Below are 72089 nucleotides of genomic sequence, written 5' to 3' on the forward strand. Positions count from 1 at the left end.
CAGAGACTCTAATTTGCGTTGATGACTTTCTGACACCTTGGCAAGGAGCTCAGAAACTCGGAATTCTGTGTTCCAAGACTTGACCCTGACCTGGCCTCTGCCATGACACTTCTGGAACATCCTCTCCTTACCGCTTTTCCCTAGGTGACACAAGAAACCTTACCCAGGTGGATGACACTATTTTTTGTAGACAAAAATATTTTAGTTGGCAAACAGCAGCAGGGGAATACAAGGAGAAATTGAACTCAAAAGCTTGCATTGTAGGTCCAAACCCCGTGCACTCTGTGAATCCTTCTGTCAGGTTTCTGTAGCAGCCCTTGGACAGTCGACGGTGCATCTGAGATGGAGGGGATGATGGTTAGGGGGTGGAGAACACACAGTGAAAACTCAGATCATGACGCCGAAAGCCTACAGGAGCCACACAAGTAACGAGTGAGCATGAAGCAGGCTGGGGATGAAGAGTATCCACCAGCTATGTTTGGATGTGGTTTGTCCCACCAGGATCTGTGTGTTAGAACCTAGGTCCTTAATGTCATGGCATCGGATGGTTCAATTGGGAGGAGATGAATACCCTGTGAAGGGATTAATGCTAACATCTCAGTATAGGCTCTGTCTCACAAGAGAGTAGATCAGATTCCATAAGAACAGCTTGTTATAAACGAGTGAGCCTCACCCAACCCTACTCTCTTGCTTCCTTTCTTGCCATGTGGCCTCCAACTTCAGCTTCATGCAATGTTGCATCGAGAGAGTTCCCCCAGGAGATCTAGTGCCATAGTATATGAACTAGAAACAAACTGGACCTCTCTTCTTCCTGCATTGCATAGCCTTAAATGTCATGTTGTGGCAACAAAAAATGGATGGATCCATCTTAAAAACTAGTTCCTCTCCAGTTTTTCCTCAACATACAGACTTCATTTTTGTCTTTTGAAAAAGAAGTAAGTCAAAGAAGTAACTTTTCTTTTTTGTCTCAAACTAAAAACAAAATCAGAATTTTCAGCATTGAAAAGCCCCAAAAGTCTAAAATGCTGGTTGCCCTATGAAATGAGGTAATGATCACTTGACTAGTTGACTGTTATGTAGGGAAATAGACACAATGCTTCTTTACTGTCTCATTGTCATTAGATGATAGGGATCCACTGGCCTCTGTATGACTCTTCCAACTTTTAAGCAGACTATGTTCTAACTGCAAATATAGCACCCCAGGAAGGTACATGCTGCAAATCAGATCTCCAGGAAAATTGAGGAAAGAGTATCAGCGGTTCTGAGAAAAAAATCACCCTGTAGAGAAGAATTGGGACCTGGAGTTCTCGAAGACCTAGCAGAGTCATTTGGGGTCACTCTACATAAGAGAATTCATGAGGGCTGAAAGTTACCAAACACGTCTTTGGTGCTTCAGGAGAGAGCAGTCTACAAACTGAACCTTTTGTGAGTCAAATGGATTGGCTCATGAGATGACAGGAATCCAACCCTAGGCCTTATGGTAAGTGGTCTTCAGTAGAAATGCTGCCAAAGAAATGTCTCAGCTCCTCTCTGACTGCTCTGAGAGCTCGCCAGGACAGCCAGGGACTCCAGCCCTAACTCACATCCCTCAGCCAGGGAAACCACACGCACCCACACCAAGATTATTTCTCTATTTAAAATGTTGTTTACTTAGTTTTGACTTAAGTTGGTTAATGCTTATGTCTTGCCAGGCTCTGTCCTGAAGGAGGCTGAATTTTCATGGAGGCTTTAACTGATATTAACTTTCTAACTTTGAAGAAATTACATGGTCTGTGAGACTAACTTTCTCAATGAGAAAGATGGGCTTGCTAACAGTATCCCCTCATGGTGTCATTTGGTATTTCTATATCTATATCTATATCTATATCTATATCTATATCTATATCTATATCTATCTATCTATCTATCTATCTATCTATCTATCTATCTATCTATCTATCTATCTATCATCTATCTGTATCACTGCACACAAAGAGCTATCAGAGTGGTATGGATAAATAGTAGCATACAGTAAGGTCACCTGATCAGCAGCAATGGTAGCAGTAACAGTGCTAGTCCTTGCCCACGAATCCAACAACATATCGCATGATATTAGAATGCTCTCTCTAGAGAGCACGGGCCAAGCCCTGCTTCTTCAATGTCGTACCCCAGTACTGGCCTCACAGGCTGTAACTCCAGTTCCAGGGGAGCCAATGCTCTTTTGTGGCCTCTATAAACAATGAAACGTACATGTGCACAACTTCACCAAGACACACATATGCATACACATAATTGCAATTTATAAAATCCTACCTAAAGGAGAACAGAGCGAGGCACTTCATGAACCTCAAGTGGCAGACGGAGGAGGATGAGACGAAGCACAGAGCTCGGGTTTCAAGCCAAGCCAGGTTTCCCTGACGCCACCTGTGGCTTAGCGGACACTCCACATTCGTGATGAACACATCTTGAAAACTGTGAAAATCCTTGTTTTGTGCCGGCATCAATAAAACATTGTTTTGTGAAGTCTAGCTGAAAAATATATGAGCCCCTCAGACCCAGAAGGAGAGTGATCCAGCTGGGCTCATTCACTCATAATAAGTGGGATTCCAGAGTACATCTTCACAAAGTCACACACCAGAGTGTCATATCTAAACGCCGTGAAGCCCATTTGGTCTTCAGATCCTGCCAGATGGGACAGATACCCAGGCAGTCAGAACAGATGCTGGCCTTAAACAACCTAGGAGTGGATACATTATAAACATGTCAGGTCCTGGCCCTCGGGGTCACTCACTCCTAAACAGTCATGGTCTTAACTGTGGGGTTGGTAAGGATCAGGGTTCTTTGGTTCTGTTAGACATACTTAGGCAATCATATGCTTCTCAGGTAATGCTGTCTACACACACACACACACACACACACACACACACCCCATTATTTTATTTTTATCTGAGTAGATTATTGCCCTTGCCAAAAATAAATAAAAATATAAAAGCTATCCTACGACTTGAAAACACAGACCATGTTTTGCTTGGGGCATGCCTATAATTCTATCATGGGATTCTCTGCTTTCGGTCCAAGGGACTAGTTGCAAAGATCAGAGCCTTCTATTTTTTCTCTGCAGGCCCAGAGTGTCCTGTACCTCTATGAGCACTTTGTTAGGGACTTAAAATCAACACTCTAATTACAGTCAAGAGGAAAGAACATCTGAAAGCCATGCCAAGACTGAATGGAGAGAGCTGATGTGCCTTAGCAGAGTTATGTAAGTGGCTCACTCAGCCCTGTTTTCCCCACTGACACAAAGTTCTACAAATCCACTAGGCACATTGTGTCTCCTGTCACCCCCAACCCTGGCTTACATTTGAGATGATTAAAAAGAAATACTCATGTATTTATGTATGTCAAAGGGCATGTTTGTTTAGGTTGGGGTGCTGGTTCATGACATAGTGGATGTGTCATAGCACGGTTTAAGGTCAGAGGACAGCTTTCAGGTATCGGTTCTCTCTGACTCTGATGGTGGTTCTAGGGTTAGATCCCAAGTCACCATTCTTAGCAGTTAATGCCTTTGCTCACTGAGCCAACTCAAGCTCTTTAAAGTTTGGAGACCCAGCAGCATATTTGTGGGAAAGTCTGGAATGACCAGAGAAGCTGGACCGTAGTTGTAGTCATCAACAGAGGATTCCTTTGGAGGCCTTAATAACACAGTTAAGGTATTATCAACATTGCTCTTGGTTTACAGGAAACTCTGATGGCTAGGCTCAAGATCTATGCTGCACAGCCCCGGAGAGCAACTTTAAAAGACAGTTAACATTCTGTACCTTCCTCTGTCTATAATGAAAAGAAATTTGAGATTTTTAAAAGTAAATTGTCATTCACCAGACCACCTACATCAAAATCCCCTGGCAAGGCTGTTAACAGCGTATATTAGCACAACCAAGCTCTACCAGGAACTGCATCGTATTAACGTCTGTATCGCTAGGTCCAACATACTCCTTATCCTAATGTAAGTGCTCAATAAATTTGTTGAATAACATGACTTATAAATTAATAGGATCCCGAGAGGGAAGAGTCGGATGGGATTGAGTTAACCAGGCCTTTGCTTTTATCTTTCTTTCCTCTGATCTTCAGTTGGCAGAAGTAAAACAGTTGGAAAAATCCAAGTCAAAACATTTTCCATAGTTTCCTCTAAGCCTCCAAATTTCCATCAAGTCAGTAATCTTTAAGAGATGAAGTTAGTCTTGGAGCAGTTCTCTGCTGGCTAAGGCTCAAAAGAGTCTTAGTGGTCCAGAATTAAACCCTAAAGCTCAGACAAATAAGAAAGAATTCAACACCTGGTAGAGAGTGGGAATAAATGCATCCCCAGTGGAAATGAAGACTTCAAAGTGGAAAGCCCTGGGGACAGTGGAGGAGCACATTTGTACAGGTGTGCACACAGATGCCATCTATGACCTTCAGAACTGGCCTTACCACAGGAGTAAATGGCACCTTATAAGGCAAAGATTGGATCCTAAACGCCTTTGATAGGGCTGGAGAGAAGACTCAGCAATAAGATCCTTTTTACTGCTCTCGAATTGGACCCAGGTTTCCTTCCCACGTTGAGCTGTCCCCAGCTGCCAGCTCCAAAGGCTCTGATATTATCTCCTGGCCGCCATTAGTAGCTCCAACCATGTTCATGAACCCATGCATAGATATACACACATACCACACACACGTTTAAATAAAATAAATCTTCTAAGAAGCTTTTGAAACCCCAAGTCTTACTGTCCTGTCTTGCATAAGCATAGGGAATCAGGATATTAGTAAAATACCAAATCAGTGATGGCCAGACCACCCAGGATCTCACACTACTGAGTTTTACTTGACTGGGTTTAACATGAGACACAGACTGAGTCAGGTATGTAGTGCATCCCATCTTGAAATCCTCACTCTTCCGACTTCACCTTGGCACAGGCACTGGTGAGAACAAGAAGGTAACGATGCTGAGTAAGGAGCATCATGCGATGTTGGCTGATGAGAGGCACCAAGACACTCTACGACACAGTTTAACTGGCGGCTGCTTTCCCAAAGGTTAGACACTTCCTACCTTCTTTGTACCTTTCCATAGAAGGCTCCATACAAACCACAGAACCCTGGAGACAGCCTACCCCAGACCGAGTTCTTATTCTGTGTTTCTTACTAGAGCAAATGTTTGCTGTTTCTCTCACCACATCAACAGGTGAAGGGGGCTTGCTGACTTGTGGAGGGATATTGACAAGTCCTTCTAGAGGCAACCATGACAAGCCAACAAACCCGTCCTGTGCTATCTGGAAAGACATAATCTAGGAACAGTCTCTCCACCTGGGGTGGCCTGCACCTGGTGTTTCTCCACACTTTGGCTCCTCTAGGTTATTAAATATACCAAGAGCTGAGAAAGCTTGCCATTTCTGATGGGTGGTCATGTACTGAAGGGATTTGAGCCATACAGTGGGTCTCTTTCCCACAGAACAGCAGGCCATATACAAAGGACATAAGGGTCAGTCTCCTTCATCAGGACTGACTTAAAAGCTTTTGAATTTTTGGAAAAAGAAAACCTCAGATGTATCCACGTTTAGGTCTACTCCATCTGATCAAAGTTCAATACTACAGACTGAATCATAAAAGATAATAAAGTTTAAAGTTCTCCAGAGCTGGAGTATAAAAAGAGTTTATGGTCGCATGTTCAGGATACACAGCAGCTAAACCATGCGGTGCTATGCAGGGCTGAACCCTACCTTTCCACCCGACGCCCTCTATGCTGCCAGTCTGGTCTCACTTGGCCTGGATGTGTCTTCAGTCTCAGATCTTTCTTTCCTCTTCATTTTGCTTTGAATCCTAGGCATCTTCTCCTGATCTTGTCTAGATCGTTCCCAACCAGCTCTAGAGGACAGAAATGGAGTCTTATTTGAATATATTTTGTCACCTGTGTCCAGAAGTCTGCACATATTACAGAATAACTGTGAAGGGGCCCAGGACATTTGTAAAGAACAGTGCCCTGTCCTGTAACTATGTTCTGTTGCCACAGTTAATTTATTTAAAAATGTTTTATGCATTCTTGAGAGTTTTATATTATATAGTTTGATCATGACCATGATCCTCCCCCAACTCCTCCCACCTTTACCTCTCTACTCATTCAGCTTTCTCACTTTCTTTCTCATGTCCCAGCTCATTTTCTTCCTTCCTTAACTCCTGGCTTTCTGTTTTTTTTTTTTCTTTTTTTCGGAGCTGGGAACCGAACCCAGGGCCTTGCGCTTGCTAGGCAAGTGCTCTACCACTGAGCTAAATCCCCAACCCCCTGGGTTTTTTTAAGATTTATTTATTTATTATACATAAGTACACCGTAGCTGTCTTCAGACACACCAGAAGAGGGCATCAGATCTCATTACAGATGGTTGTGAGCCACCATGTGGTTGCTGGGATTTGAACTCAGGACCTTTGGAAGAGCAGTCAGTGCTCTTAACCACTGAGCCATCTCTCCAGCCCAACACCTGGCATTTCTATTCCCACGATTCACTTCCATGGTCGGCATGGGATTGCAAAAAAAATGGTATTGCAAGAGTTTAAACTCCCTCCAGGATGTCCTAGTTTGAGCAGGGCTCTTATGCACATGATTGGCTGCAAGATGTACACACGATGACACTTTGGTGTCCTCGGGTCATGGCATCCGTTGGACACGGCTCTCTCTGAGCAATCAAGCTCTGTAGTCCCATAGTGAGGCAGAGGCAGGACATCGCCACCAAGCTCCTCTCCTTCCCAGTGGAGAAAGTATTTTTTTTTTTTGGTTCTAATTAAGAAGATTAATAAAGAATCAGGACACACCAGGTTCACATCAGTCATTGCTTATGTGGCTTTTATTACTGTAATTAAAAGTTATCTTTCCTAAATTTTAGGAGGAAAGTGTTGGGATGTGCACTTGATAGCACACTGTGCATTCTACATTTGGTAACGGCGTTGTTTTCCTTCCCATCACAAGTAGAGAGACAACGTGAGACTCCGGTGGCCGATCAGCAGTCCCCTTGATACCAGCCCATCAAGAAAAAAAAACTCATTGCTTTATTCTCAAAACACCCTAAAAGAAGTTGCATGTCTTTTATTTTTCATTGATAATATGCAATTGCTGAATTTTTAAAATAAATCTTACATTTGCCCCCCCCTTCTTTCTTTGGTCCAGCTGTGGCTGCCCTTGAAAATTCTGATAGGAAAGGCATTTTTGATGGCTACTTTATAAACTTATGAACAGCTCTGCTATCCTGCTTGGACCCAAACAAGACCAACTTCAGTCTTGCAGGATTGATATCTCCCCAATGCATCAGCTGCCTCAAATTGACACCAGCTACCAGCATACCTTGTCTCTCAGATTGACCAGGAAATGTGTGCAATTCTGGGGACACTGCTCTTTTTATAGAATTTGATGGAGTGGAGTCAACCCTGGGTCAATTACTGGGGCATTAGCAATTTAGTTTCCCTGCCATCAAATTTTATTAAGAACCAACAGGTCAACTGGGCAACCTGGACTTACAAGTTTGTGGGTCTCAGCCTGGAGTTGGAGACATGGTAACGGAGAAAATTCATAGCTCACTGTTGCGTTCTGGGCATGAGTTCGCCCAGGGAAGAATGATTCTCTTAGGAAGCTAGTTGATTGCCAGTGTGTTTGAGAGTGTGTGTATGTGTGTGTGTGTGTGTGTGTGTGTGTGTGTGTGTGTGTGTGTGTGTGTGTGCATTTCTATACTATTGTATGTGCCTTCCCCTCTTGGAAATGGCAGTTCTTACTGCTGACTTCCCGCTAGCTCTCTCTCCCTGCTTCCTGGTGACTGGGAGCATGGCTGGCTGAAATGCATGAGTGTTGCCTTTCTCCAAGCACTCAGCCCTCTGACCCAAGGCTCTATCTTCTCTCTGTTTCTCTTATCTGTGTCAAAGCAGGGGGCTTGTAACATTCTCTGCACATCTCGAATCTGCACAGTTCAAAGCTGGAGCCTGCAGCTCAGTGTTTTTTTCCCCTTATCTCCCAAGTCTTTGCTGTGCAAACAGGAGTCTCAGCAGCTTCAGCTATAAGGCACCTCACTGCCCAGCTTAACACACATCCAGACAGGCTGGCTGCCTCTATAATTCTAGCTACTTCTTTGAACAAAGAACGGGGGGGGCACACAACTTTAACTTGCAAGTAACCTATTTCTTAAAACAACCTCATGGCTTTCACTTTATTAACATTTATCCTTACCATTGGTCCATGGCATCAGACCAAAGCCTTTGTCTCCAAGGACTTAACAGTCTCCTCAAGCCAGAATTTCAGGCTAGGGAGACAGTTGGTTAAGTACTTGCTATTCAAGCTAGAGGACATGAATTTGATCCCCAGAAACCACATAAAAACGCTCAGTGTGATGGAACATATCTATAATCCCAGTACTCGAGAGGCAGAGACAGACAGTTCCTTGGAGCCTGCTGGCCAGCAAGTCTATCCAACTTGGCAAGTTGCTGGCGAGTGAGAGGCCTGGTCTCCAAAGGACTAAAAGTAGATTAATAATAATAATAATAATAATAATAATAATAATAATATAAATGAATAAATAAACGAAAATTCAAAGGAGCCTAAAGACTGATATTTAAGTTTGACTTCTGATCTCTGCATGCATATACATACAAGTACATACATGAGTATACATGCCCACTCATACAGAGTTCAAATGTCTATTGACTCTCTGCACAGTATTTTTCTCAAAATCTTATGACTAATAACACTTCCATCACTCAGGTGGCATTGAGTGGAATGTTCTTCATGCCTTTGTAGCTGTGTTCAGTACTGTCTCTCTCATTCTGTGAGACTCCAGGGGCTTGGGAGGTCTGTGTTTTTCTCTCTGGTTCCCAGAAGCTCCTGTAATGTTCTCTGATGGCATGTCCTCCCAGAGGGCTTAGAAGGACTCTTGGAGATTCATACAATGAGTGAAGACAGAGTCTCGCAGAGCCAGACCCAGCAGGTTGAAAGTGCACACACAGAAATGCTTGTAGTAATAGATAATTAATAATACCCATCTACCACTGCTGCCTGTGTCAGAGGCTGTCATCATGGATGAAATCCCCTCTGGATTTCTCAAAAGCCAATCATCTGCAGTCAGAGCCTCCTGGTGCAATAAGGCAGTAGAACAAAGGCTGAAATCAGAACTTCTTTGATAAGATTCCTTCCATTTCTCAAATACGGGTAAGAAGGATGCAGTATAATCCAAAGACAGTTATCTGCCTGACAAGATTATACTATCGTCTAGTGAAGACACTCATGGGGCTGAAGACCTCTGCATCTTTCTGAAGAAATATTTGAGGGCCAATCCTAATCCCTCTTCCAAGCACATGTGACATGGACCAAGCTTAGGACACAAGGCCAAACACCAATGGTAAGTGCTATGGTTTTGAGCTCAGACCCGGAAGTGTGCAGTGTGAGTCAGAGGCTATGCAGAGGGTAATGCACATACTAAACCCAGAGATGGGGATAGGCAGGCAGACATGATTTACGAATTTGTAGGAGAGCCTGTAGCACCACTCCTGAAGCTCTGAAACATACTATATTCTCAGCCAAGCCTGCGTTCACCTGTCACCTGCTGACACTCTCTCTCTAATCTCTCTCCTGCATTGAAAGTTGAGTTTTCCAAGGGAGACCCATCCATTTCAAATATCCTAGATCTGCAAACATCTTCAAAGAAATCGAACAGAAACATATCATTTGAAACCACAGATATTTCCCACGTTGTATTTTCTTTGTTCCTTTTGGACACTTCTCTAACTTATGTTTGGTTTCAGCACTTTTTAAAGCGAGAAAACATTATCAGTGGGGCAGGGAGAACACCAGCCCAACAGAACACTCAGAAACAAGCAACAGAAGCACATTGTTTGGGCTGCAGATCCTTTTTTTACTTTTCCATATGTTGGTCTACGGAGCTGGTGATGAGGCAGAATGTCTGTCACCCCGAAAAGCTAGTCTGGAGGCTCTTGCAATGGGAGGGGGGCATGCAGCACAGCACGTTGGCCGAAAATGGAAATGGATGTGTGGAGGAAACGTTTTGTAGGTAAGGAGCCTTGCTTTCTAACTCGTCTGCAAAAATCCTTGAGACAGAGCCATGTACCTATCATGCATAGCGCATGGCTTATTTTTAGTATGCATTTACATACAAAGTTGATTCGAAGTCCTCGACGAACACTTCTTTCTGGAAAAAAAAAAGAAGTTTGCTGGCTGGCTGTTGCAGAGACACAGTCTCCATTTAAATGGCATTCATCCCACTTTGCCTTGGTGGCTGGCCATGCATCTTAAAGATAGCCTCTTCCACCATGTTTGAATAAGCAGTCCCAGACTCTGAAACCAAGAATGGCCCAGTGAGGTTTCACCATGTGTCCCGTGTGGCCGAAGCTAGAATCTGTCTTGTCCCTGTCACTAGTTGACCACCAGTTAAGCAACAGATCACCTCCAGTAAATTTATCACACTGATGTATATTGGAGGCATGCCATGATTCAGGATTAAAAGAAGGTAATACTGGTTGGTGGAAGGGACAAAGAAATGGGGTCTTTGGGGGGACAGTGCAGGAATGCTTCCTGCTCAGGTGAGCATCGTTATAGAGAGCAGAGTCTGATGAATATGCTCTTGCCAGAACCTGTCCTGCTGAGAGCTTAGTTTTAGACTCAGCCTAGAGGAAACGCAGACTTGACTTGGAAGGTCGTATAAAATATGGATTTAGTGTGGATCAAAGTGAAAGATTCCTAGCAGATCCCGAGACAACACTGGGAATTCGGTAGAAAACCGTAACTGCTTATGGAGCATCTTCAGAACAAGCCCAAGCAGCCACTGTCTCTGTGTGAGAGGCCTTTGTGTGGAAGACTTCACGTCCCTGCACTGATCTCATTTCTGCTTGGCTTTCTGGGCCCAGTGGGTTATACACTGCCTTCAGTCAGTGGGTTGGAATGAATAAGGAGTAGTATTTCATGTAATCCCTTGAAATAGCTGCCGAGTTTCTGCTTTGGTGTCTCAAGACACGACTGGGTTGGGATATCTAGAGTTTAGTACTTGGACAAGATGTGACCAAACATCTGTGGTGAACACAGAGAAGTCTTCAGATTTTTGAGGGAGTTTTTCTGAACTTTACGATAGACCAGAATTTGGTTTCAGGTTAGAACAAGGAGGCTACATAGGAACAATATTTCTTTTAAATTACTCCATACTATGAGATTACACGGGGAGCAGATGAAAGTGGAATAATAGAGTTCAATACATTGTAACTCAAGAACAAGAAATTGTGTTTGGCAGGACTTTTGAACATTTGAAACATGTCTAAAAGCCAGAAACAAGTGCCGGGCCTAAGCCTTAAACATCGGGGAATGGTTATTTGCTCAGGCCCTGCTCCGTGCTCTGCAAAGGAACCACAAACAAGGGTAGTGGTTTGTTCCATAGAATGCATTCAGTGCGATGAATCTAGTTGCAAATGTGTGGAGGTAATCTTGAGTGTTTACTATTTTATCATCATGATGTAGGTCATAGCTTGGAGGCAAACTGCCTTAGAAAAATAGGCCTTTCCACATCTCCACTGGCTGCAGGAGGAAACAAAGGAAAAAGCCACGCCTCTTCCTGGGTATTTTTAGCATGACCATCAATAGCACAGTCTTCAGCAGGCAAGGGTCCTCAAGCAAATTCATCAGGTTGTGGGCACAGTAGACCTCAGCCACATTAGTGATGCTGTTTGAGAGAGATGGTTGTGTGTTGTTCATGTTCCGTTTGTGCTGGATCCATTGTGACCCATGGAGGAGCAGGGACTCGGCCTTTGAATGTTCATATTTTACTTCAGAGCGAATGGAGCCTTGAGAGCACAATATTTACCGGTTTATAGGCTTAGGTGATGGTTTCACTGTGTGGAAGGTGGAATCACCAAAAGGAAACTAGAAACGGATTTAATTCCTATTCCTTTTCTTTTCCTTCTTCCCATTTCTTCCATGGTTCCTGACCCACAGTTTTCCTAGAGGTCAAATAAACTACTCCTATAATATCCGTCATTTGATGAGCACTGTGCTAAATGCTTCAACATGTGCCAGCATTTAATCATGTCCTCTGTGGTCAAGTATTTTACAAAGCAAACACACAAGACAGAGTGACAGAGAAGTTAAAACACTTTCCCGAGGCTGTGTAGTTAATGAGTGAGTAAGAAATGGTAGCTGTAAAACCAAAAGCTGCTAATCGCTACCCTGTGATTGATTTTCAAGAGCCACGTTGACTTAACTACGGGGTGGTTGACGGACTTATCTCTCCATTCCCGATTCTGTTTACCGTTCATCACCACACCTTTTACCTACATAGGACTTTTATCTCCTCACGCTGATCATGACATTTTAAAACTAAATTCTGCTTCCTTTCTGAGTCACCATTCATGTCTTGGGTGGACAACAACATCTGCTGATCCTACAGGGAAATGACAGAGAAGTAATCAGTGTGCAGAGATCAGTTTTCCATCCCTAGGAACAAGCCAAGAACTTGGCCTTACTTTCCGCAAAATAGTCCTTCCCAATCCATCCTAGAACCCCAAAGATCCAAATCACCTTGACTGTGGAGAACGATTGCTTAGACAGCAGCAGGTAAGAGGAGAATGCACTTATGTTACCCCTGAAACTAAATGGTAACACACACGCACACACACACACAGACACACACACATACACAGCACACACACAAACACCACCCACACACACATACCGCACACACACACCACACACACACACATACACACACACACACATACTACACACACCACACACACACACCACACATAAAACACACACGCACACACACATACACATACACACACACACACACACACACACACCACACACACACATACACACACACACACACACACACACACACACCACACACACACACATACATCACACACACACACACACACACACACAAACACACACACCACACCACACACACACACACACATGTCACACACACACATATACCACACCACACACACACACACATACCACAACACCACACACCACACACACACATACACACACACACACCCACACCACACACACACCCACACCACACACACACACACCACACAGACAACACAAACACACAACACACACCACCACCCCACCAACCACCCACAACAAACCCCACCCCCACCACACACACACAAACACACACACACACACACACCACACACACACACACACACACACACACGCACCAAGCAATCACGGACGCTATAAATCTATTTAACAGGAAAAGGCAGTGCTCGCTGGAACTAAAGCAGCACAATGCGGGAGAAGTCCCTATTGAAGATCAATGACTAATGAAAAGTTCAAGGTGAGATTCTGTCAACAAACACATTAAGTATCTGCTGTCGGCTAGAACTGGGAAGCAGCTGCAAGCAGGAAGGGTGGATGCCTCACTTTCCTTGGGGAATATGTTTATCAGGGAAGATAGACCAGAAACAAGCATCAATAAACCTTGGTGAGTGTCCCAAAGCTATGCAAAGCTGTTTGAAGCTGAAACATAAAAGCCAACAAGATGGCTCTGCTGGGGAAGCCGCCTGCTGCCAAGTCTGCTAACCCGGGCTCAATCTCTGGGACTCAGACTGAGGAGGGAGAGAAGCAACTCTGGCTACTTGTTTTCTGACAACTCCACTTGTATGCACTCGTGCATATGGGCTCTCCCAACACATGAAATAAAATAAAATTTAAAACGTGATTAATTCAAAGCTGTACTCAGAAGGGCTGTTAGAATTTGTCTAGGCAGAGATTGGGAGAATAAAGAGATAAAAATACTACATGAAAAAAGGTCAAAATGTCTTAATAATGTCCAGTGCCTCTCCTTGTTCTGATGAGCTGAGTTCTAGAAAAAAACTCATTGAGCTTTCACCAGAACAGGCTGGCTATATTTTTGTACCCCGTTCTACAGAATACTCCAAGGTTGCTTAGCGATCCCACACTAAGATAACTTGATAGAGAAGAGGATGCGTCTCTGTATTTTTATTTCACTTTTGCCGTTGAAATGGGTAGTAACTCAGCTGTTCAACAAATGAACCTAGACGTGAATGAAGCCAAGTAGCAGAAGGAAATCATGATGGAGCATAGCAAACCAAAGCTCCATGGCAGAGCTCACAGAAGCTTTCGACATCAAAGGTCATAGCTTCGACAACCCCAGGGTTGCACTCCCACAATAATACTGTATTGTAGGGCATATGGATGAGGCATAAGTACAGGATGAAGAAACAGGGGAACCAAGATCAGATGTCCTCAGCATGTAGCAGGTTTATGAGCATTTTCAGATGAAGGGGTGGGTACTGGACATGAGGTGGTGTTCCTCATTCCGGGGCTTAGCACTCCTGTAGCTGTACGGTTGGGGAGGAGGTTGTTGCCAGTCTCCAAACCCTGCCAAGGTGTTCAGGCAGTACGACTGTACAGAGAGTAATTTAGAAAGCAGATCACCAGAGGCAGCAGGAGAGGCTAGGTACATGCATATGCTAACAAAGAGAATTGGGCTGACACTGAGAAGAAAAGAAGCCAGCCTGCAAGGAACACCTACGGGAAGAACAGAAGGGGCTGTGTCCTGGCTTGGTCCACTCTTTCCAGCCCCTTTCTACTTTAAACAGCAAAGGAAGCACATGTGAAGGGTTCCTAGTAACAGTCCCCACTCTTCAGGGCCAATGAAAAATATTAGCACTTGACAAATAAGTGTGAAAGCGAGAAAATCAAATGAGGGAACACAGAGTAAATGGGGACAGTTTCTCCTGTACCATCAGCAAGCAATCACTCTGAAATCAACAGAAAGTCTCTGATGACTTAGTAACCTGCTTTTTCCTAAGCAATGGAATGGAGAATGTTTCTAGGGTACATCTGAGAGAATTGCGTAATCGTCCCAGAACCTCCTGTCCATCTACCCTTTGACTCTTCCACCTTCCCTCTGCTCCTGTCCTCTCTGGAGCATTTTCTAGTTTGATAATGGAAGGGCAGCTCTTTCCAGCAACTGGCCATTATTATCCTTAAAAACTAGCTGTGTGGATGCACAGATGGTTACGAGAAGTTGCTGTTCTCACAGAGGAGTTTGACTTGGGTTGCGTCCCCAGATCTCATGCAGGGCAGTTCACAAACACCTGTCACTCCAGCTCAAGGGTATCCGGTGCCTCCTTCTGGTATCTTCAGACACCCGTGTACACATGAACATAACCACACAGACCCATACACACATACACTTTAAAAATAAAATGCATCTTTTAGAACTATTTTTTAAATTTTCCCCACATTAACTGTCTTAAAAGAATTCTCTGCCAACTACGGGAATGGACACTTGAGTGATAATTGCCCCTGATGAATTCTCAGAGTGCAGAACACCGTTCTGATGTGCAGTTCCTTGTCCATTCAATCACAGTTTTTTTAGATCATTATTTTAAGGACCCAGTAGGCTTCCTTACTTTACTTTGATAACATCTACTATTTCTGCTTCGAAGAGTATCTCTACGATTTACATGCTGTGTATCTCTGGAAATTCCTATTTATCTTCCCTAGTCAACACCCATTCACCAACTGACCCAAAACTATCACTCCTTACAGCTTTGGGTGCCCCTAGTTGGCACTTCCTAAGTATTGATGAATTAACTCCTTTAGTTTGAATGTTGATTTTCCAAATATGATCATCTATTCATCCCATTCATGCTTACATCTATCATCTATCAATCATCTATCATCTATCTATCTATCATCTATCATCTATCTATCTATCTATCTATCTATCATCTATCTATCTATCTATCTATCTATCTATCTATCTATCTATCTATTATATATCTATCAATCAATCCATCCCAGATATCGGTTCTAACACTCACCCACCCATGTCCATCTGCCATAATAATAGGGCTTGAGAGCATCTAATTCTTCCTCCTGGCACCATTTGAAGCTCCTGTCTTATAGGTAGGAGTAGGTGTTGTATGAAGGCACCTTTCCTGGGGCATCATTCTGCCACAGACTTCCTGAGCCAGGTATGGCTGTATAAGTACAGTATGTGACATCCCTCTCTAAAAGCATATGTTGCCCTGGGGGAAACTAAAGGGACAAAACACCACATTCCTGCCCCATAGACTTTAGGCACACAAAGGACTCTTTCCAGCTAGCCTTCGAAGATTGATGGAATAACTTTTCAGGTAAGAAAGCCGAAGACTGGTCCTAGGACAATCACAGGTCACACAAAGGCACAGAGATGTAAGTCCAGGCCATTGAGGAAGTGATGGGTCTTCTTGGCTCAGACACAGTATTCATGGAGATGGAGTAGAGGCTATGGCAGCAATGAGAACCTAAGGGGTATTGTAATGTTCTTCCCACTATGAAGTCCACAGATAGGCAGCATGGAATTTCTGAGGGCTGAAAGAATTGCATTTCAAAACCAATATGGAATCAACTCACATGGAAGGGTCTATGAGAAATGGAATCTTATTTCCAGATTTTAAAATGGCTTGTTAAAAGACATGGGATGAATAGATTTCTTCACGGTATGCCACAGAGTGTGACGAGAGTCACTCTTCCTGATATTAATTGCATTTTAAGGGAATGTGGCACTCTTGTTGTGTTAGAGAAAGAGAGATAACATGTGTTCAAATCATAGCTGTCTTATTTTTAAAAGTTTTTCCCCAAAGTAAGAATTCTGGACCAAGGACCTACAATATTTTCTCTTTCTCCAACTGAATTGTTTCTTCTAAACAATTCCCTGAGATTTCTCCATTGATTAAAGTGTGAGGACTTCACTGTGGGAATCCTTGAGTTTTAGCCAAACACAGATTACTCTTTGAATAATACTGTGCACAGCGAGACGGAATATGCCTACTCTTGTGTATCTAAAAATGATTAAGAGGCTCCGACCTGAATGTGAGAGCCGGAATGAAATGATACGCATTAGGCACAAAGCAAAGGAGTAAAGTACCACCCAGAGGGCAAAAAATATGGGTTTCAGCACGGCACATCTTTAGGTCTATCAAAAATATGATAGGGCAGAAAAAGCTGCTTGCATTAGGATCCATATTGGACTCCTACGGAACTCAGAAGGTAGCCAAGTGTGGGGAGATCAGCCCATTCCTGGGCAGATCCTCAGGGCAGGACAAGGTTCTGAGAGACCAGAAATGTTGATGATTTAGCCTTGCTGTGGGCTCTACATAACGAATTCATATTGTCAGTGTGTTTGATCCTCAGGTAAGTTGTTCTGTCTCCTAGCATTCCATCCATCATTTTTCCCTTCTGTTGAGAACTGGGGTGGGAACTGTGTGTGTGTTGGGGGGGGGGTACAGTAGAAGTGTGTGGAGAGCATGGGTTATTCCTCTCTACCTGAGAAAATGTTAATTCCTGTTTTTAAGTATATAGGCTCAAGGGAGTCTACGACATCAAAGAACTCTTAAAACAACCTTTTCCCCCCATGATTTAAATGAAAACGAGGCAGACATCTATGGATTAAATTTCCCCTTCCTGTGCCTGAGGTTTCAAGACTGGGGGCAGGGGTTGGCTGCAGTAAAGTGTGATGGGGGGAGGGTTATCATCAGCATTTCCACAATGCCGACCCTGAGCCCGTTAACCCATGTGGTTATAAGCAGGTTCCCATGTTCTCTCCCTGGCACATGCATTCATGCATGTGTACCATGTGGTGAGGGAACAATCCTTCCACGGTGGATGATTTATGCAGCGTGCCAAGAGAGAAATAGGCCACACCAGCCTTGAAAGCACTTTAGTCTGGTTGTTTTGACTCATGAAGGACATTTTGTTCTGTAATTACTCTGTCATTTCTTAGGTGAAATCCTGAACAGGTTTGCGCCTTCTTCGTTGCTAGAGCACTCTGTCAGAGCATGTCTAACCACACTGGACTCTGCCTTCCAAGCTCTCTCTGAGAAACAAAGAGGAAGCAGATACTGTAAAGTGCATTAGCCCACAAGGGGAGGAAAAATGTGTTAGTACAGGAGAATTAGGGAAGGGAAATATCACAAACAATATTTCTGTTTCCTCTTGGGACCTCAAAGCACCTACAAAATACATTGCTTTAGGTGTGCGGTTCCTCTCTGCTAGTCAATAAACAGGCATTATTTTGTGTCTACGTGTAGCAGAACAGATGGCTAAAAATAGCCATCACTTAACTCAGAGGCAAAATAAACTAGAACTCCAACTAATGCAAATGAACTAATGTTCAATGTGTCCTTTAATACTTTGGGAATCCGAAGAGGATCCTAGCGTTATTCTTGTTAGCTAGCTGGTTCCTGTACTACGGATACATTTTTCAAAGCTAGTGAATTAAAAAAAGGAAAGTTTTACTGTCTCAAAATAACCCGGAATTTTACCATTTCAAATGCAGTAAGTGTGTAATGCCCCTTTTGTCCCTTACTAAAATTAACCTTTCGATCTGAAAGGTGGACTGTTATAACCTATTCTGGTATGCGCCTACAGGGCATTCTTGGGCTGGCAGAATGAATAGAGCATCAACTTAACAATGATGTTTTGGTTTCGTGAACTGTTAGCGGTTTTGATGCCGTCCTTTGGACAGACATACTTGTGGTTGAGTGGCCCATGCACTGTGTGGTTTGTGTGGTGACGGAGCAGGCACCCCAGGTCTGCATGTTATGATACAGGCACTTCATGGAGTGATCTCAACCCTTGCCCATGAGGTTGCAATGTCACAGCTCTCACAGTTACCAGTTCCTTTAGATCCCAGCTATAGCAAAGCACCCACGGGCACCATTTTGTTGTCCCCTGCCAGAGAGCTACACTGCCCCTCCTGTCCACACGGTTGGAATCCTATTAATTTGAACTCGTGAATTAAAGCACTTCAAAAACTAGCACGGAATTTAATCCTCAGATTCCTAGCATTTTGTCCTTTTGTTTTTGTCTGGAGTGGTAGTCTGCCTGTCACCCTCTTTGATGGCCGGTGATAAGCCAAACTGGTTATTATATATTTTGAATATTGTTTTTGAATGGATGCGTCGGTATCTAAAATCTTCCAGATTAATATCCCTGCCTCTCAAGTTACACGACCACACACTCAGCTTAGGCCACGCCACGCTGATTGTTTTCCAAAGCTGTTACAACAGGCCTCGATGCAGCACGAAAACAGTGACATTCCACGGTCTAAGCATGTCTGAGCATCTCACTGACTACTTCCTTTTAGCTCTTCAAGAACCGGCTGGTCTGTCAGTGAAGCGTCTTTTAACCCCTTTATAGACCCCTGGCAAAATTAATTGATGACTCTTCTACGGTTCCTTAGGCAGTGTCTTAGTTTTATTCTTACTGAATGAGACACTCTATGTAGCTTTGGGTAACCTGGAACTTGCTGGGAACAGTTTGTGCTAGTCTTGAACCTATAGCAATCCAGTCTTCCCTGTACTGTGGTTATAGACACTCGCCCCCAAGCCTGTTCCATTTTTCAGCTTCTAATTGTGTCACTTCTTGTGAGTCATAGTTATTGTTTGTCTACTATTTTCCTAGAGTCTGTATCACTCTCTCATTTGCATCCACGAGAAGAATACTTCACAGTCCTTATCTGGACACAAAAGGTCCAAAATGAAGCAAACCTTGGGTATTGCTTCTGGAATTCTCCAGGTTCGAAGAACCACTCTAGAAGGCTAAAGGCATGAGCCAGAGTCACGCTGGGGAGTGGCTAGTGTGGGAAGTCTCTATTGTGGGAAGTCTTCTGCTTACACGCAGAAGGCAGGCCACACAGTCAAGTTTCTTTGAGAAGGTAGGATGCAAAGACTGGAGAAATCAAACTCAGGGTGCTCGGCAGGATGTACGGCACCCTGAGTTTGATTTCTAGCATGACAGAGGGAAAAGTTAAGGACACATGTCACAGGAGTTTGCAGGGGGCCTCCCTCAGAGTCAGTGATGGGGAAAGGATGCTGACAGGATCACCTATGGCTTGAATGAGTCAAGCAGTTAAGAAATAAAAGGTGAAGAGTTTTAGTTTGATTGACTTTTAAAATGTGATCTCCCTGTGTAGCCCAGGCTAGCATCAAATTTATGGTAATTCTCCTGCCTCAACCTTCCAGGTGCTGGGACTATCATCATTTGTCACTGAAAATATAAAGATCTTTTCTAGTGTGATTACAAAAATCATGAAAAACACTGAAAAAACACAAATTCTCAAAGTTTAAAAATATCTCCAAGTTTTAAAGCATGATAAAGCATAAATAGATGGAGGAAATCTTTTAAACATATTTTATATATAACCTTGGGATATAAAGAATCTATATAGAAATAAGAATATGACTCAACAAACAAAACAATTTACAAAGAGAAAGGAAATTTAGAAAGGTTAAATACCACACACACACACACACACACACACACACACACACACACACACACACACAGCACACATGTATTCTACCTCCAGGTTCAGTCACAGAGAAGGAACATATTAGCAGAATCTGTTAAGAGAATTATGGTGGTAATGCGTCTGCTATCCATAGGTAAAGATCTTCTTCCTGAAGAGAGAATTGTTCCTTAAGGAAGGCCTCTTATGTGATGGAAACAGGCTCACCTGTATTACCTGAGATGATATCCTTCTTAATGTCAACTGATTCTGAACTTTAATCACTTCTAAAAATACTCTCACTGCACCATCTGGTAATACTTCCTGTAGTCCATCTCTTGTGTCAAATCTGCATTCTTGACTATAGTTAATCTCCCAAGTAAAAGCTCAACAGCTCATATTCCTGCCTCCCACAAAAACATTACCTTCCACCTTTCCTTAGAGGATACAAAGTCTTTGGACAACATTTTCTTCATTGTTCATCTTTGATAACTGCTAGCATTTCTATAGATATGTAGCAGGAACGGCAGGACCGACTCTGTGTAAATGCTGGGGGCCATGCAGCTGCAAAGGCATCTCCTGCAGGGGGACCTAATTGAGGGCTACCTATGACACCAGCATTCCTGCAGGAGGACCTAATTGAGGACTGCCTGGGAGAGTAAGGATTGCTAGTGCAAATAATGCCAGCCAATCAGGAGCTGCTCTTCAGAAGAGATGCTTTCTTGGGACCAATGGGGCGTGGGTGGAGGGTATTAAAGGAGCCTGCGCAGTGCTCAGATGAGCCAGCGGCAGCCTTTCCTCACCTGTTCCCGGATGTGTCACCTCGCCCCCAAACCCCAAGGCAGGTAGGGTCAAGCAAAGAGCTGTCCAGGGCACAAGCAACATGGAGACATAAACTATTGTCAACTAATGCATCTGAAACAAATAATGAAGCAAAAAAGGTAGGGAAAATAAGAATGCTATGCATGTCTCTACAGTCACATTGCTAATCAATAGAGGAAGATATGCTGTAACACATATGTCTTCGCAGTGTCTGCCTTCTCCTACTTTTCACCCCTCGTACTTCTTCCTCATCATGTTCCTTAGGTCATTGTTGCTTACTTGATGGCATGGTTCAAGACTTCATTTCGAAAGAGTCTAAGACATTATCAATCTTGCCCAGGCAGTGCATTACAGCAGAGCCAGGTAGAAATATACATATATATATATATATATATATATATATATATATATATTTGAACTATTGAACTATGACCCTTAGACCAAGAAAATATAAGTCTGTTGGAATGGAATGAAAGCATATGATAGTGCCTCACCAGGAGAGTAATTGTTGACCTCATGATTCCTGCATGTGGACAAACAGCATCCTGTATTTGATACTTACAGAAAGCACGTTGGCCTATCAGAGGATGTGGCTTCCCCTTTAACCAATGATACGGCTGGATTCCAAAGGCTGTTCAATAGTTCTATGAAGCAGCTGCTGAGGGATATTAAGTGTGGTTGTTTGAATAGGTATGGTCCCCTTAGACTCTTGTGTTTGAATGCTTGGCCCATAGGGAGTAACATTCCAACAAGTGTCTTGTTGGAGTAGGTGGGCACTGCGGGGCAGGCTTTGATGTCTCCTGTATTGAAGCTCTATCCTGTGTGACACACAGTATCCTTCTGCTGCCTTTGAAACAAGACATAGAACATTCAATTCCATCTCTAGCACCAGGCCTGCCTGGATGCTGCCATGTTCGCCACTTAAGGATAATGGACTAAACCTCTGAACCTGTAAACCAGCCTCAATTAAATGTTGTCCTTATATGAGTTATGTTGGTCCTGATGTTTCCTCACAGCAATAAAACCCTAACTAAGACAGTAGGACACATGGTACATTTAGCCAGTAGATCACAACAGCATGAGTACACTGCAGCCCTCCCTGTGCCACAGAATGAGCTAATTGGTCCAAAACAACACATCGTGGGATCCTATCCTACAGAATATTCGCATGGTGAAAACAGCATTGTGCATATCCATGCACTGCATATATCAAAGCCATATCTAGAATTAACGTGCATTCGGATAAGAACAGAGCATGGCCCACAAATGGTAAAAGAGCAGTCCAGTGGGACAAATTTGCCATCAGGGAACTGATCGATGATGCCACTGTATGGTCAGTGACACGGAGTTGGTCTCCTCTCCATACAGTATGGGCACCATACTAGTGGTTGTAGACATCAGTCTCGGTGAACCCCGAGAACGTGCTCACACCCCTGCCATTTCAAATATTATACTTTAAAGAGAGAACACACATCTGTGACCTTCCACTGTTTACATTTTGAAGGCTATGCAGTCTAATTACTGACAACATTTACTGAAGTCTATATAAACACAACCATATGTACACAAAATTACAGGTATACACGCGCATATTAACAATCGAGGGAGAGCACTTAGGTTATTGACAGATGTCTTGGAACACTAGAATGGCAACAGTAACCCAGTGTTTGTGCTGAGTGCTTAACCCCTTCTCCTCATAGAACAGTTATTTAAAAGTTTCCTAAACTGGTAGGTGTTTTTAGTACCCCTCAACAGATATAAGGATAGGGATTTAAAGAGTTCTTTTCAAACAATATCTCAAAATTAGCACAGAGGTGACTAAATACAGCAAAATATCATTTGTTACCCATAATGACTTCCTAAGACCACCTTTGGACTCAGTGATCCGCCCAAGAGTAATGTGGTGTAAACTGAAGTTCTGAAATGTCCAGTGCCCAGGACTGTGACCTTACCAACGTCATTTACACTTGTTGATCTTCCACATCTGGATTATACAGTCTGCATCTTTTATTATCAGCCAATCCTAGATTTTTAATTACTTGTGAACAGGAACATGGGAGTCAGATGGAAGATTGTATCGACTTTCTTTGTAGCTTTTGTAAGAGGCTAAGTGAAATGCTAAGACCAGCAGATAACAACCCTTAAAATAGTCCTTATAGATAGTTCACATGGAAATTAATATCCTTATTACAAAGCATGGCACTCAACATGCCAATTCAAGAAAATCAATAACACTTGAAGGGATTTTGCTGAGGGGATTAAAAAGATCTCCTTCTGAAAGACAGGTGAGTGAACCCCAATACTGAGGACTTCCTCGATCTCCCTAAGCTCCATTATGTTTCTCAGTGAAGCTATTGTGTTGGGGAAATACTTTAAATGCCCTCACAGGCCCCCGTTTTATCCACAGAGACCTTCAGGATTCTCCAGCCAGGACCACTGTCTCCCAACTTTCTGTGAGGAACACAGAGAGCCTTACAAGAAAATCAGTCACCCAGTTGATCTGGGTTCATTTCAGCTGCAGTACTCAAATGCCAGTGTGCAGCTCTGTCTGCTTCTCTGAATTGAATTGACCTCACAGTGCTGGAAAAATGTATCTTTCATTGACTTCTATGCCAACCACTTAATCCCTGGAAATTAATCGAGGGAGTTTGAGTTTGAATTTCCCTGGCGTTATTGGCCTCCGGAAAATCTTGTTACTTATGTCTTTCTTTTGTGTGCTACATCGTTACTTTTAAGAGATCACCACAGACATCTCCTGTTTCTGTTATCACTTGGAAAATCCTAGTGGGTTTACTTCTTAAATTGCTAATAACCTTACCCAGTCAGACAAATTATCAAGTATATGGACGACGGTTGAACACAAACTCATCTTATTTTCTGAAGGCAAAAAAATATAAAAATACCAAGATTTCCATTTTGAGAGTGGAAACTGCCAGAGCGAATTACTGGAAATGCAGTTCAACATGATGAGATGCCATAAATTATACTGAATATTTCTTTGTGTAGGTATTTGGGCCTGTGTGCTCTTATTGACGAAGCACCAGTCCCCTCGCCCCCTTTTGCTTAGGAGGACTAACAATTGCATTACCCTGGAAGAGAATTTACTTCTATTAGCTGACTGCAGCACTCAGAAAACCCATATTGTTTTGTGAGAATTTTGACAGAGAAAAAAAGTTCCCGTAAGAATGTCATGTACCCCGAACGGACTGCTACCTGCCTTGAGTCCTTTTGGTCTCTCCTACGAAAGAGCTAAGGATGGTCATTTCACCCACGTTAAAAGTAGGAGCCGGTGTGGAAAGCGTGCTCAGATACGACACAGCAAATGCGAGGCTGCATAAAGATTCTTCCCAAACAAAAGTCTGGCAGAACTCGGGAATCGGAACAGAAGGTAAAGCGGAGTTCTCCCAGGCTGCACTGGAAGCTCTCGAAGCCTGCTGGATGGATCCCCACACATTTCTCCCCGAGCGGGCATGCATTTTTGGCAATGGAAAAAGTCCTCTGTTTAGGTTCTGCTATTTGATTTTCAAGAAATTGCGGTAGTATACAAAAGTGAAAAAGAAATCAAGACATTTCGGTTCCGTATGTTTGAGGGATAAGTTTCAAGACTGACCAGAACCTGTTTGGAAGCTTGGGAGGAAGGCTCAGGAGTTAGCGGCGAGCCCCCTCCCCCGGCATTAGTCACTCTGTGAAAGATTAATCCTAACGAGCTCCTTTCTCCAGGCGGGCACACCCAGGCTTTACCTCACATACTTGCGATTTCTCAGTGTTTAGGCCAAAATGTGTACACTCCCGTGCTGATAGACGACATCTTTCCGGAAACCATTAACCACAGTATTAGCTGTAATAATTTAGTTTAAGGAATGAGGCCGGGCGGGGGGGAGGGGGCTCAGTTTTGCCCTGGAAGCAATTTTTTTGGGGGGGAGCAACATGTTGATGGAACTCAATTTTATTAATGGAGAGGCCAGTCCAGTCCCCTCTCTTTGTTCATCTTTACCGAGGGGCCACCAACTCCTCCCCTGAGCCATTGCTGGTCATTCTGCAGCAGGTTGTGCCAATAATCTGATTTCTACACTTAACGGCAGCCACTGCGATAAGGTATGAAGTTCTTTACTCAGAGTCGGATTCAGGCAGATTCCTGATGTCGCTGTCAGACCCTGAGAGGACGGCTGTACACAGGGCAACTATTCTGATCCAGGAGACAGCAGCCGCTAGCTACTTTTACAGAGCTCCCAGCACTGCCCTCACACATGGAGGGGTCACTCACTGTGAACCATGTCTAGGATAGGAGACTATAAATGCTGCCACGAGCATATCACCACAGCCACGATGTTAAATTTCACTTCCGTTCTGTGACTGCTTTGCCTTATTAAACATTTTTTAAAAAAGAAGTTTCTTTTTTATATTTTATTTTTCTCACCCATCTTGGAGATTGTTGTGACTGTTGGAGCTGAGAAGGCAAGAGAGTAAACTGAAGAAAAGAGTCACAAACACAGAGAAGCAACAAACAGAAGGCACGGATCAGGGAAGAGTTTAAATCTAGGTGCTGGTAGCATTTGATCTGAACGGATGCTCACTGAATAATTGTGCACACAGCTGTATGCCCAGAGCAGTTCTGAGGGAGGTGGGCTTTCCAAACAGACCAGCACAGTTCCTTACCTCAAACGGTTCACATTTGTAGAAAGCAGAACAGCATTAGCTAACAGCATTGACTACTTCCCACCAAGCTCTAGCATGAGGCAAAGTGCCTTAGCCTTCCCTAAACCGTGTGATTAATTAATAACATCCCCCCCACTATGTTGATAGGAAATTTGAGGCTCAGATAAAACAAACAACTTTGTCTAATACCATATACCAATAAATGGGCAGTCTGGGAATCACGTCTAGACCTTCCGTACTCATGGGTTTAGATGCTGGTACAGTAGCTCTCTCAGGACACACTGGTTAGTAGGAACAGCTCATTGGAAGAAAGGCAAACCAGAGATGGGGAAAACTCTTTACCCAGGAGGAAGAACTGATTTCCTCTAATTTCACCGTTGAAGCTTTTTCATGGACTCTCAGTTGCTCTACTGTCCCTGGCTGTTCATGGACTCTCAGTTGCTCTACTGTCCCTGGCTGTTCTAAGGCTTTCTGTATGCCCACTGTGAGACGATTGGATGTTATTTGAAGAACACTGAAGTTCTCTCCCACCTGTCTGACAGTCTGACGCAAAATCGCAAGAGAGGCTTTGATAACCGCCTGCTTACAGTGATGGTGTGAGCGCTCCGGCATGAGAGCTGGCAGATTCTATACGGTGATGGCAAAAGGAACTCTTTGGTTTAAATTAAGGCACATGTGAACTTAAATTTCAAAACTGGCGCTACACCGAGTTTGGGGGATGTTTCTACTTGCTTGGAACCACTTAGAAGTAAGGGTAGCTCTTTTGTAGCACATAAACACTAGGCATATATCAAACATCAAACACTTGCAATAGGATGTTAGTGTCTGAACTTTTCTATGATTTTTAAACATGTGGAATCTGGAGTCTGGGGAATGGCTCAGTGGGTACAAGCATTCCCTAGACGAGCGTAAAGACCTACCTGAGTTCAGATGATTACCTATGCCCATGTTAATAGCTAGACGTGGCTGCAGGTGCCTGGAACATCACCACTAGGGATGGGGGTAGGTAACTCTCAGAAGCTCCCCAGCCAGGCACTCTGGTCCAAACGATATGCACACAGCACATTGAGAGACCCTCCCAAGACAAAGAGACGAATAGGATAGAAAAAAACACCCTAATGTCTGTGTCCTCCTCTGGACTAGGCAGGTATGTGTATGGGGAAGCATATCCACACACTCACATCCAGGAAACACACACAAGATACATACTCACCTACGTACATGCATACACATACAAACTACATATGTAAAAGTAGGAAAACAAAATAAACATTAAAGTTGCATACGCATGAGAAATATGAATGAGACATTATTCCAGTGATAGGTTTATGGTTTTACACAGGTAGAAAACCTGGTTTTTGCTTATTTTCGTTTGTTTTGAATACAGTCGCTGCATAATTTTAAAGGATTTATTTGGATCGTATCAGATTTCTTTTTGACAGTGCCAATATGACGAAGGACATACTTTCCAGTAAGTGGTCTACTGCATAAAACCATTGACTGGAAATGTTCTCATCATGGATTTAGCTGTGTCTGTTGCGGACCTGTTTCAGTGCTCGCTGTGTGTCTTCAACTTCCATGGACTGCAATTTGCCTTTAGCTGATTTCTTAAGTAAAAACTACGCAAGCCCTGAGCAGTGCACGGCGCTCTTTACTACCATACAACCACGGAGCTCTGAGTCATCCCTTTTGCCTTTTCCCTCACTCTTCTCAGCCATCGGAAAGGTTTGTTTTGTGTTAATCAATCTTTTCATACTCTCACTTTCGATGTGCGCGCGCCCGTGCGTTCGCGCATGCGTATTGGCAGCTTATGTATGACAGCATCACCCGTGACACCTGGGCCAAATTTTGGATGGCAAAATGCCATAGTCCATTTCATTGTAGGCTGATCTTGCCACGAGAGCAACCAAACCCAGTCAACTGCTGTTCACTCTCAACTACGTGGTAAAGAGTTCCGCTACATTCTGTTGACTCTGCTTTAGTTGCTATAAAAAATTCTTCTGTCAGTATAATTTTATCTTTCTGGTATGTTTCCTTTTTTCTTTCTTTAGTTGCTCTTAGAAGGCTCTTTGATTCCTTGGTGCTTGGATGTCTTACTACGATGTACCCAGGTCTAGACTCCATTTTATTACCATGTTGGAGTTAGCTAGTTGTAGATACAGATTTTGGAACGGTTTCTTAATTATTTCAACACTGCATCTTCTCCATCTTCTGTATTTTATTCTTCTGTCATCCTCAGGATATTTCTTTTGTATATTACCCCACTCTGATCTTTATGCTGTATTATGAGTTATTTCCAGACACTTATTTTCCTATTTTTTAATTCCATCTTTGTCTAGGTCTAATCTTTTATTTAAATAGACATTTAAATTTGTATTTTAACTACTATGTCAAAAAGCCTCACACATTTACTTTACTTTTTCCAATACCTGACCAATCTCTTCTATATCCAAATGACACATCTATATCATGTATGTATCCATTTACATACACAAATGAATATATATTGATAATTAACTATGTATATACACTAACACAACACTACTCTTTTAATCACCATTTCATTCCCTTTGAAGTATTTGAACATTTAAACAAACTTTATAATATATAGACTTTGTATAAGGATGAGATGCATATAACCCTCTGCTTCCTATGCATACTGACTCCCATTTAAGAACAGTCTCATTCTGTGTTTTGGAATTTCAAAGCTGGGAGTTAATGATGAATTGAGATTTCCTGAATGAATTATAGTTATCCACCGAAGGCTTGCTTCTCTAATATTTTATGTTTAAGTGCATGTAGTATCCTGCTTCGGACTGATAAGATATAAGTGTATACGTTTGATACGATCTGATCCATAAACTTGAAGGTACTTTCAGGGAAGGTACAAGGCTGTAAGTGCTCAAGCAATAGCCCCTCCCCTATTTAGAACTTACATTCACACAGGAAATAATCATATTGTTTCCCTGGACAACTGGGAAGCATATTTAAGCTCATGCTATCTCATGCCATCCAGTTTCAGGTTTATGAACAATCATCGCTTTCACCTCAGGCCGTCTAAATCTTGCCTCCTGTCTCCCATTCCTGAGAACGGTAATTCCCTACCCCTTCCTGGTATTTCTGAAGCGGTAGCCCAAACTCACTGCACTGCTTGTCAAATTCCTATTTAGTTTAGAAACCCGAAGTTTTCCCTGGCTTGCTTTCTCTTTTCATCTTGAGAATATGCATATATATTTTAAGATTTCAGCTTATCTACCTAGTCCACAAAATTGGAGAACAGTGTCCAAACTGTCTAGTTTCATAGATTCTTAGATACCTTTAGAGTAAAAAGGCAGTTAATCTCTGTATATAAATTTGTCTACCTCAGTTATACCCCCAACTTCTCTGATGCAAACTGCCTGCTATGTTGGTATTGTATACTTATTCATAAATACACATTTATCTGTGTATGTAAATGGCTATATATATATATATATATATATATATATATATATGTAGTCATGTCATCTTAGAAATCACTGCTTGCCCGCTCCTGCTTCTGTCTTGCCCAGCTGTTTCTTAATTATTTCTTCTGACGGGGCACATTCACCCTAGTTCACAAAGCAGTCGTAATTCCCAGCAGACAGCAATAATGTCTACTACAGTCAGGCCTAGTGCAATTTAGTCATTCCAGTCTTGGTCACTGAGCTAGATATTCTGGATGTCAATAAGGCAATCAAGACTCACAGCTCTTAAAGCACCGGCTGAGCTTCCTGTTGCTGCTTGTTTCATAAGCCCTAAGTTGTAGGCTAGAGATTTACCTAAAAATTGAACATTATCATAAAAATCACTGTTTCGAGTGATCTGTTCATAAATCTAAACTCTATTTATTTCTGGCAAATGATTCTCCCTGCAAATAGATCAGTTGGTGAATAGGTCACGGTGAAGGTCAAACGCTTTCAAGTGATCTTCCAACTGTAGTTTGCATAGATTCTCCATCGACGTGGGCCTCAGACTGAGTTCCTCTTGGACGAACTAGGAATCTGGTATTCCAACTTTGTCTAGCTCTGGTCTTTAATCACTTCCCCTGGATACTTTTTCTGTGTTCAGGAGCCACAATCAACTATTTTTATAAGATGACTATTTTAGTTCAGATGATTAGATGATTAAATAAAGTGAAATTTTGTAAACAATACGTTTCTATAAAAGACTGGCCATAAACATATTCAGCCGAGCTAATCGTTTTGATATTTATTTGTAAGGTTGGACCAAGTACTAGTGACAAAAATGGAGATAAGACATCCTTTCTCTCTGGACTTTTATTGTTGTTCTCACTGTTGTTCTGATTTTGCATGCTCAATTTCCATTGTTTTGTTAGTGAAACTTTAGTGGCAACAGGAGCTTCACGACTAAAAAAAATGGCCATTTAAAATGTACAGTCTCAAAACATAGATATTCTCAATATTTTAGTAATAGGACAAAATGCTCTTTTCCGTTTTCTATGAGTATAGTACAAGGTGAGAAAAAAACTCCACAAAATTAGCAAGGAAGGGAACAGAGCTGATTAGAATAAAAGCATGGTGCCAATGTGCAATTTTTTTTTCAAGAGGATGTGGGATGAGCTGTGAGAAAGCAAAGGGATGAGGAGAAAATTGGAAGGAGATGAGGAAGGAGCTGCTCAGAGTGGGAAGACACTGTCTATACCTAAAGGCTGAGAGGGACTGGGGGATATCTTCAATTCCCCAGACAAAGGTGCTGGCAAACAGTTTGGAATGGCAGAGCAGAACAAAGTTCTTGTTGGGAGGGGACTGTCTTGTAAGGAGGGGGTGTCAGAGGGAGTATTTGGTAGGGTTTTTTGGCAGAATTTATTCAACTGGATCTTGTAAAATTTATTTCTGGAATTTGGAATCGGAAAGTTGGATGTAACAGAATATTTAAGTAAAAATAAAGTATGTAAAATATACCAATAGCAAAAAAAAATGTGAAGTCAAGTCTTACATAACTTTGAAAACATTAATCTTATTTTTCCTCAGGAAATGATTATAATTCCAGCCATGACTGTACAAGAGATTAATTTAAAATTTAAAAATCTTCACAGGCTCTAATTATCCTTAATATTCTGGAGATAGAATGTGGTTTTGTGAGCATTAGAAATAAAAATAAAGTATATAGCGCAATGGAATGAAGTAGGAAAACCAGCCGAGCCTGTTTTAGAGAGGTCTTAATACCTACTAAACAGCGCTCACAGAGGAAACATGTATCTTAGGGTGTTGGTCATATTCAAATCCATTAGTCATATTCAATACGTTTTAAAATATCACTATATACTTAATAAATGTAATTCAGAAAGGGCTGCTGATTTTCACTTCCCTAATCTGCAAGCCCTCGGTGCTCACAAAGAACCCTACAGTCTCACTTCACTTCTGGGCAGAGATTTAATAGCTGTGAGCTTTGTCGTGGTCTCATGTTACTAAGACTTCATTACTTTTACATGCCACTCTACAGGACACTTACTAATATACTATTAAGTATTATCATAAATAATTAAAACACAACTACACCCGACAAAATGAAAGAACAAAGTGTATTCTGTATGGCAGTCAACTTGTATGTGTATGTTGGCTGGAGAGAGGCAAGCACGCATTTTAAAAATAGAAAATCAATTACTGTGAGACCTCAGTTGGACTGCAATGGACCTACCTCTCATTAGTGTGAGTTAGTGAGGTCTATTCCTGGCTTCTAGCTACCAATTAAATCATAGGGCCATTATATTATTAGTAAATTGAAAATATATGTTATATTAAAAAAAAACAAAACAACACAAGTACCAATGAAGCTGTGTCTTCATGCCAGTCTCGCCGACCTTGCCACATCCCCACTCCTGGTTGATTTGGCATAGCCAACACTTTTGCCTCTGTCTTGCTTGTAAGAATTTTATCATCTCATTAATTGGCTGACATTTATCTGGTAGCAACGCAGTGCGGTCAACAGTCAAGGCATGTTGTTCAGGGTGTATTATTATATATTATATTCTTTTCCCTCAAGTAGTCTCCGGTATAGTTGAAGAAGCAAAGTGTGAAATGAAAAAGAGAACAAGAGGAGAAAGAACTCCTCATACAAGACACGAACGATGGAAATTCCAGGCAATGACAAACAGAGACTGGAGGTACACATTAGGTGTCACTGAAAGCCTACACTGAAAGCCGGAGATTATTGGATTAAGTATAGATCACACGTAACCCACCATCATCCATTTAGTCCAAGTTCCCCGTGTATGCAGCGACCATGAAATCCATGTGTAGAAATGTGACAGTTCCCCTCAGACTACAAGCATCCGGAGGACAGGGATACAACCTTGTTCTTAGCCCTTGCCCCTCCTCCACACACCGGGTCAGCCTCAGGGAGCAACAGAAATACAAAGTTACAGAAAGCTGAGGTCTAGGTGAGGATGTATCCTCAGAGGTCTTCCAAGCAAGATTTGGCCTGCAGCCCGCAGAGTTCAAAGCCAGGGGATCATATCTGAGGTTTGCAAACATCCCCCCTGTCCGCAGCGTTTTGAAGATCAGGAGCAAAGTGAACGCGGGGAGCTTAGACAACTAGAAATAAACATTGAGCAAAGTAATAAGGGTTGGCCAAAATTAACATGTGTTTGTGGTGTGATTTACTCAAATTTGGATAATAGCCAGGCTTTCTTGGCCGGTCCCATGGAAGTGTGGTTATTTCTCTGTTGTTACGAATCAGCTCATTATTTCTGAAGGTAAACAACTTAAGTCACGTGACTCTCACTTTGGATAATCTCTGAGAGTCCTGAGTATTTTCCATCTTACAAGCTGGCTCCTCTCATGAAAGGAAGGTAAAGGTAACAGAGTCGTGCATTCAGAATAAGTTCCTTCTCTTAGCAGGTGGCTGCTAGCGCTGAGCTGCTCCAAACAGATAAATTCTGACTCTGTTGCTCCATGGTAATTCATTCTACTAGGTTTCAGTCCAGACTGCAGCATCTTCCATCAAGATCAATGTCCTTTCTGAGGACCGAGGACCTGTCTCAATAGTGGGCAAGGCACTCTGAGCTTGCTTGGGACTCTAAGAGATGCGGAGCTGGGTGTGAAGGGGAAGGCGGGAGTGCACTATTTTGCAGGGAGAAGCTAACCTTACCAGACTCCAGCCAGAAGGCAGTGCATGCCACCATGCCAAATTCTCCATGTAGAACTCCCCCGGTAGCTCTCACTGACCCTTGGGCCATTACCAATAGCTTTCATAGGCTCTGTGCAGCCCTGAATGGGTGCCTCCGTCCTGTCTAACTTGAGCAGCATTTAAAACCTTTCTTCCCTAGTGAACAGACACAGCCCTAGTTGTCATATGCCCTTTATCCTCTATCTGCAGCTTGGTATGTAGTCACAGTGTATTTTCTTCTGATTGTTAATAATTCGAATAACGCGTTTTGATTAAGTCTACCCCCCATACTCTCTCCTGAAATTTCTCTCCTATCTCTCCCATCACTTTTACCTCCTACCTTCATGTGCTCCGTTTTTAAAACCCACTGAGCCCACTTAGTATTGCCTGGATGTGCATGGGCATAGAACCATCTACTGTCTCCCAGGAGACACCTTCCTGAAGAAAACTGACTCTACCTCCCCTAGCGGCCATCAATTACCAAGAAATCCTTGGTTGGGGGTGGGGCTTGGTAAGCCCCTCCCCTTTCCTTGCTGAGATTGTTTTGTCTGGCTTTATGCCCTGCAGGCTTGTCCGTGTAGCCAGAGCTGTGGTGAGTTCATGTGCAGGCACCCAGCTCAGTAAGATCCTACCACCGCCATCTTCCTCTGAAAACGTACATCATGGGGCTTGAAAGATGGTTTAGTAGGTAAGAACACTTGGTGCTCTGCTAGAGGACCAAATTTGTTTCCCAGAACCCTTATCCAGCAGCTTGAGGGCCCCAGATCACTCCAGTTCTTGGACATCTAACACACTCCTCTGGCCTCCCTAGGTACCCACAAATCCACCGTGTGAGTTCACACCGACCTACATATACATAAATAAAATCAAGATAAAAAAAAAGACATTGCAAGGTGATTGCATGCCTGTAACCTTTGAACTGAGGAGGCTGAGGCAGGAGGATTGAGTTTGGACTAGTCCACCATGGACTCTGTAGCTGTACCTGGTCTCAGAAATCATAAAGAACAGTCTACTTCTTTCTGTGCTCTGACTGAAATGCTCTAGCCCCTCCTCCCCTCCTCCAGTTATGCACAACTATTGCCCACAGTTTCTTTAATTCTTGGCTTGGTAATTATTTTCCCAGGAATGCTTTCTCTAGGACCCTCCCACCACCACCTCCACCCTAAAATGAGTGAAGCTGACTCAGATATGCCTACACGGCACCATATAATTAGCCATCACATTGCTTAGCACTTGTACTCTTAATTGATTTATTTGTATCTTTATCGGATAGATGCTTCTCCCTCAACAAACTGTGAGCTCTAAGGAGTCAGTGGGGATGTCAGTTTCTACAAAATTCAATCCCTAGGGGTTAGCTTCTTACTTGGCCTGCAGTATGTGCTTAGTAAACACAAGTGTGTAAATAAACAAGTGAAAGAACACAGTTCTCTAATAACCACAGTTCTCCGATAACGATGAGGTCTCAGGTTTTTCCTTTCTCCTGGGCTTAGGATCCTTTCCTAGAGTTTTCATACTATTCCCTGCATGCTACCTTGAGGTTTCTGTCTCCATCAGTGCAGCTGTAGGTTTTCAACTGATTTTCTTACATAGTGGGCGAGAGAGTGGTAACCACTGAGGCAGAGGGTTGTCTCCAGAAAGTCTTGTATTGTCCCACTGGGGGTGGGTGACATCTGAGCTTCAGAATGTCTACCCGCTTGCAGCAACAAATCCGAAGTGGAAAAGGGTCAGGAGACCCTGAAGAGACCCTGTGTGTGCGAGTCCCCCGGGCTCATTCTCTGCCTCTTGAAAGGAACAGTGGACATTGTAAGGTTGTAGCTTATTTTTCTAGACCAACACATGAAATTTAAAGGGAATTGGTGAATCAAGGGGTTGGCTTGGTGGGTAAAATGGTTGACACGTGAGGATCTGGGAACTGATGTCCAGAATTGATGTAAGAAAGGAGAGGCCACACAACTGTACCATTCCAGCATTCCTACTGTGAAACGCGGGTAGAGGGAGAATCTTGTGGTACTGGCAGACTGGCTGGTGATAGTCAGCAGGAGAACCAGTCTCAAAGTTTGGAAGGTGAGGCTTGACACCTGCTGCTATCCCTCTGATTTCTACACCTGTGCAATGGCATGTTGTGCCTGTGCAAGCTCAGGCACACACACACACACACACACACACACACACACACACACACACACACAAGAAATAAAGAAAGTTGGATTATACTAAAAATGGAATGCTGTAATAAAAACAACGGTCAAAGAAGATCTAAGTTCACTTAAAAGTTTATTGTTCGGAGGCTGGTAAGATAGGTAATGATACTTCCAAGCCTGACAACCTGAGTTTAATCCCTGGGACTCACATGGCAGAAAGGGAAAACTGACTCAAAGGCTGTGTTCCCTGGTCTTCACAGGACACCGTGGCATGTGTACATAACCCTCATAATAAATAGTACATCTAACCCCCCAAATTTTAAGTTTTCCATTCAGGTTTTCCTAATAGAATTTCTAGTAGTATGAATAGATTGGATGTTCTTCATGAGTTCATAAAGGTACACTGGCTTCTCCTCATGGAGTGCACAGGTTAACGAGTTCTCATCATCCTCACAGAGAAATGACATTAAGGGTACACACTGCCTTGGACCTGTTCATCCTTACTGCAGGGAAGTGGACCATGGTGGCCGGTACAGAAAGCCTTGGGGCAGATGGTCACTGTAGAAAGGGAGGAAAACAGCAAACAGCAAAGACTTAGAAATCACTGAGGTCGCAGTTTCTTTCCCCGTGCATTTTCTCAGCCAGAGTTCATCCGGGTCCTTGCTTCTGCCTGCCTTTACCAGGCCCAGGAATAGAACTGGTGGCCATGACCACGCGGTCCCAGGGAGAGCAGAGGGCGGGCTGCTTCCAACAGCATCAGCTGTGAGAATGCACACACTCTCTCGGGGGAGAGCTAGCAAAGCCAGCCAGGGCCTGCCCGGGGACTTGTTTCCAGTCCTCTTTAGAGTTGCCATAAAATGGTAGAAAGTAGTTTCGAAACCTCCTTTGAGCTGTTTTATCGTCTGCTCCCTTTGCCACCAAAGGGTAAAGTTGATAAACTGCTAAATCATCAACCTTTGTATATTTCATTCGAAACTTTAAAATTTTAAATACTCACTTTATGGGCCCGATAAAGCATGGCAGGGGCTCGGTACTGCCCTCATTGAACTCCTGTGGTGGGTAGACGGGATATGTTTGGTTTAATAGCGCGCCGAGGGGCTCTCCGTAGCCTGGATTACTGCCTCAGTCCATGACTCACTGATTGGAGAGAGGAACGACTCCTGGGAAAGCAACAATTTCACATATTTCCAGGGAAGAGGCTGGGCTCAAGATAGAAGCCTTCCAGTGTTGATTGGGCAAATGAATCATATTTATTGGGAAAGAACTGCACAGATGAAGTGGATACGGATGAGAGTGGGAGGAGTCCAGCATCATGATCATTTAACACCTTGGGATATTGATGCATTCTTTTCAACATAGGGAATGGACATTAATATCTGGGTTTTTGTTTTTTTTTTAATCCCAGTGTTCTGTGCAGTGCTTGGTACATATTATATGCTCAATAATACATTCTTTTTTTGATCAATATATAAATGAGTAAGTAAGACAACTGGAAAAGCGTTGGATGGAATGGTGGCTTTTTGCTGTTTTTCTAAGGTTTCTATCAGGAATGTCTACTGTGTGACTTGGACCCCAACAATTCATAACCTCAGAGCTTTGGGGTTGAACATCTGACCTCAGGGTGTGAGCATAATTATGTTCCCACTGGAGAAGGGACTGCTTTAGGGTTCTGGAAGCTTCCTTCCTTGTGACAACATGGCAGACACCAGCCCTCACATACAGGTATCTTCTTCATGTATGCCAGATTCCAAACGTCTTCTTCCTCTTTTTGTATAAAGACAGTGGACAAATTGAATTAGGGACCCAACACAGTCCAGTTGTACTTCTTCTTAACTCATTATATCTTTGAGGTCTTTGTTTGCTAACTAAGACCATATTTTAAACAACCACAGGTTAGGGCATCATCGTACAGATTTAAGAATCGGGTCAAACATCTTTCTTGGACCATGAACACATTTGAAAGTTGAATTACATAATGCATTTACAAGTTCTATTATATAACTATTCAAAGAACATCCATTTATGGAATGTTTATTTACACATCTATGTATATACATATATTCTGAATGTCAACAGATTCCAAACTCATAGATTCTGGACTCAAGCATAAGCATAAATCAGAATTTCCTTTGAGCTAATAAAGGGAACTAATAGATAAGAATGTTTGAGAAGATCAAAGCTCAAGTTCTTTGAGTTTCCAAACTATCATTTGAAACAGATCTCTTATGAGCCTTCTATAATGCTGCATATTTAAATTAGACTTTCAGAGTATGATAGCAGTTGAGTCCAGTGATTCCTTTTCTTTAAGGAGTTCAAGAGCTTGGAGTACCTACTTTCAGAAGAGCAGTATTTTAAATTCACAAGCTTTAGACCCATGTCTGTTTTGCTGATGGGTTTCAGCAGTTAACATAGCCCTAACAACCAAATTCTCCCTACTAAGCCTGACATGGTGGTGTGTACCTTTAATCCTATCCGGCAGGAGGCAGAGTCAGGGAGATCTTTTAGCAGTTCCAAGACATCCAGAGAGACCCTGGATTAATTATCAATAAGTTAATTATCAAAATTAAAAGTTAATTATCAATAATAGTAGACATTTGTAATTTTTATATGAATAATACTGTTATAATAAAATATGACTTTTGTTTATAATAAATGTGAATTTGAGAAATGTTGAGTAAAATGGATGTACTGGTTTTAATATTATTTCTATGAATTTGTTAATGTATTTGGCCTCACTTTTATCTTTCTGTAAACATTTCCCTCTACCTACCAGTATCAGCGTAACTTAGAACTCAGAAATTCATGTTCCAGCTCTATAAAGCAATGGCTGCATACAGACAAAAATAATTGTAGGCTATCTGGCAGATTATAGTAAATATATGGAGTATTGGCTTTGTAAAGGCACAGAGATGGCCTAAACCTTGTTTGGTACCGTATTTCTCTTTTGTCACCTTTCTGTAGAGGCCTATCAATACATGAGGTAAAGGCAGCCTAGGATCCCAGAAGATGAGAACGCTGGGGTCTGTGTCACTTTGACTCCTGGGAATGGATCATGTGCAGTATGCAGTGGGAGATCATGTAAATAGTGACAAAATGTATGAGTTATAAAATGTGCTAAGTTTCTTCTTGTTACTAAGGGCTCCAGAGAAAGCTGGTCTTTCCCACCGTTCTTTAGGGTTTTAATGTGGTTCCTTAATATTGTCCTTTTGGGTGTTGAAGATGCTGTGTGGTCATGTCTGGCTATGCTCATGGTTCCAGCACTGCCCTCACTCATAACAAACTTTGAGGGAGAACGTAACTCCCTTAGAATGGTAACAGATGAAGCCAGTGAAGCCAACCACTGTTTAAAACAGTTTGATCATTTGAGGGACAGTTTTAAGTTGGGACTGGGGAGCCCAGAGGATGTGTTTCTCCTTTTTGACTTAGCCCAGGGAACCCTTTACTGTTCAAACAGCCACAAACCTTTAACCCAGGATTGGGGGGCTGTCACAGCAATCTTTCAGGGTTCAGAGGTGCCTTCTTCTCCCAAGCCTTGAAAGGCATTGACTTCTTCCAAACACAAGGGGAAAAATTATATCTCCTTTAATTTCTCTCCTACATCCTAATTTCCTTTCTGAGACTGTTCAGTTCTCTGAGGCTGTAGCCTAACATCAGAAAAGCCTTCTCCCCACCCCCACCCCCAAAGACGAAAAAATTTCCATTTGTCTGAAATACCATTCAGAGTGATTGATTTTTAAGCTCTGAACTCAGACCCGGAGCCTAAAATCCAGGCACTGCCAACTGGGTTGGGATTTGAAATTACAAGGACGGACGGAGTTCCTGAGTTGGGATGTTTTAAGCAGTGGGGGCAATTGCTTTTCTCACCTATCTCTCATGAGACGGAGGAAAGGAAACATTTAAGAATTAAGAAAAGAAATTCTACAGCTTTCGAGTCACCGCTTCTTGCTCTGCTAGAGGCAGAATTTCAGTTTGCATTTACTCCGGGAAACTTTGGTGAGGAATTTAATAAATCTTTTGGTAACTGTGAATTGTTTGAAAGGAGAGTTGTAGAAGACAAAATAAATAACAGAGAAAGGAAAGCATACAGCCCAGTCACTTTATTAAGGCTGGACTTGCTAGCTATGTAGGTGTCTGAGAGTATAATGGGCCTATTTAAAATAAGCAAGGCATTTCCAGGGTGTGACTAAAAGGATTTGGTCTACTGGAAAAAATACCTTTTGAATATTCTTCAGGAAACAGTAAGCACAAACAATGGTACAAAGACATCAGGAAATATAATGTTCATTTACTTTTTTTTTTTTTTTGTGGACTGCGGTTTTTTAACGGATGGAATTGTCTGTGGCTTACTTCTTCTTTCTCTTCCCCACCCCCACCTCAGATGTGCTGAACTGTTTCCTTGTGTGCCGTTTTAAATACAAGTATTTGTAAAGGGAACACGATGTTAAGAGAGATGTATAAATAAGACAAGTGCTAATTGCAGTGTCTAAAAGGAGAGCCCTCACGCTGTAAATCGTGCCATGACTGCTTACACAGAGAAAGGGACAGTTACCATCTCGAGTTGTGCCTTCCCTCAAGTCACGGGGTATAAATCTGGCCTATAAATGGTCAGGAGGTACTGTACTGTGTAACTTGTACAATGTTCATAAAAGAAATTAATGAACAAATAAATATTCTCGGATGGACGAGCTGGTAAGAATATAGCTTGCAAAAAAAAAAAAAAAAAAAAAAAAAAAAAAAAGCCTTCTGCTTTAGTTGGCAAGGATGGCTCTGAGGTGACATTTCTTTGAATAGTGTGCCTGGTCTCACAGAGATTAAATGCTTAGAGAGAAATCTCAGTTCCTGACCTGACAATGGCTGTCCACATGAGGCTGCTGATGGTGAGGCAGCAGGACTTCCGGTAACAAAACCGACAACTTACCTGAAAATCTGAGACCTAAGTATTCATTTATATCCCCCAAACTGAAAGATCTACGAAGAGGGATGACCTTCCTCACAGAAGTACTGAAAGAATAGCAAATCTGTTGGTGGATCCTGGTTTGGAATCGGCAGTCCAGAGCTGTTATGGCCGAGTGGGTCACGCAGTTGACACCGCTGGGAACCGCCTTGGCCAATGCCCATTTCTCGGCTGGCGTCTAAAGGACTGTGTCAGGTGGCAGCCACTCTGAACTTTGAGCGTGCTTGTTAGGCCATGAGCAGCTTTGCCACAGATAAGTGTGTCCTACTATCCCTGACAGGATTACAGGTGTCTCCTGAAACGAAGAAGCAATTGGTTTCAAGACTCCATGAGGGCACTGGGATCCATGGATGTTCGAGTCCCTTACATAACACTCATATCCACCCACATGCTTTAAATCATTCTTGGGTTACTTGTAATACTTAGTATATTAAACATTATCATGAACATAGTTGTATTATATTGTTCTGAAAAGAGTGTTCAATTTAATAAAATATTTTTTATTTGCTTAGTGGGGCGGAGTCCGTAGGTTCAGACGGACGACTGTATTTCTACTTATTCTTGCTTTTATAACATCTCTGACTTCCACCATCCTCATTCTCTTGGACCCACATGCTCTCCTTCTCAGCCTTGTATCCTGACCCATCCAGTGAGAGCACGATTCAAACTTCACTGCCTAACGAAGCTCCCCAGCGTCCCGCCCCCTAGAAATTCTCCACAGAACCTGGCTACACATGAAATCCATTTTTCTCAAAGCTGTCACTCTGCCTCTTGTTCGCCTTCAAAGTAAACCGAACTCCTTAAAAAATCAAGGGCAATATCAAACACGAAGATTGCTCCCCACACGAACATGTAAGAAGGGGGCTTTATACGATGCAAATCAAAATCTTAGCCCCTTGCTCTATGTCCGAAGTCGAAAACGATCACTTAACACACATTTTATCATTTTAAAATATCACCGAGGACCTCAGCACTTGCATGCTCTATTCTGCAGCCTTTCAGCGGTATTTTCTGTTGAGCAGATGTTCTCTCCCGTTCTTGTTGGCAGTGCGTGAATCGAACTTCCATTTGTCTGCAGTGAAAGTTCTGTCAGACATTTTAACAACTCCTGATAGCTAACGCAATTCCACTATAATTATATATATATATATATATATATATATATATATTTAAAAGGTGTAGACTATCAAACGGGAAACCGGTTTATCATTTATCAGCATCAATACTTTAGCACATTGAGTTAGGAGCTAGGCAGAGCCAGAGGACGCCAGTGAAGACAAACAGCGGGCAGGATGCGATGCGAATCACTTGGGATGAAGAGCTCCGTGCAGTTCTGGAGACGGTATGATGCACAGAAAAAGCAACCTTAAAATAAACACGTTTTGAAATTCTCAAAAACTGTGGAATAATCCAGCCAAAAAGTGACTTTTAAAATGGGGGAAAAAAAGAGTAGGTCCACCTGGTGTTGTGGCTGTAAGATCAAATCCCCCAATCTGCCCGAGGTTTGAATAGCAACACATCTGACGGAAGCTGGGCGTGCCTTCCCCTGCTTCCTATGCACTGTATTGATGAGTGTAAACGCTGAATTCTGCAGAAATGCACATACTCGTCCTGTCCTATAGCTGTCTCATGTAACATAAGGTTGCCAGAGAGAATGTCGGCTGAATTTAAAGACAGAATGGTGGTTTAATTTGAATTTTGGATAAACAACAAAAAAATTGTTGGTTTATGTTTTCCCGGCAAATACAGTATGTGACCTATTTACGAAATTAAGTTTGAGTTTTATGTGAAGTCACATTTTAAGCGGGTATCTTTTAGTTTGGAATTTATTGGGTAATTTATAGCAATTGAGAATCAGTTGGTCTGTGTGTGTTTGCTTATACATGTGCCTGATGGGGGACTCTCTCTCAAATTTATGGCCACTTTTTTTTTTATTATTCTGAGATAATTTGAGAGAATATAGCCCTCTCTTACACCAATAACCTTTTAAAGAAACAACTATTATTGCATACCTTTCCTATCTATCTATCTATCTATCTATCTATCTATCTATCTATCTATCTATCTATCTAAATATCATCTATCTAAATATCTTCTATCTATTTATCTATCTAAGTAAATATCTTCTATCTATCTATAGAAGATATCTATCTATAGATATCTTCTATCTATCTACCTATTTATCTGGTCAAAATATAAATATAACATGATGAGTGTGCTTTTTGTTGTTTTTGTGTATGTGATTCTAGGAATGACCAGTTTGTTGGATAAACAATCAGGGTCCATCTCTAGGAGAAGACAGTTCTTCCTGTCTTGAAAGTCTTTAGTTCTTTGTCTAGGGTTGGGAGCCCTGAGGTCTGCTCCCTTCTGCAGTACCATGTCTGTTCATGTTGCTGTTGTCCAGGTCCTGTTTGGGTACCCGTTTTTAGGAGACATTGCTATTTTCCCAGCCCTCACTTTCTGTCCTGTTACCGAGATGCTCCCTGAATCTCAAATGCTAGAGTTGTTTTGTAGATTTGTTCACCGGGGCTATGATTCCCCATGACCCATTGATTCTGTAATTCTGTTGGGCTGTGGTTTTTGTGCTTGCCTCTGCTTGCTGTTATGAAAAGCTTCTTTGACAAGGGATCAGAGCCTGTACTTACCTGTGGATATAAGAATAAGCTTAAGAGTGCCGTTAGGAATTAGGGTGGTCTAACGCAGCAGCAGTAGTAGCTTCTGTTCTAAGACCCATCACCTCACTGTCCAAGGCTCGTTGGCTAGGTTTCTACCAGATATGATTTCCCTCCTGTGGAGCGGACTGGAAGTCCAATAGGAGAGCGGCTGGTTGGTAACAGCTAAGATATGAGTACCTTTAGGGATATCTTGCAATACCAGTCTTTGGTGTAGTTCACAGGCATCACAGATAGGTAGGGCTACTGACTGATTCTCTTCTGTAGCAGTTACCTTGTACTTTCTGGTACTGTGGAAGAGGCTTTCAGATTAGATCTTATTATTTAAGTGTGTGGTGTCTTCAGCAATAGGGGTCCACCCTCAATCCTTGAGAGGCAACTGAGTATAACAGCAATGACCTTTATTGTTTGGGGAGTTCTTACTCTACCCTGACCAACATCTCAAATAGAAGTGTTTTATACCTGGACCTGGGGACAAGCATTGGCCTGTGTGAGAAGCTTTATCAGACCAACTATACTGATATGTAAGGGGAAATCAGATTATCTCTTATTTGACACAGTGATAGAATTTACTTCACTACTAGACTGCGCCAATGATTATCTCTGACAATTAAACCAACAAACTTTCCTAATTTAGGAAATAGATTTGTATATATGTAATATAGAAAGGAATAGATTATGTCTATATGTAAATATTATGATTGCTTCATAATATTTAAAGACAGCTATGTTGTTTCAGTCTTGACCATCCACTTGTATATTTTCCATGTATTCTTTTGACTTTCTTCTGGATGAGGAAAAAAATCTCCATCCTTTTAAGCTGCCACCCACAATGCCTTAGTTTTGACTATTCTTCGATCTTAGTATGATTCAATATTGTTCAGACTCTGTATTTCTCATCAGTCCCTTTTCACAGTACCCAAATGTTTAGAAGAGCAACTTACGTCAGGAAGAGTTTCTTTTGGCTCATGACTTGAAGAGACACATAATTCGTCATTGTAGCAAGGCATGACAGCAGGCAGGAGTTCACATTTTTGTATCTCCATTGAACAGGAAGTAGAAAGCAGAGACAGGAAACAGGGACTCTCTTTAAAGAGAAGGGCTTGTCTCTAACTCCTCCATTAGAGTCCCCTTTGCTCGCTCCAATGGTTAGCTGCAAGTATCCTCATTGGTATCAGTAGGGCTCTGGCATAGCCTCTCAGGAGACATTCAATTAAGGGTCCTGTCAGCAATCACTTCTTGGCATCAGCAATAGTGACTAGATATGGTGGCTCTATATGGGATGGATGCCCAGGCGAGGCAGTCTCTGGATGGCTTTTCTTTCAGTCTCTGCTCCACTCTTTGTCCCTGTATTTCCTTCCGTGAGTATTTTGTTCTCCCTTATAAGAAGAACTGAAGCATCCACATTTTGGTCTTCCTTCTTCTTGAGCTTTATATGATCTGTGAATTTTTTCTTAGGTATTCCAAGCTTTTGGGCTAATATCCACTTATCAGTCATTGTTTTTAATAGCTGAGTAGTACTCCATTTTGTTAATGTACCACCTTTTCTATATCCATTCTTCTATTAAAGGACATCTGGGTTTTTTCCAGCTTCTGGCTATTATAAAAAAAGGCCGTAATGAACATAGTGGAGCATGTGTCTTTGTTGCATGTTGGAGCATCTTTTGGGTGTATGCCCAGGAGTGGTATAGATGGGCCCTCAGGGAGTACTATGTCCAGTATTCTGAGGAACCACCAGACTGATTTCCAGAATGGTTGTACCAGTTTGCAATCCCACCAACAATGGAGGAGTGTTCCTCTTTCTCCACATCCTCACCAGCATCTGCTTTCACCTGAGTTTTTGATCTTAGCCATTCTCACTGGTGTGAGGTGGAATCTCAGGGTTGTTTTGATTTGAATTTTCCTGATGACTAAGGATGTTGAATATTCCTTTAGGTGTTTCTTAGATATTCAGTATTCCTCAGTTGAGAATTCTTTGTTTAGCTCTGTACTCATTTTTAATAGACTTATTTGATTCTCTGGAGTCTAATTTCTTGAGTTCTTTGTATATATTAGATATTAGCCCTCTATCAGATGTAGGAGTGGTAAAGATCTTTACTCAATCTGTTGACTGCCATTTTGTCCTATTGACAGTATCCTTTGCCTTACAGACTCTGCAATTTTATGAGATCTCATTGGTTGTTGATCTAAGAGCTAAACCACTGGTGTTTTGTTCAGGAAATTCTCCCCTGTGCCTATGTGTTCTATTCTCTTCCCTACTTTCTCTTCTATTAGTTTCAGTGTATCTGGTTTTATGTGGAGGTCTTTGATCTACTTGGACTTGAGCTTTGAACAAGGAGGTAAGAATGGATTGATTTGTATTTTTCTACATGCTGACCTCCAGTTGAACCAGCACCATTTGTTGAAAATGCTATCATTTTTCCATTGGGTAGTTTTAGTTCCTTTGTACAAAATCAAGTGACCATAGGTGGGTGAGTTCATTTCTGGGTCTTCACTTCTATTCCATTGATCTACTTGCCTGTCTTTATACCAATAATATGCAGTTTTTATCATGGTTGCTTTGTAATACAGCTTGAGCTCAGGGCCGGTAATTCCTCTAGTAGTTCTTTTATTGTTAAGAATAGTTTTTGCTATTTTGTTTTTTTCTTTTGTTATTCCAAGTGAAACTGCAAATTGCTCTTTCTAACTCTGTGAAGAATTGAATTGGAATTTTGATGGGGATTGTATTGAATCTCTAAATTGCTTTTGGAAAATTGCCATTTTTACTATATTAATCCTGCCAATCCATGAGCATGGGAGGTCTTTCCATCTTCTGAGATCTTCTTCAATTTCTTTCTTCAGAGATTTGAAGTTCTTGTCATACAGATCTTTGACTTGCTTGGTTAGAGTTACACTAAGGTATTTTATATTATTTGTGGCTATTGTGAAAGGTGTCACTTCCCTAATTTCTTTCTCAGTCTGTTTATCCTTTGAGTAGAGGAAGGCTCCATTTTGCTGGAGTTGTTTATCAACTCTAGGAACTTTTAGGGCCACTTAAGTATGCTATCATATCATCTGCAAATAGTGATATTTTGACTCCTTCCTTTCCAATTTGTATTCCTTTGACCCCTTTTTGTTTTCTAATTGCTCTGGCCAGGACTTCAAGTACTATATTGAATAGGTAGGGAGAGAGTGGGCAGCCTTGTCTGAAGGGGTTTGCAACCTCATAGGAAGAAAAACATTATCAACCAACCAGACCCCACCAGAGCTCCCAGGGACTAAACCACCAACCAATGAGTACACATGGAGGAACCCATGGCTCCAGCCACATATGTAGCAGAGGATGTCATTGTCCAGCATCAATAGGAGGAAAAGCCCTTGGTCCTGTGAAATCTAGTCTTCCCAATGTAGCGGAATGCCAGGGTGTTGAGGTGGGAGTGGGTGGGTGGGAGTGGGGGCATCATCATAGAAGCAGGGGGAGGGGAGACAGTGTCTGGGAGAGGGGGGAAAGGGATAATATTTGAAATGTAAATACATAAAATATTCAAGAAAAATAAAATTAAAGAAAGAAGGGCTTGACACCTTCCCACCCCCTGTGCTCCACTTCCTCTCGCTAAGCCTCAACCTCCAAAGACTTCCACAACCACGGCAAATCAGTGACACCACCTGGGGTTAAAATATACCAATTTTCCAGATGGGAAAATCACAACTTCCAACCCTAGTAAGGACCTTCTTGGGACCAGGTACTGTTCCATGCTTGGGAAAGTTGGTTAATGAACAAAACAAAGATGTTCGTTTTATACATCATGTTAAAGCAGTAGAGATAAAAATTACCAAAAATTAAAAACATTCAAAACTAATTGACCAGGTTGTGATTAGTAGTCAGAAGACAAGCAACATGATAGGAACGGGCTGCTTTGATAGGACCCAGCTAAGGAGACGCCTATGGAAGTACAGGTATTTGATTTTTGACTGTCACTACCAGTCTGCTTCCCGAATCCTGCCTGAACTCTCACAGTAAATTACAAATGAATGTGGGGGTGTTAAGCCACACAACCTACATTTATTCACCATCATTGATTTGTGGGATGATATTTGGTAACTTCCAAAGTTGCATGCTAGCACTCAGGTTGGAAGTTCCCCAACTCTGTCCGATGCGATGTATCAGTCGGCTTATTGTTCTCCCTTAGCGACATTCTCCAAGGATGCTTCTGATTACTTTGTCCATCTGCGTGAGTGGGTTGACAGTCCCAGGGGCCCTTCACCTTACCCATTTCCTTTCCTCTATCCCTGATGACACTGAAGGTCTTGGGAAATAACCTCAGGGTGTGTTTCTTTGCTCAGGTATCTTCTGGTCATTCCTAACGGACACATTTTAACCAGAGAATCAACAATAGCATTGTCTCCACCTGGTTCTCATACCAGGTTGTAAAGTTCAAAGCCCATCAAGGAGACACCAGTCCCTCACCAGGAGATCTTTACATTCTCTCCTTTCCATAGAATCTCTGTTCTTTCCTGGAAATTCTGGTCTCCTAATCTTTAATCTGATACATCTGTAGACTACCTTCGTAACTTCCTTCCTCTGCCACATCCACTATAAGCCAGTGCAAATTCCAACTTCTCTCTTTCCCAGGATTCTCTTTTGTGTACAGTAGGCGTTTTAATCATATTGATTGATAAGCTAGTATGTGTCTGAGATACTGCATCATGTTCTGTATTTTCAAAGTTCCTCAAAGCATAACTTGGTTGGAGATGCTGCTTTTAATAAAACGTTTCTCTGAAGTTACATTTGCACGTATTTGTTTACAGTTGCAAACCAAAGTACTAAATGATAGGAGTTTAGCCCTCCACGGAGGGAGAAAAGTGAACATTCCACTTAAGTTTAACTTCACACTGTGAAGCCTGAAGGGCTGTCCTTCTGCTGAGGACCCTGATCTTTTGCCTAAGACAAGATCAGCAGACAGGGCTTAGCAGCCACCATGCCGGTGACCCACTAAGCAATTCTGTTGTAGCAACTAACATTAGTAAACAGAAACAAAACAACCCTGTTGATCTTATGGGGAATGGCACACCGGGGCAAAAGTGATCTAAGGATTCTCCCAGCCCTGCCCAGTTCTTTCCTCCTGAATTATAAGCTAATTTTTACTCTAACTCATTATTAGGACCAAGAGACAGGTACCTTCATGAATAAACGGAGATTGCAGGAGTAAGTAAACGGGTTCATAGCCCTGCCCAGAGGCTATGGCTTCCATTTCTAGAAACAGTCTTCACATGTATTGACTTCTCTCCCTTCCATGGATATTATTGTGCTTCTATGGATGCTCCCTGAAACCATTGTGTGGCTCCCTTCCCTTCTGTGTGTCTTCCTAGACTCTACTATTGGCAGTCTGGGCATGCATCCAATGCTAGCAAATGAAATCCTCTTCATGCAACCAAGCATCAGGATTAGATACCAGCAGTTAAATGCTGTCTTTCCCACCCCATACCCCAGTGCTAGCATATACACTCTCAATCGGCTGCTCCTTTCCTCTTCCCCACCCTAAGGAGGTGTTTATATCTGTGCGGGACATTTAAGGAATCCCAGCCAATGGTCTTTGGCATGGGGTGAGGGTGTTCCAGGCCCAGAGCAGCCTCCATTGCAAACAGGAACCCAACACCACCTCACCACAACTCTAGCTGTCTAACTCCATGCCTGACTCTCTTGGAACAGGTCATTCTCAGAATTATGGGGCAGTTTGATAAGCTGGGATATACTAATTTATTGGCCATTTGAAAGAGAGGAAATTTTATTATGGATTACTCTGCTTTCTTGAAAATGTTTTCTTATAATTAAAAACATCTGGAAGGCATTTTAATATATCATAAACAAGAGGAAATCCAAAGCACGTGACTTCAAGAAAATGATGCAAAACGGCTCCTTGCCAAAATTTACTGTAATCTGTTTTTCTTCCCCGCCCCCGTTTTCGGGTGGGCATGTGGAGGTAGAATATTCAAGAGGGAAGGGCAAATGAGACAGTATTGGTAATTTTGCAGAGAAAACACTTAATTTAAAATTACTCCATCACTGGCTTTGCCCAGTGTTGTAAGACATTACACACTGGCGGGGACTCTGAAATAGTCTTGGTTTCTTTTAAAAAAAATAACTTAGTCATTTTTACTGGTAATTTTATTTCTGAAATGGGCAAATAACTAAGTAAACACAAATGAAATTAGAAGATTGTAATCAGGAGATCGGAAGTGAACCAGAGTGGGAACTGCTTCCAGGGTGAACTTAGGTAAGGAACAAGCTGTCTGCTTGGGTTTCATTCTTCCTTTGGAGTCCATCTTCCAATTGGATAATGGCATTGTAAGAACAGCCCATTTCTTTTTTTTTAATTTTTATTTATTTATTATAAACAAGTACACTGTTGCTGTCTTCAGACGCACCAGAAGAGGGTGTCAGATCTCATTACAGATGGTTGTGGGCCAGCCACCATGTGATTGCTGGGATTTGAACTCAGAACTTTTGGAAGAGCAGTCAGTGCTCTTAACAATTTACGATGATGCAACACTTCAAAGGCTTCCTGATCTGTCTTTCCTCACATGTGGAAACCTCCAACATACAGCAAAAACTATATACTCTGCAGATCTTGCTCTCTGCTTCCTCCTCCTCCTCTTCCTCCTCCACCTCTCCTCCTTCTCCTCCTCTTCCACTTCTCCTCCTTCTCCTCCTCCTCCTCCTTCTCCTCCTCCTCCTCCTCCTCCTCCACTTCCTCCTCCTCCACCTCCTCCTCCTCCTCTTCCACCTACTCCTCCTCCTCCTTCTCCTCTTCCTCTTCTTCCTTCTCCTCCTCTTCCTCCTCTTTCTCCTCCTCTTTCACCTCTCCTCCTGGCCTCCATTTACTTTGCCCTTCCTCTCCCTTCTTTCTTTTCTGCCTTCTATTTGTTTCCCTGAAACAGGGTCTCACCCTACCCCAGGCCTGGAGTTTATGGTGCAGCTCAAGCAGCAGGCTGACTTCAAACTTGCGGCAACCTTCTTACCCCTGCCTCCCAAATGCTGGGATTTCAGATATGGGCTGCCATGCTCAGCTCCTAAACATGAAACTGTATGGTAAATAGCCACGAAGCAGTGGAACTGCATTTCTTACAGTCATGGTTATCAGGCCACCCCACCCCACACACTAGCCCCTCCATAGAGTGACCCTAACAGTGACAGTGAGGCCACAGACCACCCCACCCCATATACTCGCCCCTCCATAGAGTGACCCTAACAGTGACAGTGAGGCCACAGAGCACCCCACCCCATATACTCGCCCCTCCAAAGAGTGACCCTAACAGTGACAGTGAGGCCACAGAGCACCCCACCCCATATACTCGCCCCTCCATAGAGTGACCCTAACAGTGACAGTGAGGCCACAGACCACCCCACCCCATATACTCGCCCCTCCATAGAGTGACCCTAACAGTAACAGTGAGGCCAGCGTTTACCTTATTTGGCTCTGACTCTCAAAAGCACACTTAATAATTCCATGAAAATAACAATGTACTTTTTTGTTTGGTGTAGAGTCTACTTTAAGTATATAAATAGTTTATAAAAGCTCATTGTACTGCTATAAATCTATAATTACACAAAGTGTATGAAAGAAACAGTAGCATTTTATATAATGCAGGAACCTCTTATTTTCCTGGCTCCATTCCAGGCTGGTGCTGTGAGGAAATTCAGAGTTAGGGCAGACAAACTGTGTGCAGATCCTGACTTAAAGTCATAACAGACTTCTCTGGGTAGCGTGCTCTTCTCCAGGATATGGCGATAGTATAACCTTTATTTTCTGTGAATTAGCGTAGACAATTCATATACAAATGTCTTGAATGATGTCTAGCATATGGCACGGTACTGACGATGCTGGTAATATTACTGGTACTATTGTATCCATATTACTATTGTTCGAATAATTCCATAAAGGCCCAGCTGGTGACAAGCCATTCTGTGTTTTGTTCTCATTCTCTTTGTGTATATTTGGGAGATGGATATTCTCCATTGTTTCTTTTCTGAGCAGAAAGTGGATCGATTGATTTCATGGTCAACACATCCTCTTTACCCCCTGCAGCTCTGTAGAGGTAGATGCTGACTTCTTTTTGCTGGGCTCTAATGTGGACAGGTGAGAAGGGTCAGATATGACCCTACTTCTCTGCCCCAGAAGAGAGCAATTAACTTCAAATTATCTTTGTGTGCATTTAAAGCCAGAGATTGTGAGAGCTGATATGGCCAGGAAGTGAGTGAAACAATCATTCTACTAGACTAGAAAAGCTCTAGATGTAAGTCTCCCCAAGCCAGGGGATGAAGGACTGATAGACAGAGAAGGACATTAATGCAAATGGTAGGAGTTGAAAGTAACAGCAAAGATCAAAGGATGTAACCTACCCCCTCTATTAGTACTCCCTACATCAATGGGTTCAAGTAGCCTTGGATTGAACACTCAGACTGACCATAGTACTTCCTAGAATTCTCATTTGTGGGGATGAAGCAGGATGATTGAAAGGTTCTGATCAACCCATGGTACACAGAGAGATCCTTTCTGACAGAAAAGTATATAGTGGATGATAGCCATCTACACAATATTTGCATTGCATTACGTATTTGTCAGGATTGAGAAGTGACTTCATGTGCAGGTAGGAGTAGATTACACACACACACACACACACACACACACACACACACACACACACACACACTGCGGTTTATGCAAAAGACTTGAACAATTGTCAATTTAGGCATTCCCAGGTATGAAGTCCTAGCACTCACCCCTCTTCCACCCCATGAACACTAAAGGACAATTGTACTCAGCTGCAGTATGAAAGATTGAGATAAAATATCAGTATTCATAGATTCTAATTATATATGTATAATAGATGAATAAATATATATGTATATATCAGATATACATCTATTTACACACACATATCTATCTGTCTATCTATCTGTCTGTCTATGTCTGTCTATCTATCTATCTATCTATCCACACACAGAGAACACTTCCTTGTAGAAACATATCCTGAATCTGTTCTGGTAATTAGTGTTCATATAAGCCCTGCTAGGAAGCTTTCATTTTCAAGATTGTTGAGACAGGGTATGAAAAAGTTGGAGGTGAGGAGCAGTGTAGAGTAAAATGAGAACTGGGGTCCATGCTCTGTTCAGAGCCTGGCCTGGTTTCAGAGCAGCAACTTCTCTGAATTTCATGTACTGTCTCTCATAGACAGAATGATACAACCTTGGTGACTTTCTAATACGGAGTGTCAATTGAATTATGTAACCTGCTTTGAGTTTCTCCTCAGTACAGAAAGAAATAAAATGTAGCCAGAGTTGTTGTTAATATCAGTGTTCATTTATTTTAAGAATCTAGAAGATGATATGCCTATTATTATTGGTCACTGTTATCATCAAGAAAGACAATGGACTTAATACGGAAATGTCATGTCCAGTAATAAAAATACGATTAATATGTATTATGAATTCATGTATGTTGCTATATCAGTATATCAGTTTGTCTTTCTTTATTAACAATACAGATAACTTTGGGAAAGTTTTTAAAAAAATACTCTGTCTACCAAAATCGATATGCATTGGAAGTTTTAATTACATGCTATAATCCAAAAAATTGATTAAAATAAATGTAGACATTAGTGCTTTCAAAGATGACAGCCAATGACTTATCAAATTTATGTTAAACTAATGTTGAGAGAGAGACAGAGAGAGAGAGAGAGAGAGAGAGACAGAGAGAGAGACAGAGACAGAGAGAGAGCGAGCATGTGTGTGTGTGACTCATTACAACACTACGTCTGAAGTAGATGGTAGTTGGATTATATTCACTGCTCTTCTGACTCCTTTGTCCTTAATGAGAACATGGGACAGCAGACTGAAGATTAGGACTTCAGCTGCAGATTAGGTGAGCAACAACAGTGTTTAATTTCAAAGGAAATTACAAGGCTAATTTGCATCAACTGGTTTAAACAAGAGTCTACCAGCGACACTAATCTGAGAAAACACTATACGGAGACAGAAACGAAAGGATAAGGCCAAGAGAAGGCTTTTGCACGTTCGTATTTCAGAGTCCCGATCTCTTAGAATGGATGGTCTAAAGTGTGAATTGGCCTTCCCATTTCATTTCGACACTAAATACAAGAGAGTTTTATTTCTGGAAAGGAGTCTTTATAGGAACCTCCATGAGCCCAAATACAGTAGTTGTCAGTGACACCAGAAGCATGGCTTAGCATGTGCCCTTGTACGATATAGGAGATCTGGGATTTCATCATTAAAATTTCTGCAAAGAAATGAGTTTAACAAAATAAGCAGTAAACTACCGATAAATTCTAATGTTTAATAAAAAATAAAAGCTATTTTGAAAGAAATCTATGAGGGGGTGAAATAATATGTGCTTGCATATAAAGAGAATATTAATGCCAGTTTTAACAATTCTGTTACAGCACCAATCTATTACCTTTTTCTCATTTTTGATCTTAGGCTGTGGTGATATTCTTTAGATCATAGTTCCTACTCCTATAAAAACAACTTATATTATACTGTAAGCCAACATGTGTACATACTTTTCAAACAGATATTTAGTTTTTGCTTGTGGAACCATTTCCAGATTAGAAACTAAAACAGAGGGGGAAAGAATATCTTAACCAAATGTTAAGAAACAAACAAATCAATGAACAAAAATCCCATAAAATCTCTCCAGAAATAGAAAGAGTAAATATATTGAAAAGTAGATAATGGTCTTTCATTTAAACCTTATTAATGTAAGAATGTCTGTCACAATGTATTAGACAGGAAGGGTAAGGAATAGTTGGGATATTATTCACGATGCTCATGTTAACATATGACTACTGTAAGAGGTCATCAGTAAATTTTAAAACAGTGCCCGATGACTCTTTCTCTGTGCTCCGTTCCTGATGTTATCTGGAAAGCTATAGTCAAGCTCTGTAAATAAATAAACCAGTAGAGCCCTTGGGGAAAAGTCCTTAATCTACAAGACAGTGATTTTTATAGCTTAGAGGAAAATAAAGTTTAGGAAATAAACTTTCATGGAACAGCAGTAAGAATGAGAGAAGCCTGCAGTGTTGACCAAAGCACACGGTGTTGTTCGTTAATTCATCGGAACAACATTGGAGCTAAACAGGGCATTTGGTCCGCTTTGGAGAGTTAGAGGGAAGTGCTCTCTACTCTCAGGGATCATAGAGTCTAGGATCTTATCCCTGAAAGCCTTTTCTTTAGTTTTCAGACAATTTAGATCTTAACTCATCATCCATTGGACCAACTGTTTGGACTATAAAAAGCATGGGTATATCTGATGGGAAGTAATGTTGGAGAAACAAGGTGTGAGTTCCAGACAGAAACGTCATCTAACTAGCAGCTCTTACTTTCTCAGTGAGTACCATTAGAAAGGAGGGAATAAAATCCAAATTTCTTCCTTTATAATAATATTATTAAGAAAAAACTGAATTATCCCTCGATACCTTTTTCAGAATATGTGATATGAAAAACCCAGGTCTTCTCACTCATATAGTTCTTGAACACAGATTGGCTTTAGGATCCTTAGTCACAAGAAGGAGCCGCTATGATTCAAATATGAAATATACCCCAAGAAAGCACATATGGTAAAAGTCTGATTCCTAAATATTGCACCCATCACTATTTTGCTCATGGAGACTCTGACCTAGGGCAGACCGGTGGGAAATGGGAAATGATTGGAAGATGTAGGCCTGGAAGATGCCTTTGAAAGGTATCTTTGGTACCTGTTTCTTTCTGCTTTCATAGAGTCAATTAGCAAATGCAGCCCTGCAGTGTTTTCTAGAACTTTGTATGATCCAGGCATCTGCAAGGAGCTCAGGGTCCTGAGCTATGTGACAAGAACAGCGAAGCTGGTTGAAGTAGAACTGAAGGTGATTATGGCTGATGAGGAGTCGAGTTAATGGCACTTAACTTTTTGAAGCAAAAAGACTCTTTGACCATGGTCACAGATTGCCTTTAGCAGGATTAGTTTAGTGTCCCTGCCGAAGACACTAAGACACTTATTTCTAAGAAAAAGATTGGAGAAACAATCATTGCAAGAATTAGGTGGAATAATAGAAAGGTTTGGAGTGATCTACAAATTATAAAATGTGACAGCTGAATGAACTTAGGAAAATGGAATAATAAAAAAAAAAAAGACAGTCAAAAATTATGGCCGTGATTCAGAGTCGAATAACTGCAGTTGTGTGGCTTGAGTATTGACAGGCGTTCAGACTTGGACAAGAAGGAAGAACTGTAAGGAAGAAGGGATGAAATCAATAAATGAGAGAGAGAAAAAGAAGGAAAGAAAGAGGAAGGAATAAAGAAAGGAAGAAATGGCAGAAGAGAGGAAGGGAAGAAAGGAAGGGAGGAAGATGAGGTTAACTACAGAAAATGAACTATATGGTGGCTAAAGTTAGATCAATAGAACACAAGCTAGAGTTTTTGAAAGAGAGAACCTCAACTGAGAAAATTACCCTTCCCTAAGGCCTGTGGAAAAGCCTGCTAGGGCCACTTTCTTGATTAATGGCTAATATGGGAAAGCCCAGCTCACAGTGGGTGGGTTCTACGTCAGAGTTGGTTCTCCTGTGTGCAATAGGAAGGCAGATTGAGCAAGCCACATGGAACAAGACAGTACACAGTGTTCCTCCAGGGCCTCTGCACCAGCTCTGCATTCAGCTTCCTTTCCTGCTTGAATTTCTGCCCTGAATTCTCTCAATGATTAACTGGAGTATAAGCTGAAATAAACCTTTTCCTACTCAATTTGCTTTTGGTCATAGTGCCTTCCTCACCATAGCAATGGAAGCCCTGACCTAGAAAAATGAAGACGTCTTAGTTGTAGTATTTGTCATCAACCCTGGGTGACCTGGGCAAAAAAGTCTCCTCGAGCACTTAGGAACTTCTGTGAGCTAGCTCTAGCTCTTTACTACCAGAAGTAAAGTCTGTGAAGAGAAGAGGATGTGGAAGGGTCACGAGGCCTTCAGCTTAGGACATAGTGAATTAGAAGTGACTGGTGTATCTAAATGATAATATTTATCCAGTAGTTACAAACTGTGAGCTTTAGCATAGGGTAGAAGACAGAGATATTGATTACAAATTGTTTCTGCAAAAAAAGGTCTATTGATTTGACGAGAAGAGAGAGAGAGAGAAGAGAGAGAGAGAGAGAGAGAGAGAGAGAGAGAGAGAGAGAGAACAGCCTCACAAAATACCTATATTTAGCAAATCTGTCCATTTCATGCTGCTATAGCAAACCACTTAGAAGCATGGTTTTTTTAAAGAGGTTTTTTTAGGGCTCATGTCTTTGGAGATTCATGGGCACAGTATCCAGCTTTGATCTAATTTCATTTTTGTTGCTGTGATAAAATGCCCAGAGAAAAAGCAACTTAATGGAGAAAGGACTTGTATCTCATTTCCAGGTGAAATAAAAGTGATGAAAAAAAAATAAAAAGAACTAGTCACACCAAATCCCGAGCCAAGGGCAGGGAGAAATTGATGCAAATATACTTAGTGCTTGACAAGCTTTCTCAGCTAACGTACAGGGATTGTGATGCCCACTTTCAGGCTGACTCTTCTCACACCAATACAGCTTTAAGATAACCCGCAGGGGCATGACCCGGGGCCAGTTTGATCTAAACAACCCTGTCCCTCATCCACACTCTCCTCTCCAGTGTTCAGAGTCATGTCAAGTTGACATTCGAGCTGACCATCGAAAACATCCTGTAATAGTTCTCAGTGGGATGTCTTGACATGTACTATATATAAAAAGAAGAGACCACAGGATGAGACTACAAGCAAGAGAGCTTTGGGGTGTCTCTCATAGGATCAAATCACTCTCTAAGATTACAACTCACCTCTTCTTCCCTGTGGATATAACCATTCCCCACAGGCCCTGCTTTTGAAAGTACTACCACCTCTCCACATAGTGGGGAACAAGCTTCCACCCAATACACAGGCTTTCAGATGACAAATAGCATCTAAGTCACAGCAGGAGATGGAGGCAGGAGAGCTAGATCAAAGTGAACTGGCAAGGTGAGAGGCATGCTAGAAGGGGGCTGCACTTTAGAGACCAAGAGGGGAACAGAACAAAGAAAATGTTTTAAAGGGGCCTGGTTAGGGACTGGAGACAGAGCTTAAAGTTAAGTGCACTTGTGGCTTCCACAGAAGACCTGGGTTCAGTTCCCAGCAACCCACGTCAGGCGATCCATGACTGTTTATAACACCAGTTCAAGGGGATATTGGGGATATTAACTTCTCCTCTGGCCTCCCCAGTCATATATGTAGACACTAACACATAAATATAAAATGAAAGTCAATGAATCTTTTAAATGTGTGTATGTCAGTCTGTCTGTCTGTTTCTGTGTGTCTCTATGTGTATGTCTGTGTGCCTGTCTGTGTGTGTGTCTCTCTCTATGTATGTGTGTGTCTGTGTGTGTGTATCTCTCTCTCTCTCTCTCTCTCTGTGTGTGTGTGTGTGTGTGTGTGTGTGTGTGTGTGTGTGTGTGTGTGTGTGTGATGGGGCAGGGGAGTCAAGGAGAACAAAGAGCCTGGTTAAAGTGTTATAAAGGGCAGCAGTAGAAAAGAATGAAGTTGAAAGAAAAAACATCATTGCTAGGACAGGTCTCCAAACTACTTTCCCCCTAGGAGAGGCCTTCTCAGGACTCATGGGATTGGAGAGTCTTTGAATGCTTGCAAATATTCTCATGTCCACCAAAAATTTTGGTAGAAAAAGAAAGAAGAAAGGGAAGCATCCTTAAAAAGAAAGATTAATTGGGGGAAGTATTGTTACTATTGCTATTTCAGTAGAAATTTATCTACCAAATGGAAGAAAAGCAAATCCTTGCAAACCTCATTAGTAGCAAGGACGGCTTGATGCCAAAGTCAAAGCCCGCTGCCTCTCAGGGACTGACCCTTGGGCTGTGGCAATTTGCTACAAGCCTCACTTACTCAGACCACTGGGAGAGGAAAGACACTCATGGACAGCTGTGACCAAGCAAACAGAAGTAGTGGAATGAGCCAGCACCAGTCACATGGGAAGGCAATGGGGCCTAGAACAAAGCATTTGTTTCATGAGAAGTATGAAGGCGGGGAACAGAGGAGGCTGTGCCAAGAACAAATATCTGAAAAAAAAATACATTTTTCCAGAATGACTTGTGTAATCCAGCCAATTTAAAGCTGAATATAACAAAATTGTCCTCTGGTCCCACAGTCCTTGTTTCCTGCTAGTTTTCATGATAATTCTGTTGTGCCTGGGCCAGAGACAGGCTCGACTTCTACATGTACAGATTCCACTCTTAGCACCCGACGCCTACCCTCCTGCCTTCCTCCACTCACTTGCTCTCACCAAGTTGCTCAGATAGCCCATGGTTTATACTGTGGTTGGTCTTTATTAAACAGATAACACAGAGCAATGACTACACATAATTCCACACCACACAGCACACACACACACACACACACACACACACATACACACACACACACACACACACACACACACACACACACATATACACACACACACACACACACATGCACACACACACACACACACACACACATACATACACACACACACACACACACACATACACACATATACACATACACATGCACACACACACACACACACACACACACACACACACACACACTTTAGTCATTCCTTCCTTCTACTATGCCTGTGAGCACTGGTTATTTACACACGAGTAAGGGTTATCTTTTCACTTTGTACCTCTACCCATTTAACTGGTGTACCACATTAAAATCTACTTTAAAACAAACGAATGAAAGCATGTTTAAAAATTGAGCTGGGATGTAAAACAGGTTGTTATTGAAGACTTGTGCATGGAAGTTATTATGTGACAGAAGATAAAATATAGTATATTTTTATTTAAAAGCACTTTGCTCATGAAAGTAGTGTTTGGAGAAAAGGAGAGCCTCCCCTAGGAGAGGCATCTGGAAATGACTAGAAGGGAATAGTCATTTATCAGTATCTTCATTTTCTACTATTAAAAGGTTAAGACTTTTGAAATAAATGAACTGAACCTCTCCCTATTCAGCCAGAGGCATCCATTATATCAGGCATGATTAAGATTATTAAAGCAGGAACACAAAGAGAAAAAATGTCATTATTCAAGGAAAGATTCTTTTTTTTAAATCATCAGTGTGTGGTGAGACAGGAAAATGTGAATTAGGATTTGTGGTCACTGAAAAGGTTTTTTTTTTAATGAAATCAAAGAGCGACTGAAATATATAAATTAAACATTGGAGGGATGAAAATATGCTTAAGTGTGAGGGAGGGGAAATAACTAGATGTTTGGAAATCTCAACTTCAGCCAAGAAAAGGCGAAAGGTGTTGAAGAGTGGTTGGTTCTGAGCACATTGCAGAGAAAAGAGGCAAACATTCGGATTGGGCATCCTGGCGCTTCCCTTAGGAAAGCTCAGGAGGGAAGAAGAAGGTGATGGAGTTGAGAAGACTCTAACTCCGGGTACTGGATGCGGTATGCCGTTCCTCCGGAAGACGACAGCGCTCTGACAAGCCAACACGCTGATGCCACAGCATGCCAATAAGGATGATGTTTAGAAACAACTGACCTGCACAGAGTCATAGACAGGGACAGAAAGAATCTTCTCCTGGAGCTCGCACTATCTCGGGGGAGGCTTTGAGTGGAGAAAGGGCAGCTACATACTAAGGCAGAGAGGAGGAAGCGGTAAGAAGAGGACTACGTGTTCTCTTGCGACTCTGGAGACCCAGGCAGGTGACTGAATTGCTATAAGGTCTGGACAATGGGTCTGCCACAGTGAGTTCCTCAGGACAGAGGAACCAGAGCTGACGAGGTATTCCGAAGAGTCAGTAAAAGCTGAGAGGCAGCAGCAAGAGCCAAGCAGGGCAGATCCAAGAAATCCACTACAGGTCCATTTCACCAGTGGCGTGACACCCATCCCGCCAACCCCACAAAGGCAGTGCCTCTGGCAATGACTCAAGGGGCTAATGCCACATGCTGGAGACCAAAGTCACCCTAGGTCCCATTGTCAGTTCACAGGTCAATACGGACACTCAGGCCAACCTATAGCCTTCTCTGCCTTTTTCTTTGCAGGGGTGAAGGGTTAGAGGCTCAGAGTTGACGGGGAGGAACAGAAATGCCCAGGGGAGTCCAGGCTCCACCCGAGTAATAGGAAAGGAAGCTGGACAGTTTCAGTAAGCAATCTCTAGAGTGAATTAACATTACTCCAATCCTGTGTTCAATGCACCGAGTTCACGTTTGGACTGCCCAGTACTGTGTGGGATTCCGAGCTGGAAGGTTGAACCTGACCATGGCCCACAGCACAGAATGACATTTTGTTTTGTTTTGTTCCCCCTCCCCCATTTTTTGAATAGCATACATTTTGTTATCCAGACTAACTGAGGAAGAACAAAAGTCCTGGGAAATGTGGTTTTGCTCAGATCATTTTTAGGTTGCTATGGAGATCTTCTGTCATTGCTAATCTTGCAGGAGAAGAGTAAGTGAGGAGAAAGCCCTCTCCTTTGCAGGACTCAGTAACGAGATGGAAGGCGGTGGCAGCCGGAGATTAAGCAAGGCAGGATTTCCTATCCTATCCTAAGATTCGAGCTGAGTTAAGAGCACACAGTGCAACTGTTTGGAAATGGGACAAGTCAAAGTACTTTCGGCACAGAAGCATCAAAAGTAAGAAGGTTTTTGGTTTTTTTTCTCCTCTGAAGCAGAGTATGACCAAGTGAAAGCTAATTGGACAAGTTAGTGCAGCATCTAAGAAGTTTCCTCATTTGAAGATTGCCCTAAAAGCTGCATTCTTTTTGTGGATCCTGAAAATTACAAATTCTAGCATTGCACTTACATTATTTTGGCAAATGTTTCATTTTATGGGACAAAGTTTACTTCAGGAAAAAAAACATACATAAGTATGAAATTCAGTTTATGACCGGACAGTCCTTATGGGATGGGCACATATTCATAAACCAAGTATCACCAGTAATACAATGGCAGTGTTTCGCAAAGGAAATATAATCTCAAGGATGAGCTGCAGAGTTGTAATGGGGTAAGTATTATATAGGAGAGACATGGTTTTATAAGTAATCTATACAGGGGAACCTGGTTATTTCAAAAGTTCAAGGAATCTGGTCAAATTTGAGGGAATTTTAAAATGAGAAAAATAAATGACTCCATGGAATTATTTCTTTCTGACTGACCCATTTTGATTCATTGAAAATGAAATTGTGGAATGAGCAGTGAGGACCATGCATTTACTACCGCCACATCTTGTGTTGCATTTGAGAAAGTCATTCATATTTATTGTCCTATTATTTTCCTTAAGAAAAGAAGGATGCCATTTCGTAGCTCCAAAAAATGACACATAATTCTTCGGGTAGCTTCATTCTCCATAACAAACCTGTTAAAATAACTTGGTAATTGCGTCCTTCTCTTATTTCCTTCTCACTTCCCCACCCCTGTGAAGAGGGAAGAATTTTCATTCATTAAACTCCATCGTGATTGAAATGTGCTTTAGGTAAATAGACAGGACATCCTCTGAGGAGAATGTGGAACTCAAAGAAGAATGACAAACTAGGGACCATCCGCAGTGCCCCGCCTCCACACGGCAATGGAAGCAGAAAAGGAAAAACACCGGATTGCACATTTTTCTCTACCAGATTTCATGGAAAACTTCTTTGTGGCTCTGCTTTCTTACTTGAAAATACTCATACTTGCCACAGTCCACAGAGAGGAGAGATGTCTCTCAAGACCGCTTAAAACTCAGTTGTTGCAATCCTCCTACAAGACATTGAAACATTCATGGAATCCCTGCCATGACCATGATCGGATCCCAGGTCTGCAGATCCATTTTAAATATGAAGGTGAATCAGAGCCCAGATAGAAGGACCATGTTTCTTACTTCTAAAAACAAACGGTTTTTTAAATTAGTGGATGCAAATTCCTCGTAGTGGATTCCATTATTAAAATTTTAAACATGTATATAACATGTTTTGATCATACTTGCCCGCTGCGCTCCTTAATTCTCTCTCTTATTCCCTTCCACTCCTAAAAGTTCCCTTCTCAACTTTTCCCTCTTCTACTTTCATATCTTTCTTTGGGAATGATCCAGTGAGTTTTCATTAGAGCTGCTTCCTCACAGGGGTATTGGTGAGGGCTTTGAGAGGCTGTTTCCAGGCGCATGGGACACTTAACAGTGGCTACACCATTGAAGAATCGTCTCCCCACTGCAAGGCTCTCGTAGAGCCTTAAAAGACCCTTTCCTTTCCCCTTTATGACAAGGTGTTGATAAGACCAGGCTTGTGCAGGTAACCAAGCAGCCAGGCCCAGGGATTAGCATGATACACCCCTCTCTGTCCCTTTCTGCCTCTTACCTTCTTCCCACTCATTACTCTAAGATAGCTACTGAGGCTTGAGGGAGATGTTTCAGGTGTCCCATCCACAACTAGGCACCCAACACTCATTTATTCTCATTTAGACCAGCCTTTGCACCTACAATTATCTGTTACCAGAGAAGCTTCTTTGAACAGGCTGATGGTACCACAAATCCACAGGAGTAAGCACAGTCTTCAGGAAGGCAGTTTTAGTGGGCATGTCATGCTCGTTTAAGACAACACCAGCAGTGGTGTCCTGATTACGGGCTGTGACTTCCCTAGCCACAGGTTTTAACCAGGTCAGCAGAACCAGGTATGAATTCCTTGCTATGGGGCAGACTTCAACTCCATCCAAGCCTGTGGTGAGGACACATGCTCCATTATGCTTATAATAGCTCCAGTATGTTTATAACAGCCTTCTTTATGGTAGCCAGAAGCTGGAGGGAATCCAAATGTCCTTCGGCAGAGGAATGGATACAGAAAATGTGATACATCTGCAAGATGGAGTACTACTCAGCTATTAAAACGTCTTCATGATATTCATAGGCAAATGGATGGAATTGAAGAAGTATCATCCTGAGTGAGGTAACCCAGACACTGGAAATACATCTGGTATGCACTCACTAACGAGTGTATGCTGGCCCAAAGGCTTGGATTACACAAGATACAATCCACAGACAACACGAGGCTCAAGAAAAAGGATGACTGAGGTGCAGATGCTTCAGTCCTTCTTAGAAGGGGAAACAAAAATGTGCATAAGAGGAGATATGGAGTCAAAGTTTGGAGCAGAGACTGAGAGAATGGCCATGCAGAGCCTGCCCCACCTGGAGATCCAGCCCATATACATGTAGACACCAAACTCACACAATATTGTTGATGCCAGGAGGGGAGCCTGATATGGCTGTCTCCTAAGAGGCTCTTTCAGAGCATGACAAACGCAGAGGCAAATGCCCACAGATAACCATTGAAGTTAGAATGGGGTCCCCATTGGAGGAGTTAGAGAAAGGATTGAAGGAGCTGACGGGGCTTGCAACCCCATAAGAACAACAATACCAACCAACCAGAGCTCCCAGAGACTAAATCACCATCCAAAGAGTACACATGGACAGAGCTGTAGCTCCAGGTGCATATGTAGCAGAGGATGACATTGTTGGGCACCAATGGAAGGAGAAGCCCTTGGTCCTGCCAAGCCTGGATCCCCAAGTGCAGGGGAATATCAGGGTGGGGAGGCAGAAAGGGATGGGTGTTTGGGTGGGGGAAGGGATAATATTTGAAATGTAAATAAATATATCCAATAAAAAAGAATTTGTCAATATGCATTATTCTAAAAAAAAAAGAAGAAGAAAGCAGTTGGTTACCTCTATACAAGACTTACCATGGTTGTACGTAGGCACATCTTGCCTGTCTGGTCAATAACGCTGCACACAGGGTCCACAGGGAAGGGAGACTGTAAATCACAGTTCTGCCGGTGTAGTCTGTAGACTCTTCTGGCACTATGATGTCTATATAATAGGAAGAAAGCTCCTAGCCCATTCTAGCTGAATTATACCCCATAACTAGAGCAGATGTATTAGAATAAAAACACATAGCTAATAAGAATATCCAAAGATAGGAAACTAAATCTTTAAAGTGTTTCTTGCTTGTTTTTCTTTCATGCTTCAATTTGAATCTGCTAATATAAGTTCCTGAAATTGCATCCCTTCAGGTCAATGTGAACTTGACATAAGGCCATTTAATTTGGTATCAATCCTTGTTTTTGTTTAATAACATAGTATGCTTAATGATGTATTTTCAAAAGAAAAAAATACAAGTCAAAGCATCAAAGTAAAATTTTTGTATGTATACTTGGAAGAGAAGGGGAGAAGAGTAGCCCCAATACTATTATCAGTTTCTTAGTTGCAGAATAATTTGTGATATTGTATTATTTTCTTTCTCGATGTTTCTGAATTTTACAAAAAGCCTATCACAAAACTCTCCACTTATTTTAGATCAGAAAAGATAAATGAAAAAATAAATCAGAAAAAAATATTAAAAGTAAAGGAAAATTTGATTCTTAAACACCATATCCATTATATCTTTAAAAGTCTATATTTTAAATGAACTTATTTTCATTAAATATTTTTATTAAAGTACAAATGAATTTCAGAAAATTTCAAAAAATGGTGTTAGATACTACCCCTGAATCATGAGTAATATAAATAACACCTCAGATTTTTATAGAGATCTACATTTTTCTAAGTAGTTACATATGCACACATCATCTGCTTCTTCTGCTTGCTCAACCTGTTTTTATCATAGAATTAGAGAATCTGACTTGGAAAGATCCCTAAGAAGCAAACGATTGAAATCCCTCTTGTGTAACAGAGTTTATTATAACTTACTGAAATATGCCCTTCAACTATGTTTCCAAATCTCCCAGCACCATGAGACATTTTTATTTTCTGGATAGTTTTGGTTGTTATAAAGTTCTACTTGCAGGATAAAAATCAACCCAAATTGCCCAAGGTCTATCTTGTTATTTCATTGGGTACAACGATGATGGTATCCCCAATCCTGAAGTTCCATTTATGAGAGGAAGAGATCCCATTTATGTGAAGATCGCTCCCATCAAGGGAATGGACAGGGGCAGAGCAGAGGTTTGAAAAGTGTGGTCCCACAGACAATCTGCATCAAGAAATCTGAGAATCTTGCACATATCAGATTTCTAGATCTTTCCAGAACTAGCATAACTGAAGGTCAAGTCAAAATTTTCATGAGTTTACTTATTATGGGAGTCTGAGTAAGTGGAAGGCAATAAGCCTATTTTTGTATGTGATTTGTGCATGCATGTTCAGGGAGACATTTGCCAAACATACATGTGTGGAGGTCAGAGGGAAAGAATGCACCATTCTTAGACTATAGCCCACTTTGGTTTGAGATAATATGAGCTCTGGAGTTTAGTCTTCCACTGGTCAACATCATGTTAACCTAAGAGCTCTTTTATTCCAACATGAGTCCTCTTGTTAAATACCATTAATTCAAGACCCTTTACTCCCTTTGACAGGACCCTGCAGAGTGTTGCGGCTGTCAACGTGATTACCATGGTGTCTGCAGGGAACAAACATGAACAAGTTATGTTCCTAGCAGAGAAGTCATTTGCTGAGAATGGTTCACTTTCTTTGAACTATGATTTGGCTCTTTGTCTTTTACTACCTTGCTTTTGAGAATCAATGTCATGTGGAGGTGCGGTAATAGGACTGACAAAGGTTCTCCGTAGACTTTGGTATTTGAAAATGTGGTCCTCACCTGCTGACACTGTTTGGGAAGGTTATGTTAGGAGGCGGAGCCTTGTCAGAGTGTTTGAGAGTGCACAGCCTTACTTCATTGTAGTCTCTGTCCTTCATGTTTGTGGTTGAACATGTGATCTTTCAGCATCCCACTGAGCTGTCTGGTGATGACTGCTCCCTCTCTCCCTGTAATTGTGGACTCTTCCCGTGAACTGCATGCTTTTGTTCATGGTGATTTACCAACAAAAAGTGAGTAATATAAAGGTTTGAAGATTATAATGGATGCTAAGGTTGTTTTTTTCTTTTTATTTTATGAGAGGTTATCAGTGGGTTACTAGTTCCCCATCCTTCTTTCTTTGGAGAATGAATCATACTTAGGATTTTTTCCATGTCTGTCTTGAGTGACTCTCAAACATCTTACACATGTTGTTTCACTTTTATTTGCTATATATACATTGGTCTTTTCTCATTCTGATGTAGAATTTACATGACAGGAGCTTCATCATTCCCTAGTGAACAATGGGATAGCAGTCCTAATACTGTGTAACCACTTGTGTTTAGCCCCAAATACTTTAATAACTCCAAAAAAAAGCCCATATGCATCTCTAAGCAGTTATTTGATTCACTATTATTTTCCACTGTGAAAATTTTCGATTTCCCCTTTTTTGGGTTTTTATGAATCTTCACTCCTGTTTGGCCCATTAGTCTTCCTTGTGTGTGTTCATGTGTATGCTGTGTGGTATGTGCTTGTGTGTGTATGATGTGTGTGGAAAGAACATGCTCATGTCATGGCATGAGTATGGTAGTCACGGGACAACCTTGGTGTCTGTTCTTGCCTTCTATCTTGTTTGAGGCAGCCTCTCTTGTTTGCCAATGCACATACTGGGTCAGCTGACCTGAGCATTTCCAAGATTCTCCTGACTTCACCTTCTATCTTGTGTTGGCATTACAGATAACCGTAACCATATCCAGCTTCTGGGACTCAAAGTCAGTTCTCATGCTTATTCAGGAAGCACCTTACTAACTGAGCTCTGTCCCCAGACCCAGTTCAGCCTTCTTAATGACTAGTTGGACTATCTATCATGGTAAATATTGTACATTATAGGTAATGGATATCATACTTTACTGCTGTACCAAAGACAACTTATATTTTGTCAGATGCAGCAAAATATTTTTATAATATAGCATAAATCATTTTAATTATAAATGTAATATACATGTGCTGCAGCCATTTAAGTGTCATATAAAAGGGAAAGGTGGATTTACCTGTGTGATTACACATAATAACTTGACACATAGGTTTTTTAGATATTGTTTGATTCAGTTGCATGCATATTTCTGCCAACAAATTCTATTGTATTAATCATTTCATTATATAAATAATCCGTTTTGCCACTTTATTATTAAATGTGTTTCATTCATTCATTCATTCATTCATTCAATATGTATTGAGTGCTATTAAAAGCCAAGATTTTTCTAAAAAAAATGAGGATTTTGAGGTAAATAGAAAGCCATGTCAGCACTTGTCAGATTGTGGCTTGAAATAAGTATGTATCATTCTTGTTAAGTGGATTTGCCATATTTTAACAATATTTAATCCTTTTTTTACAAATGGTCAGAAGGAATTCTTTCATTATTGGATATTTAAAACATGTTAACAACTTCACTGAGATGAGAAGTATTCATTTATTGATTTCATCACTAAAATTCAAATCAAGCCAGATCCAGTATTAAAACAACCTTGCTTTATACTTAGAGGTAGTTTTCTAAAGAATCTATTAAGACTCAGTCAAAAATATGTATTCAAAAATATGGAGAGTGTATCAATCCTTCCTTTAAGGACTTCATAAAAGAACAAGTAGTCAAATTATTAGTCTTCCTGGCAGGAGTGACAGCCATTGAAATGGACACTTGACCAATGAATACACATAGAAGCTATGTACAGAAATAGAAGCATAGCAGTGTATGCATGTTTACACTCTCATAAGCTCTGTAGGAATATCTCATTCTCAACTCACCTAAAGCATTTGCTTTTGTGTGTGTGTGTGTGTGTGTGTGTGTGTGTGTGTGTGTGCATGAGTGCTGTTCTATTTTACTTTCTGAGAAATGTGCAGCAAATATTTGTGTTTTTCATTTACATATCTGGCTATGTTGAAACCCCAGGGAATGAATCATTCTGGATAGTTGAAAATTTTAATCATTTTTGATGGAAATCTTTCTGAAATGGATTTCACACTTCTCTGCCTTCTTAAACAGAATGGATGGAATGTAATTAATCTTTTTTTGATGACTTGGTTTTATCATTATGAACATTAATGACTCTGCTGTGCTATCCAGAAATGATGCCTGTGACACCAATTGTGGTGTGCAGAATTGTCTGTGGACCTTTCACTCCTTCTGAATATGTGTGCCTTGCTTGTATCCTTCCCTGACTGGTGTATAACGTGACACCACTCTTGCCACTGACAGAGAAACAGCTCCATGCAGGTGTGAGGGGGTGGGCTTGGGAGGAGGAGAAAGCTGTGTTCAAATCCAAGCTGTTGGGCGGGGGTGGGGGGAGACTATCAATGCTCCAACCCTCTCCATTTGTAAGATGAGCTTAATAGTCCACCTAGAGGAGCTGTAATAAGCATTAGGTGATAGCTCACATTCACGGAGAAAAATAAACCAACTGTTACTTCCCATCTTCTACAACGTGCTTGCAATTACGGAAACATTGCTTCCCGACTGCACTCCAGTGTTAGCTGCTAGAAAACGGGCGGTAGAGCTGATAGCATTGTGCCCAACATCAATCAACTCAGTGTTTAGCACGGGAGATTCTGCAGGTTCTGTTTGGTTTCATATGGATATCATGATGGTGCTGTTGGGAGCCTACCCTTGCTGGATCCTCCTTGCTTCCTAGCTGAGAAAGTCTGTCTCCAGAAAATAGAGACAAGAGGAAAGCGTGTAGGGGAGACATGGGCCTTAGGTGTTTGAAATACAGGCAAAATGTGAATGAAAAACACATCATACATAACATTTAAATGTCCTGTCCCGGGTTATGAACTTGGTTTTTAAAAATAATAAAAACATGAGTGTGAGGAATTATATTCAGATTCCCAACACAGGCAGATTCAGGGCCTGCATGAGGTACGTAGCAAGACCCTGTCTCAAAAAGACAAAAAGAAGGGCTGAGGGGCAGGGACAGGCAGGTTCTAAAAGTTTACCATGCATCCATCCTAGCCAAAGCAGTGCACCCTCAGGTCAGTGGGAGGCCCTGTATCAAAGCAAAGGTTAGGTAGGGATAGCAGAAGACACCGAATGTCCTTCTCTGGCCTGTTCATGCTTGGGAGGACACACCTTATACTCCTGTGCATGCATCACTCATATCCAAAAAAAATTCAAGCTAACTCCAAAACAAGAAAGACTAGAAGAATGGACATCATTAAAAAAATAAACAGCTTATAATTACCAAACACTAACTCCTACTAATCATGTCTATAGGTTCCAGTTGAAAAATAACAAAAAAAGAAGACAATGAACCAATCAAACAAAGAAACAAACAAACACAGAAACCCTTTTTACATGCATCTTCCCCTTTGTTGGAGGAACTAAAAGATAATGCACACAAAGTGGAAAATATACAATGCATTATTTCTGCAAATCCTTTACAGAAAGTAAAGCAGAAGGAATATAAACAAATGCCGGGATCCAGGGAAATCTTTCAGTTTTAAATACAATGATCAATGGAGGTCACATAGAAAAGCTGACATTTGAAGAAAGGCTTAAAGGACAGGCCTTAGCAGAGTTAGTGTCTCCAGAATACTCTTTTATACAAAAAACATAGGAGAAAGTAGCAAATTGCTGTGTTCAAGGAATAGCAAGGAGTCCCAGTGCTGGACCAGAGCACAATGCCAGTTGGTTGGTGGTAAGAGGAAGGGACTTTGGGGTATATGTCTGAGATGGCTGGTAGACTCAACATGAAAAAATTAAATACACAGTATTAAAAGTATTTAGTCCTCAGTCTAATTGTCTTAATTAAAAGGCAGATATGGTCAGATAAACAGATTTTTTTCTCATACTGTAAGAAATCCGAACTTGAAATTCAAACAAATTAAAAGTTGAAGAAACAAATGAGATCTAAATAAAAGTTCTCAGCTTGAGAAATTAGGAGGAAAACACATTAAAAGAACATAAATAAAACAAATGAGATATTCGACGACAGCAAAAATTTTCAATAAAATAATTTGTTGAAGAAAAACCAAAGAAACCAAACGTGCTGGCTTGAACAGTTTACTAAAATTGATAGAGCTGCACATCCAAATTACTGATATCACAAGAGAAGAGACATCACTACAGACTCCACAAATGCAGACAGGAAAAGTGTGAAAACAATGTTCTTCTTTTTCCTGAGACATAAAGTATGAAAATTCTACTCAATAAGAAGTATAGAACACAAACATCTCCCTGTATGAAAGAAATTGGCGTGGGTTTTAAAACTGTCTACCAAATATTAAGGCAGTTTGAGTGGAAACTGTCATTCTGTAACTCTTATGTGAAGCGATCACTATTCCAGTATTAATGCCATTTACTAGAAAATGCAATGTCTAGCTTATCACAATACCTAATAAGCACAGATACATTTAAAAATATGAGACAATGTAATTAAACAATATGAAGAACTAGGGCATCCTAACAAAATGGAATTTAGGCCAAGGATATAAATCAGTTTAGTAATTGAAAATCTATTAAAGAAATTTATTATATTAATAGACTAAAAGGAAAATGTGATAATTTTAATAGATAAGAACAATTCATTGAATTTATTTATGATCAATTTATAGTAATATGTCTCAGCAAATTAGAAATAGACAGCAAATTTTTTCAACGTGCTAGACGGCATCCATGAGAAATCTAGATATGATACCATTACTCTTAGTGGGGCAAGACTGAACACTTTACCCATAGAATCTGGAATAATGAAAATGATTATGCTCACTATTTTCTCCACAACTGTGTTGAAAAATCTATATGGCAACATAATGTAAGAAAAAATGATTAAAAAACAAGAAAATATTCTTTTCATATACACAATCATTGCCTTACATGTAAAATCTCACAAAACCAAAGATTAGGAAGACTGAGAGATAGAAGATCAATAAGCAAAACTAGGAAGCTTTTACTAAAACCAAACAGCTGAAGTGTAAATAAAACCTATGAAGTTAAGCAAAAGATACAACATCCTTGAAACAATACACTAAATCAAAAGAATGAGATCATACCTGTGATCTCAGTGTCGAAGAGCTTGAGGAAGGAGTTCAAGGCCAGCCTGGACTACAGAGGGAACTGCTCACTCAAACGGCAGAACAAACACACATAAGTCATTACACAATGAAAACACTTCTGAATAAGACATAAACAAAAGAAGTGTGATTCTTCAATAGAAAGTAAGATTTTTTTTTTCTAATCATTCTCAAACTTACCTAGGGATATAATAGAATCTGAACTGAATTTCAGGAGAATTTTTAATGTCAAAAGTTTCAAAATGCAGTGAACCTAGAAAATCCTGAGAAACATTCAAGTGAATAAGTCTGGAAAAGTTAGGCTAAATCAAACCATTCTGAATACAACTTGTGTGGTAATGGTAGAAAGATAGACAAACTTATTGATTGTGTAGAAAGATAGTTTAGAAACAGTTCCACCCATATATGGTCAATCAGTTTTGACACAGGTGCAAACATGATTAACTGGGAGAAGAGAACTCAATGCTGTCAATAAATGAATTTTAACATATGCCCCTAGCTTAAAGCATAGATAAAATAAAAACCAACATCTGTGCAAGTACAAGTTCTAGGGGGAAGAAAAGGGAAACATTAATGTTTTCTTTTTTTGGTGTCTTTAAGCAAAGACTTTAAACATTTTAAAAGTGCAGTCTGTGAAAGAAAATAATTGAGAAGCAATTGGAGTATATTAAAATTTGTTTGACAGGCACTTCACAAGAATAAAGTATAGTGTTTCATAGACTCAAAAAACTGAAAGTCAATAATAAGAAAACAAGCAACCCAGGCATGTATGTGCAGAAAATATATAGGTATGTTAATAGAGACGTAACTGTGGGGAAGACACACTGAACATTATTGATCATTAAGATTATGAAAGCAAAAAATAACCTGATATAATCCAAGTACTTTACAAAATGAACAAAATCAGAATGAGTCTTTTGTGGGATGCAGAGGAATAGAGTGCTCTCTGAGATGCTTGGTGGCCATTCTTTTTCTATAAACCTATCCAAGGAAAATGAAAGCATATATATATATATACATATATACACATATATATACATATATATATCACAAATAAATATTCATAATGGTCCACTTAATCACAGTCCAAATCTACAAATAATCCATATGTCCATAAATAGGTGATCAAAGCCCACAAATTGTGCTATGCCAATACAAGCAATAAGGAAAAGGGGAGGGAAGGATGGGAAGAAGGAAGAGAGAGAGGAGAGAGAGAGAGAGATAGAGAATATCTCCCAGAATCAATGTGCTGTGGAAACTAAACCATGTTGCTCTTATAAGAAAATGTATTGTATAGTCCTAATTATATCAAAAAGTAAAGATTGTAATATAATAAGGAAAAAATATAAATGACTTCTGGGGACAGGTGTGTGGGCAGAGATGGATGTGTAAGATTATTATTTTGTGGCAGAAGGAAACTGTCTCAAGTGTTGTATGTTTCCACTATCTC

Source organism: Rattus rattus, chromosome 3 (genome assembly GCF_011064425.1).
Source record: "Rattus rattus isolate New Zealand chromosome 3, Rrattus_CSIRO_v1, whole genome shotgun sequence".
Taxonomy (NCBI): Eukaryota; Metazoa; Chordata; class Mammalia; order Rodentia; family Muridae; genus Rattus; species Rattus rattus.